At 43.2% G+C, this 72,089-nt stretch overlaps 3 protein-coding genes across 4 annotated transcripts; 2 read left to right on the top strand and 1 right to left on the bottom strand.

Moving 5' to 3' along the window:
• The first annotated feature begins 40,801 nt into the window (after window positions 1–40,801).
• On the top strand, window positions 40,802–44,484 carry LOC136505689 (uncharacterized). Of its 2 annotated transcripts, none has more exons than XM_066500839.1 (3): window positions 40,802–40,989; window positions 41,991–43,499; window positions 43,754–44,484. In XM_066500839.1, exons 2-3 carry the CDS (start codon window positions 42,005–42,007, stop codon window positions 44,251–44,253), a joined length of 1,995 nt encoding a protein of 664 aa, XP_066356936.1. In that variant the 5' UTR covers window positions 40,802–40,989; window positions 41,991–42,004; the 3' UTR covers window positions 44,254–44,484. The 2 variants fall into 2 exon arrangements, with proteins under 2 accessions (XP_066356936.1, XP_066356935.1); XM_066500838.1 differs by having other exon boundaries at window positions 43,739–44,484.
• A 3,526-nt stretch (window positions 44,485–48,010) lies between these two features.
• Window positions 48,011–52,595, top strand: LOC136505690 (heparanase-like protein 1). The gene is made up of 10 exons (XM_066500841.1): window positions 48,011–48,525; window positions 49,288–49,511; window positions 49,593–49,629; window positions 50,391–50,574; window positions 50,782–50,930; window positions 51,029–51,259; window positions 51,349–51,538; window positions 51,623–51,748; window positions 51,832–51,931; window positions 52,130–52,595. The coding sequence occupies exons 2-10, from the start codon at window positions 49,299–49,301 to the stop codon at window positions 52,520–52,522; spliced, it is 1,623 nt and encodes a 540-aa protein (XP_066356938.1). The 5' UTR covers window positions 48,011–48,525; window positions 49,288–49,298; the 3' UTR covers window positions 52,523–52,595.
• Window positions 52,596–53,026: 431 nt separating this feature from the next.
• On the bottom strand, window positions 53,027–57,856 carry LOC136505691 (probable galacturonosyltransferase 13). The gene is made up of 6 exons (XM_066500842.1): window positions 56,993–57,856; window positions 56,290–56,348; window positions 56,047–56,202; window positions 54,715–55,302; window positions 54,007–54,309; window positions 53,027–53,715 (listed from the first exon to the last, which is right to left on the bottom strand). Exons 1-6 carry the CDS (start codon window positions 57,201–57,203, stop codon window positions 53,425–53,427), a joined length of 1,608 nt encoding a protein of 535 aa, XP_066356939.1. The 5' UTR covers window positions 57,204–57,856; the 3' UTR covers window positions 53,027–53,424.
• Window positions 57,857–72,089: the final 14,233 nt, after the last annotated feature.

The raw sequence follows: 72,089 nt of genomic DNA, 5'->3' as shown, positions 1-72,089 counted from the left end.
ATGGATCCTGAGACCCGAATCCACAAGAGTACCAAACCTACACCGCCCTTCGGACCCGAATCTTTGAACACACCAAGGTATTCGATCAAACTCTCCTCACAAAGACATATGGATGAGGAGTTTGATACTGTCTTTTCCGCTATTGGGTGGCAATGTTTCTGGCATCTTGCTAATGATCGAGGAAGTAGGCTTCTCACGCTTGAAGTCTACTTCCGCTTATTTAATCAAGAATACAACATGACTTCAGACCAATTTAGTCGTGCTCTTGGGTTCACTGGAAATTGTTCCATTGATCTTGAACATGCCCACCAGTGGGTTTAATAGACTTGAGTTTTCGCATTCCATAATTGGTCTTAATGACTGTGAATACCCATGGACAAATGACATTCATAACCCTACCTTGCTCTTCTTGCATCGTTGGATACGCGTAACTCAGTTGAAGGGTCGAGATGGCGACTAGAGGGGGGGTGAATAGTCTTTTCTAAAACTTAATCGCGTCGGCTAACCGATACAAATGCGGAATTAAAACTATCGGTCTAGCCAAGACTACACCCCACTATATATGTTCACTAGCACCTTGCAAAGATAACAATTAAGCAATAAAAGTGCCGGGCTAGCTAGAGCTCTCCTAAACAATTCTAGGAGCAAGGTCACACAAACCTATGCCACTAGTACTTTAAACAACAAGAGAGCTTCTACACATGCTAGTAAGCAAAAGCACAAAGCTAACTAAGCTCACTAGCAATGCTCAATAACAAGGCAACCAATGCCTAATTAGAGAGCGCAAATACTTAGTTACACAAACTAAGCAATGTGACTAACAAGGTTACTAAAACCAAATTAGCCACGCAAGGGAGCTACTTCTATGCTACACAAGCAAGAAGGTAATTAGCAAGCTACACAAGCTATCTAATTACAAGAGCAACTACACAAGCTTAATATGTATAAAAGTAATTGCAAGCTTGTGTAACGGGGATGCAAACCAACGGGAAGAATAAGGTTGACACGATGATTTTTCTCCCGAGGTTCACGTGTTTGCCAACACGCTAGTCCCCGTTGTGTCGACCGCTCACTTGGTGGTTCGGCGGCTAATTAGCATCACCCGCTAAGCCCGCACGTCGGGCGCCGCAAGAACCTACCCCTTGAGTGAGGGTAGCTCAATGACACGCTTTACTAGAGTTGCTCTTCGCGGCTCCCGCGGGGCGAGCACAATGCCCCTCACAAGCACTTCTCCGGAGCGCCGCACAAGCTTCTTGCGCGCTTCGACGGAGACCACCACCAAGCCGTCTAGGAGGTGGCAACCTCCAAGAGTAACAAGCACCACCGGCTTGCAACTCGATCACCTAGTGCCATTCGATGCAACCTCACGATGCAATCGCACTAGAATCGCTCACTCACACAATCGAATGATCACTATCAAGTATGTGTGTGATAGAGGGCTCCCAAGCACTCACAAGCATGGACACTAAGTCCCTTGAGGTGCTCCACACCAGCCATGGCCGAGGGCCACTTCTATTTATAGCCCTAGGGGCTAAACTAGCCATTACCCCTTCACTGGGCAACGGTCGGGCCGACCGGACGCTCCGGTCGCGTTGACCGGACGCTGGACCTCAGCGTCCGGTCGCCCACAGACGACCACGTGTCCTGGTTCCAACGGTCACTTGACCTGACCGGACGCTCCAGCTTCTACTGACCGGACGCTGAACCCCCAGCGTCCGGTCGTTTCCAGTAAGCTCCCGAGCATGACCGGACGCGTCCGGTCGAACGCGATCGGACGCAGCCAGCGTCCGGTCACTCTCCAGCTACTGCGTCACCGTACGTCAGCGCGACCGGACGCAGCCTGCCAGCGTCCGGTGCATTCAGATCCAGCGTCCGGTCAGTTGACCGACGCTGGCATCTTCGCGACCAACTCGTTTTCACTTCTAACTTCTTCACCCTTGCTCCAATGAGCTAACCACCAAGAATTTGCATCCGGCGCAATAGAAAATAGGCATTCCATTTTCCCGAAAGCGCCGAATCCGTCTCACCCCAGCAAACACCACCTGCAAACACCACCTCCTTTGTAAATGTGCCAACACCACCAAGAGTACACCACCATGTGTATGTGTGTTAGCATTTTCACAATCATTTCCCAAAGGATGTTAGCCACTCAACTTGCCACGCCACTCGATCCTAGCGACAATGCAAAGTTAGATCACTCGAGTGGCACTAGATGACCGATATGCAAACAAGTTTGCCCCTCTTGATAGTACGGCCATCTATCCTAAACCCGGTCATAAACTTCTCTACACACCTATGACCGGTGAAATGAAATGCCCTAGGTTATACCTTTGCCTTGCGCATTCCATTCCATCTCCTTCAATGTTGATGCAACACATGCACCAACACGATCAACAATGATATGATCCACTTCATATCATCACATGATCATATTGGTTCATCGATCTTGACTCTACTTGCTCTTCACCGTTGCCATTGTCCATCGGCGCCAAGTCTTGCTCAAGCTTCACCGCCACGTGGTCCATCACTCCAAAGCCTTCGACTTGCCCTTCACGCTTGCAACCGGTCCATCAAGCCAAGTCTTGTCTTGATCTTCTCCACCTTGATCACATGACTCAATGTCATGTCTCATGTGCATTTAAGCTCCTTCATCATCACATGTGTGAGCTTTGCAACATCTCCAAGCCATTTTCACCTTCATGGCATATGTTGCTCACACACATGTACCTATGGACTAATCACCTGTGTATCTCACATAAACACAATTAGTCCACCTAAGTTGTCACTCAATTACCAAAACCAAACAAGGACCTTTCATCAGTTTCCACGTGATGATGTAAGGATTGTTAGAAATGATGATTTAAGGCTGCTTTTATGCTATGGTACAAAAAATTCATGTCTCACTTGTCAAGACCATGGTGGCTCATTGATTGGCAAACTGCTTCGAAAAGAATTAGACCAATTGACTTCACATCAATAATTACTAGACTTGCTGATACCTTGTGCCTGTTTGATAGCCTTTCATTTCCACCAAAATAAATGCTCCATTCTCTAAAATGTGTGACCTCTCTCTAATATGTTTTTAGTAGATGAGATATAAGGCTATGCAAAAGTGAAAAACAGTATGGATACATGAAGGTCCAAAGTATTGAAAAAAATGATGAGCACATGAAGACTCATGAATAGGAAAAAAAATAAAAAAATGATGATGATTATGATAGTCATGTCTCAAAATAATAAATTATACTACAACATGAACTCCCTTTTTGCAATGTATATATACATTGCTAAAGGTCCATATATGCATTGGTGGGGTCTATACCAACACATTTACTATGTGTTCCTAAAAGTGGCGTTGCAAGCGTCTATTGCAACACTTATATATGTGTTGGTAACACCTACAAATAAGCGGTGCAAAGTTGCAATGGATATTGACAGGCTATGGCAACGCTTATATGCGTTTGTACCAACCACGGACAAATTACTTCTATAGTTCATTGCAACATTTAGAATTTGATTGTTTCAAGGCCTATATGTGTAGCTAGGAATAAACAATATTTACAATTATTTCAATTTAGATCCAAACAAAGAAATAATGCATTTACAATTTAATTGGAAAATTAGATATCATCTCACACGTAAGAAATAACAATACTCATCCATACATTAAAAATAATTGTTGAATTATAATGAGAACATCTACATAATTCATCACAACACATGTTCATATGGGAGTTAAATATAAAACACAATTAAGCCCTCTGTGTGCCACCAACCCTCCATTATCACATCTAGGCTATTTCATCCATTTGTCTTCTTGATCTACATAGCCCTCCATTATCATGTCCAGGGTATCTCATCCATGTTTCTTCTTGATCTAAATATCATGTTTAGGCTATCTCATCCCACAATCTTCGGATGAAAATTTAATAAACTTCACTAATGGTATCTTAGAAAAACTGAAGAACAACACATATATCTTAGAAAAATATTCATGTAAAATTCTCGTTGTAACAACCACACACGATAAGTACAATTGAATTACTGAGTGAGGAAAATAGATTGAGGCCTTGTTTGGATGTAGTCGGATTCAGATCAATCCACATGCGTTGGGGTGGATTGGAGTGGAACTTGAACTAAATTACACCCCAATCCACCCCAACACATGTGGATTGAGGTGAATCCAATAACATCCAAACAAAACCTGAAAGTATTGAAACTTCAATGGTCCTCTTAAGATATATAGTTCATTATTTATATCTATTTTCTTATACTAGGAAAAAACTAAAATCAGCTTCGGTATATAGAGAAGGGAGCACATATAACTTCATTTTGCGAGGATGCTAGAATAACCGAGATGGTGAGATGGTGAGATTGGACTATAGAGAGATTATACATTATCACAGCTAATTTTGTATTTCAGCAATTACAACTGCAAGTTATGTAGGGATTATAACCTTTTTGGAATATAATGGAAAGAATGGAAGTCATACCAGTTCACACAAATAGTTAGTCCTATAGAGGTTGCATATTCCTGCGTATAACCGAGATGGTGAGATTGTTGACCCTTGTTGAGAGACTTATCATGCTCCTAAGATCAAGATCACATACACACCACATATATTGCTGCTTCCACTCTAAAAGTATGCAAAAACATGTCTTTCATTTCCATCAAAATAAATGCTCCGTTCTCTAAAAAGTGTGACCTCTCTCTAATACATTTTTAGTAGATGAGATATAAGGCTATGCAAAAGTGAAAAAAATGTATGGATATATGAAGGTCCAAAGTATTGAAAAAAAATGATGAGCACATGAAGGCTCATGACTAAAAAAATGATGATGATTATGATAGCCATGTCTCAAAATAATAAGTTATATAGAGAGAGATCATATCAAATGAAGGAGTATTATATTTTTCCATACCATGTTCCACACACATGCACATTTTAATCTAAGAGTATGACACTTCTCTTGTTGGATCCAAGCTTTGACTTTATAATATATGCAAGGTAAGTATGCTACATCTTTTATCCTAACCAAAGCTCCACATAAGCCATTAAAATTAGGAGAAGAAGGCAATTTCAAAATGTTCCTTAGTGAGGAATCTGACACCATATGAACGATATGAGAGTACCATATGAAGAACATTAAGTCTTCTCTTGAAAAATATTGCAAGAACCTCTGATATGAAACTTGTGCGAAATAAGAAAAATGATGCTCAAGTCAAAGTTGTTCTGTCTCTCAGCCACCCAAGACAAAGGATAAGACCATATGGCCCATGGAGGACTAAGATAATATGGGCGAGTTTTCAACATTGCTATTTTTTCACTCAAGGAGAAATATGTTTATTGTACACTTGGGACTCTTGAAATGTGAAGCATAGTAGCAACTCTTGATCCACCATCGAGTCTAAGTTTAATTATTTGCTCGAGACGAGCAAAGGTTAAGCTTGGGGATCTTGTTGACGGTGAAAATGTCATACTTTCACACACTCAAAATACCATCATCCGCCAAGGAATAAAGGGAAGATAAGCATATCATGAGCATATTTTATCAAATAACAAGTTCCATTTGTACTTGAGGTATTTTGATGCAGAACATTACAAAACAAAAAAATGTGGGCTAGTGGGACCCACCTAGGTGGGATCAAGCGACCACCCCTAGGGGCCCACCAGCTCTCCCAAGCTACAATGATCCATGTGACAAGCCCCAAAGTGATCCTTGTAATAGAACCGACCAATTATACGAAATTAAGTAAGAAAATCATCCGCCAGAGCAGACGATTTAGCAAACTTAAGCCCGTATAACCCGGTAGTCCGTGAAATCATGAAGGATTTCAAACCAACTTCCATTCCAGCCAAGATCATAATAAGTTTAGCGGTCACCATCACATATTACATAAAAGTTCGCAATCTCAGATACATCAGAGTTTCAACATAGTTATTACAAAACCAGTTCGAATAAAAGTAGTGGAAGTCATTTGTTCAAACCACACACACACTCACGCGGAGTTTAAATATAGTGCCAGTGAATGATCATCTCCAACAAAAGCATCAGACGAGACGTAAGGAATGACCATGCCCATGGTCCTAAGCATCACCCATCGTAGGATAAAGGCAGTTGATACAGTAGCCGTAATACATCTGCCCATCTGCAACAAGTGGGAATAAAACCCTGAGTACGAGAAGGTACTCAGCTAGACTTACCCGACATAACCGAAAATAAGTGACACCAAGGATTATGAAGGGCTTTATAGTAGGGTAGCTGACTCATTTGCAAAAAGAAGCATTTTTAGCATTTCAAGAACCTTTCTAAAAGCATTATTGCCAAGTTAATTATTATTAACCTAGTCGACTAGATTTGCACCTATACTAGAGTAAACATGTGATTAAGCAGATAATGATAACCAATGATCATTAAACAACTTCCATACTGTCATATTCATTATAACTAGTCCAAGTGTTCCATAAACATTTACTACGATGAAGTCACTCAAGTCAAGTGCTCACTATCCAGGAGCGATGGCGATTCGAATCGATTCCTAACCAGCTGGTGATTTATTCCTTACACAAACCTCACTCACCCGCTAAAGTGAGATATTGATCACCGAGTCAACTTTCCAGGTATCTCGAGTTTGCCAGGAACCACATGTACCCGGGGGCCGACCGACTGCACTTTGGTCTTATCATCTCGCCCCCGTGTCCTACCACACCTGCTCCGGCACAGTGCGCTGCGGGCAATCTACTCGGCCCGAAAAATCTCCTAGCTTCATGGTCGGAAGGTACTTTATCCGGCCAGCTAAATGTAAGGCATGCGTTCAACATGACTCGAGGCCCAACAACGGTCGGTCCTTAATCGACACAGACGGAAAGCACTACAGTCCAAAACTCTGCAAGTCTCCGTCCGGTCTCAACTTCATTTAACACTTAGTTATACCATGACTTCATAGTCATCCAAGCAGATCCAGGTAACCACCTATAGCTCGCAGGTGACTAGGAAATCACCCGACTTCTACCGGTCTAAGCCAGCTAAGCATTGACTCGACTGCGGATACCCGGGTAACAAGGATATAGTATAACAAAGGTAGACAAGGTATAATGCAGCAACGGTTGCAAACAACTCCTGAACGTAATGCATCAATTAAAGTAAAGCATTTAATTAATAATTGCAAACCGGAGAAAAATGCTCCGGGGCTTGCCTCTCTCGAAGGAGCTCGGACGGTGATCGGGGCACTCCGGAAGTTCCTCAACGTCCTCCTCGTCGGCTTCTGGGCACTTCCTGCGGCTGCACCTCGAACTGCTCCTCGGGCTCCTCGGGTATGACGACTGGGTTCTCGGTTTGCGATCCTGTATGATGCAATGTGCGTAAGTGCTTATGCAATCGGTGCATCGGATGAGATGAATACAATGGATATTTTTGAATGCAAGGTAGTCAACATCATCCAAGAAAATATACTACAAGCACATGTCATCTACTGCATTCTCTTCTACTACTAATATGTTAAGTCAACACATCTTATTAAATGCTTCAAAGATACACCAAAGCTAACATTATTAACTAACTTGCATTAAAGAGGATTATTTTATTTCATTTTAAACTAGGGCTACAACAGCAACCTATATTTCTGGTGCTTCTAAAAATCTAAGAAAATTACAGTAGCATAGTACTACTCTAAGTAGACTACCATAAAATTTTCATGGCATTTGGATAAGTAAAATAGTCTACACAAAAATGACAAGGCATAAGTGCTCAAAAAGGCATAAATAGGAAACCTTAGTTAAAAGTGTCAAGCAACAGATTTCTCATTTTTCCTAGTATCACTCTAGCATAAGAATAGCACTCACCAAATTTTATCCTTTACTGGATCTATAGAAAAATTATGAAAATTCACACAAGTATTAATCAATGATAAAAGGAAAATCTATAACTCAAAAACTACACATGCACTAGCTCTGAAATTTTAACCAGAGCTTCTACTAAGCAAGACTAGCATACCCACAAAATTTCATAATTTTTGGACCACAGAAACTCAAGATAAAATTTCAACAAGTTTGCATGCATCTAAAAACACATTTCAAAGTCCTATTTAATTCATCCAAAATTTCTAAAACCTGTGCTCATATAATATTTTTATTAAATACTAGACATTACCAGGAACTCAACAAAATTGGAACCATAACATTTGGATCTACCAAACTTGATTTACACATTTTTGAATCAGTGCACACAAATCTGTGAAAAACAAAATAAACAAAACAAAAAGGAAAACCTAATCAGCTACTGGGCCAGCCCGAACGGATTAGGCGGCCCACGACTGCGCGCGCACACAGCCCAGAACGGCGCAGCCCAGTTCCGGCTCCCTCTCAGCAGCGGCGACTGACAACTGGGACCCGCGCGTCAGCGAGAGAAAACAGGGGACGGAGGAAGACGACGGCGCGGCAGCTGCGAAATTCAGCCGACGGCGATTTCTCCGGTGGAACCGAGGGCAAAGGCGTGCCCACCTCGACCTCCCGCATCCATAGAACTCCTAAAACTAGACTCTATCGGCCTCTAGGTGCGCTAGGCCACGGTGAGGTCCGCTCCGATGAGGTGCGGCCATGGAAACGGTGGCGGAAAAACGGCCAAAGTGCCCTTACCGAGACCCAAACGGTGCAGCCTAGGGGTGGAGGAGGTAGAGGAGAACACGGCGGCACTGCGATGAAGATGTAGTGAGCGATTTTGCGATGGCGAGCAAGAGCGAGCTCGCCGGAGTTGCTGCGGCTGCTGCTGCGGAGCTGCGAGCGAGCGGAGAAGGCGAATGAAAACGAAAAACGAGCGGGTGAACTGGTCGGGCAGGCGCGCGGGGGATTAAGGCGAGGCCAGCGGTGCCAGAACGGCCGCGGCGCGTGGCCTACGCGAGCAGAAGACCGGCGACGCGCGGCATCCACGCGGCGGTGTTCTTCTGAACCGGTCGGGTACTGTAGCTGCGATTCAGTGATAAAGAGCTGACTGACAGCGCCAAATGATGATGCTCTATCTCCTAATCCGTTGATCGTTAGCGAAAGAAATCAAAACAAAAGTTGTACACCTACATACCAGCTACAAAACTCATTTAGAGATCACTGTCTAATTCGCAAAGGACAGAGAGTAAAATCATGCCAAAGTCGTGTTCAAGAAACTGAAAAGTGGAGTTTGTACTTAGAAAATTTCTAAGTGTTGAACCCAACCCAATTTCTGACTTGTGGGACCATTTAGAGCATGTTGTGCACATTTTCATGACTTGGTTACAAAATAACTTTTGTTCCTTATATAATTTGCTACAACTTTGTTTTAGGTTGCTCAGACATGCAAACATTCTAAGTGGTACTTTTTGAACAGTCAAACCAAAAAGTCCTAGGGTCAAAACAAGTCAAACCATGACTTGGAAACTTAATTAGGCAAAATGATCAACATGAACATTGTTCCTAATGACCTTCTAAGTATAGCTAAGTTGTTTAACAATATATTTAGCCATACCACACATTGTCATACAAGAATCAAGCACTGAATGTACTGAAACGATGAAAAACAATTGAAATGATACTTTTGTTTCATAGTCATGTTTCACATGTTTCAAGTGATATATGCTCATGAATGGATGAATGATGCTCATGTTCATGGAATGTAAGTGCAATTAGGCAAGCCTAACACCAGGGGTGTTACAGCCCTCCCCCCTTATAAAAATCTCATCCCGAGATTTGGGTTACGAACCATTTGTTATAAAAATCTTCATAAGCTTTTTGTAGATACTCTCCTGTTTCCCAAGTTGCATCTCCCTCATCATGATGATCCCACTGTATCTTGTATGTTTTCACCACACTATTCCGAGTAGCACGTTCCTTAGTGTCTAACACCCGGACTGGTTGCTCACGATACACCAAATCTGATTTGAGTTGGATACCTCGAGGTTCTATTCTTTCCTCCGGAACACGCAAACATTTCTTGAGATGTGATACATGGAAAACTAGGAAAACGGTACTCATTGTCTCAGGTAACTCTAACTTGTAGGCTACCGGACCTCTTTGCTCCAAGATCTTGTATGGTCCTACGAATCTCGCGGCAAGCTTTCTTCGGACTCCAAACCTTTTTCTTCTTCATTGGCGTGACTTTCAGATAAACATAGTCACCAACTTCAAACACAAGGGGTCTCCTTCTTCTGTCTGCATAACTTTTTCTGACGTGATTGGGCCGCTTTCATATTCTGCTGAATAATATGAACTTTCTTCTCGGCTTCTTCTACAAAGTCAATGCCATAATACCTTCTATCTCCAGGCTCGACCCAATTCAATGGTGTTCTACATTTTCTGCCATATAAAGCTTCGAAGGGAGCCATCTTGATGCTTTCTTGATAACTATTATTATAAGAAAACTCAGCTAACTGGTAACCATGACTCCCATGATCCCTTAGAAGACAATACATAGGCTCTTAACATATCCTCCAAAATAGCATTCACTCGTTCAGTCTGACCATCTGTCTAAGGATGATAAGCGGTACTGCGAATCAAACTAGTTCCTAAGCCTTTGTGTAAATGTTCCCAAAAGTGAGCCGTGAACTGTGAGCCTCTATCAGATACTATGGTCTTTGGTATACCATGTAACCTCACAATTTCTGTGATATACTTCTTGGCATATTGAGGTGGTCGATAAGTTGTCTTGACAGGTAGGAAATGAGCGGTCTTGGTAAGACGGTCCACAATTACCCAAATCGAATCATGTCCTTTTTGAGTAGTGGGCAAACCCATGATAAAATCCATACTTATATCGTCCCACTTCCAACTAGGGACGGACAAGGGTTGCAACATACCGGCAGGTTTCATGTGGATGGCTTTCACTCGACAACATGTGTCACATCTGACAACATATGCTGTAATTTCTTTCTTCATTTTGGTCCACCAATAACGAGATCTTAGTTCTTGATACATCTTACTACTTCCGGGATGGATAGATAGCTTAGAAAGGTGAGCTTCATCCATGAGTTTATTCCTAAGCTCTCGATCCTTGGGAACCACAAGACGGTCGTCAAACCACAACACGCCCTGTTCATCCACTTTAAAGTGTTGAGACGACTTTTCTTTTATTTTCTCTTTGATGTGGAATATCCCCTTGTCGGTTTTCTGGCCTTCTATTATCTTACTCTCCAAAGAGCAACTAATCTGAATACTATGTAACACAGCAGGATGCATTAGATCGAACCCATCTTCAAGTAATGGCTGCACATTCAAGTAATGTGACTTTCTGCTCAAAGCATCTGCCACTACATTGGCTTTTCCTAGGATGATATTGCACATTCAAGTTGTAATCCTTGATCAATTCCAACCATCTGCGCTGTCTCATGTTTAACTCTGGTTGGGTAAAGATATACTTAAGACTCTTGTGATCCTGTGAAAATATTGCACACATTACCAAGTAGATAATGTCTCCAAATTTTTAGGGCGTGCACAACTGCAGCAAGTTCAAGATCATGTGTTGGATAGTTGACCTCGTGCTTTCTCAATTGACGTGATGCATAAGCAATGACTCTCCTTTCTTGCATAAGAACACATCCTAATCCAGTTTTCGATGCGTCGCAAAACACATCAAATGGTTTCTCGATATCTGGTTGTGCTAGAACAGGAGCAGTGGTCAACAGTTTCCGCAAAGTGTGGAAAGCTGCTTCACACTCCTCTGTCCACACAAACTTGTGATCCTTCTGTAGGAGACTTGTCATCGGTTTGGCGAATCTTCGAGAAATCTGGTATAAAGCGACGGTAATAACCCGCTAGTCCTAAGAAACTTCTAATCTCAGGAACTGTGGTCGGTGCTTTCCAATTCATAACTTCTTGCACCTTACTTGGATCGACTGAAACTCCATTCTCTGACAGAATGTGACCAAGGAAAGGAACTTCCTTCAACCAGAATTCGCATTTGCTAAACTTAGCATACAGTTGATGATCCCTTAGTCTGGTCAAGACAGTTCTCAGATGCTCTTCGTGATCTTTCTCGTTCTCGGAGTACACCAGAATGTCATCGATGAACACTACCACAAACTTATCCAATTCTGGCATGAAAACTGTATTCATCAAAAACATAAAGTATGCAGGAGCATTTGTCAAGCCAAAGGACATGACAAGATACTCATACAACCCGTATCTGGTGGAAAATGCAGTTTTCGGTATATCCTGTGGCCTAATCTTGATCTGATGATAACCGGATCTCAAATCTATTTTTGAGAACACCTTGGCCTTGGATAATTGGTCAAACAGAACATCAATATGAGGCAAGGGATACTTATTCTTGATGGTTACAGCGTTGAGTGGCCTATAATCTACGCACATTCTCAACGTGCCCTCTTTCTTCTTCTTCACAAACAAGGCGGGACATCCCCATTCAGACTTGCTTGGCCGAATAAACCCCTTTTTTTGACAAATCTTCTAATTGCTTCTTCAGCTCAGCTAACTCATCTGGAGGCATCCGATAGGGTCTCCTTGAAATCGGAGCTGTTCGGGGACTAACTCAATTCCAAACTCAATCTCCCTATCCGGCGGAAGACCAGGTAGCTCATCCTGGGAATACATCTGGAAATTCACACACTACCGGAATCTGATGAATAGGAATGACTGCCGTAGCACATGTAACACTTATAAGGTCTGTTCTTCGAGGCAATGGTACTTGGAAAGTACCCTTCACCCAGGGGATCCTTAAGGGTAAGTACTCGACTTCCAGTATCTATGACTGCTCCCCAATCCTTCATCCAATTCATCCCTATAATGACATCCAAAACTAATCCAGGCATAACTATCAAGTTCACTCAGAACTTCCTGCTACCTAATTCAAGGGTTGCCCCTCGAACCATCCGGTTGGTCAAAACATCAGCCCCTGCTGAACTTATACTGGTAACCATAACCCAATTCTGTGCATAGTTGTTCATGTTTCTATGCAAATGCTTGACTCATAAAAGAATGCGATGATCCAGAATCAAATAGAACAACTGCAGGGTTTTCGTTGACAGAAAACTTACCAGCAGTGATGGGCTCTCCCTCAGGAATTTCATCCACTAGTTGTACTATGCACTCTAGCATTATAAGTCTGCTGCTTCTTCTTGGGCAGGGTACGGACAAAACCTCGAGAAATGGCCGGGTTGATCACAGTTATAGCAGGGTCCTCTCACTGTCCCGGCAGATCCCACAGCTCCCTTGGAACTGCCTTGTACCGCAGTTGCGGCTGCTTTGTTGGGCTGTACTGCCATCTTGTACGGCTTCTGAGGTCCACGGAAATTCTGACTTCTTTGCTGAGGTGGCCGGAATCTAGCGCCAGGTGCCGATGGGCGATATGGAGGACGACCTCCCATAGGTGCTCTAGCTTGCGACGGACCACCTTCAAAGGCTCTCTTGCGTGTCTTGGCTACGGTGCTGGCGTTGTTATTCTTCTCTTGCTTCAGACAGTCGCTGATGAAGTCATTGAATCTAACGCGGTTGTTGGTACCAACATGCTTCATCATTTTTGGATTGAGTCCCCTCTTGAAAACTGGCTATTCCTTTTAGCATCTGTGTCAACCATGTCGGGAGCATAGCGACACAAGTTGTTGAAGGCATGCAAATATTGCGTCACGGTCTTGGTGCCCTGGTTCAACGCCAGAAACTCTCCCAACTTCATCTCGGTCAGCCCGGGTGGAATATAGACTCCACGGAAGGCCTCAGCAAACTCTCTCCAAGAAATCTGAGCATTTGGAGGGAAGGTGGTGCGATGGTGCTTCCACCACATTCCCGCCGGTCCTTGCAATTGAAGTGCAGCATACTCCTGTTTTCAGCACCTCAGTCATCCTCAACACACGGAATTTATCTTCCATCGTGTTGATCCATTCCTCAGCATCGAGTGGCTCTGTTGCTTCCTTGAATACTGGTAGCCTGGTGTCCATGAAATCTTTGAAGCTGCTATATTGGTTCACTCCCATGCCACCACCTTGATTGTTACCACGTTGAACGTTGTTGGCGATGGTACGCAGAAAATCCTCCATGTTCTTCTGGGATTGTTCCACGTTGCGCTGACTCCCGAGCAGCTATGCGAGGAACATCTCGGGGGTAAACGGGGGAGGAGGTGGCAAATGCGGTTCATGGGGAGGTTCATTGTTGTTGCCGTGGTTTCCACCACCACCACCACCGTCCCCGCACCGTTAGCACCGGTCTCAGCGGCCTCATATGTGGTTCGGCGAGTGTTTGTCATCTGCATATTTCAGCAACAAGTAATGATTGAGTGAAGCTGTAATAATTGCGAGTGAAGGAAAAATTATGCCGTACTGAATTTACTAGAGAGAATAAATTCATACAATAAAACAGAGGCACAACAATCGTATCCCAATTAAAACAACAGCACTTAATCAAATTACTTCAACGGCAAACATCGCGTCCATACAACCAATTTGCCAGCATACATACACTGGACTTTTATGCGTTCAGATATCGCATTCGAAAATCAGTTCCAACCACATGCCAAGTCTCATACGTTCGAAGCAACATACAATAGGTTACATACCAACAAAAGAAAGGTCATCGCGACAGGACCTAGATACTAGCGCAAGGCAACTAGCCTACTCCTCGGGGCCATCGTTGGGATCGAGACGTCACCATCGCCACCAGGTGAAACTACAGGCTCGTCCTGGTTGTCGTCGTCGATATCCATGCCAGCGGCGTTCGGTGGGGCATATGGGCCAACCCCATTGTAGAGCGCGTGAAACTCCTCGTGCAGGTTGCCGTTGTATTCCTCTAGCTCATCGACCCTCTGCAGCAGAAGGTCCCTCTCGTCCCAGGCTTCATTCCTTTCCTGAACCAACTGTCCAATCATGCGGTCTGCATTGTTGTTGGCTTGAGTCAACGTATGCACTCGCTGCATAGCTCTATCACCTCTCTCAACCGCCTGATCTCGCTGTAAGTTCATATCAGCCAACTGCTCCTGCAAGCTAGCTATAGCACGTGCCTGTCTCTTCTTCTGCTTTCTCCCCTTGAGCTTATCCTCACCACGCAAGCCAGTCAAAGTCCAGTAGGTACTCTCGAGACCCTCATACGCTCTGATGGCGGCGAACATAGCACTCATTGCCTGGTTGTCGCTAGCCTGTCCCTCAGCTGGACCTCTGACCAATGCACTTCCCTGAGGCTGAACCCAAATGGCATCACGAGGATCATCCCTAGGAAAAGTGCCAGCTAGAGCTGCTGCAAGCTCACTAGGGAAATCTGCTCATAATGTCCCTGATGACACGGAAGGCTGCTCCCTCTGCACCCTCAGCGGGAGTGCGACCCTCAAACTCCAAATGCCAACCATCCCAATCTAGAGCATCACCGAGAGCAGGAACCGTGATCTCCACCACTGCAAGTCCATCCTCTGCTAACTGGCTCTCATTCCAAGAGTACACCGGCTCTTGACCCTCTGGGTACCCCACTATCATGGAGCACTCTCCAAAGCAAAGTCGGCATGCCAAACTCAGCTCAAGAAGGTGTCCATGGTGCGGTGCTCCCTCAGGGCCAACGGACGTCGAGGTGCTCTTCCTCCGGTGGACTTACGGGCGGTCTGCTTCGTGCAGGGCCATCTGTAGCAAAAGTTCTTTTATTACTTCGGGGAAACATATTTTTGGTGATACAACTTTTATCAAAAGGAGATAATCAATTTATAAGGGGAGGAATGCATGACATGAATGAAATGCGCAAGTAACATGATGTATGTACAGTGCCGTACGTTCTCACAAACTTAGGAAATAAATAATTTCTAACGACGAATTCGGTGGCATACAAACGATCTCTCAAATTACGTAGCTAATACGTTCTACACGATAGCGTTGTTATGTACCTGCAGAAGATTCATTTCAGCCCAATTCCCAATGAATGCATAAAAGCAGTAAATTTTATCTACACGCTCTACACGAATCCCCAGATACGTGTACAACGGTAGTAACTACCCGAACCATCGTCCTATTGACGGCATCGCCTCCACAGACGGAAAACCCATACATGAGATGCCTTTGTAAAACATGCGTAGAACATGTAATTACTCCAGCATCATATAAGCATTCACCCTAGATCGGCGGTGTATCCGATCATGCTCTCACAACTCACACTTACCGAGGCGTAGAGGCAAATGATCCATACATTACCACTCAAACAAGTGGCACTCATACAATAGCACGTCGTATGAGCGACTGAAAGAGAAATATGATGCAAGAACCCCAAGTCAGTACTTAATTAAGCCACCTAAAGTCCTTAACTGGGCATAAAGGATATGATCACTGGCACACTTTATATTTTGAAAATCATGTTTTTCAAATGCCTTTTTGTTTTAAATACACTTGTGAACAGTAACACGCTAAACCATGCTCTGATGCCAGCTGTAATAGAACCGACCAATTATACGAAATTAAGTAAGAAAATCATCCACCAGAGCAGACGATTTAGCAAACTTAAGCCCATATAACCCGGTAGTCCGTGAAATCACGAAGGATTTCAAACCAACTTCCATTCCAGCCAAGATCGTAATAAGTTTAGCGGTCACCATCACATATTACATAAAAGTTTGCAATCTCAGATACATCAGAGTTTCAACATAGTTATTACAAAACCAGTTCGAATAAAAGTAGCGGAAGTCATTTGTTCAAACCACACACACACTCACGCGGAGTTTAAATATAGTGCCAGCGAATGATCATCTCCAACAAAAGCATCAGACGAGACATAAGGAATGACCATGCCCATGGTCCTAAGCATCACCCATCGTAGGATAAAGGCAGTTGATACAGTAGCCGTAATACATCTGCCCATCTGCAACAAGTGGGAATAAAACCCTGAGTACGAGAAGGTACTCAGCTAGACTTACCCGACATAACTGAAAATAAGTGACACCAAGGATTATGAAGGGCTTTATAGTAGGGTAGCTGACTCATTTGCAAAAGAAGCATTTTTAGCATTTCAAGAACCTTTCTAAAAGCATGATTGCCAAGTTAATTATTATTAACCTATCGACTAGATTTGCACCTATACTAGAGTAAACATGTGATTAAGCAGATAATGATAACCAATGATCATTAAACAACTTCCATACTGTCATATTCATTATAACTGTCCAAGTGTTCCATAAACATTTACTACGATGAAGTCACTCAAGTCAAGTGCTCACTATCCAGGAGCGATGGCGATTCGAATCGATTCCTAACCAGCTGGTGATTTATTCCTTACACAAACCTCACTCACCCGCTAAAGTGAGATATTGATCACCGAGTCAACTTTCCAGGTATCTCGAGTTTGCCAGGAACCACATGTACCTGGGGGCCGACCGACTGCACTTTGGTCTTATCATCTCGCCCCCGTGTCCTACCACACCTGCTCCGACACAGTGCACTGCGGGCAATCTACTCAACCCGAAAAATCTCCCAGCTTCGCGGTCGAAAGGTACTTTATCCGGCCAGCTAAATGTAAGGCATGCATTCAACATGACTCGAGGCCCAACAACGGTCGGTCCTTAATTGACACAGACGGAAAGCACTACAGTCCAAAACTCTGCAAGTCTCCGTCCGGTCTCAACTTCATTTAACACTTAGTCTATACCATGACTTCATAGTCATCCAAGCAGATCCAGGTAACCACCTATAGCTCGTAGGGGACAGGAAATCACACGACTTCTACCGGTCTAAGCCAGCTAAGCATTGACTCAACTGCGGATACCTGGGTAACAAGGATAAAGTATAACAAAGGTAGACAAGGTATAATGCAGCAACGGTTGCAAAGAACTCCTAAACGTAATGCATCAATTAAAGTAAAGCATTTAATTAATAATTGCAAACTGGGAGAAAATGCTTCGGGGCTTGCCTCTCTCGAAGGAGCTCGGACGGTGATCGGGGCACTCCGGAAGTTCCTCAACGTCCTCCTCGTCGGCTTCGGGCACTTCCTGCGGCTGCACCTCGAACTGCTCCTCGGGCTCCTCGGGTATGACGATTGGGTTCTTGGTTTGCGATCCTGTATGATGCAATGTGCATAAGTGCTTATGCAATCGGTGCATCGGATGAGATGAATACAATGGATATTTTTGAATGCAAGGTAATTAACATCATCCAAGAAAATATACTACAAGCACATGTCATCTACTGCATTCTCTTCTACTACTAATATGTTAAGTCAATACATCTTATTAAATGCCTCAAAGATACACCAAAGCTAACATTATTAACTAACTTGCATTAAAAAGGATTATTTTATTTTATTTTAAACTAGGGCTACAACAGCAACCTATATTTCTGGTGCTTATAAAAATCTAAGAAAATTACAGTAGCATAGTACTACTCTAAGTAGACTACCATAAAATTTTCAATGGCATTTGGACTAAGTAAAATAGTCTACACAAAAATAACAAGGCATAAGTGCTCAAAAAGGCATAAATAGGAAACCTTAGTTAAAAGTGTCAAGCAACAGATTTCTCATTTTTCCTAGTATCACTCTAGCATAAGAATAGCACTCACCAAATTTTATCTTTACTGGATCTATAGAAAAATTATGAAAATTCACACAAGTATTAATCAATGATAAAAGGAAAATCTATAACTCAAAAACTATACATGCACTAGCTCTGAAATTTTAACCAGAGCTTCTAACTAAGCAAGACTAGCATACCCACAAAATTTCATAATTTTTGGACCATAGACACTCAAGATAAAATTTCAACAAGTTTGCATGCATCTAAAAACACATTTCAAAGTCCTATTTAATTCATCCAAAATTTCTGAAACCTGTGCTCATATAATATTTTTATTAAATACTAGACATTACCAGGAACTCAACAAAATTGGAACCATAACATTTGGATCTACCAAACTTGATTTACACATTTTTGAATCGTGCACACAAATCTGTGAAACATAAAATAAACAAAACAAAAAGGAAAACCTAATCCGCTACTGGGCCAGCCCGAACGGCTTAGGCAGCCCACGACTGTGCGTGCACACAGCCCAAAACGGCGCAGCCTAGTTCCAGCTCCCTCTCAGCAGCGGCGACTAACAAATGGGACCCGCACGCCAGCGAGAGAAAACAGGGGACGGAGGGAGACGACGGCGCGGCAGCTGTGAAATTCGCCGACGGTGAGTTCTCCGGTGGAACCGAGGGCAATGGCGTGCCCACCTCGACCTCCCACATCCATAGAACTCCTAAAACTAGACTCTATCGGCCTCTAGGTGCGCTGGCCACGGTGAGGTCCACTCCGGCGAGGTGCGGCCATGGAAACGGTGGCGGAAAAACAACCAAAGGGCCCTTACCGAGACCCAAACGGTGCAGCCTAGGGGTGGAAGAGGTAGAGGAGAACACGGCGGCACTGTGATGAAGATGTAGTGAGCGATTTTGCAATGGCGAGCAAGAGCAAGCTCGCCAGAGTTGCTGCGGCTGCTGCTGCGGAGCTGCGAGCGAGCGGAGAAGGCGAATGAAAACAAAAAATGAGTGGGTGAACTGGTCGGGCAGGCGCGTAGGGGATTAAGGCGAGGCCTGCAGTGCCAGAACGGCCGCGGTGCATGGCCTACGTGAGTAGAAGACCAGCGACGCGCGACATCCACGTGGCGGTGTTCTTCTGAACCGGTCGGGTACTGTAGCTGCGATTCAGTGATAAAGAGCTGACTGACAGTGCCAAATGGTGATGCTCTATCTCCTAATCCGTTGATCGTTAGCGAAAGAAATCAAAACAAAAGTTGTACACCTACATACCAGCTACAAAACTCATTTAGAGATCACTGTCTAATTCGCAAAGGATAGAGAGTAAAATCATGCCAAAGTCATGTTCAAGAAACTAAAAAGTGGAGTTTGTACTTAGAAAATTTCTAATTGTTGAACCCAACCCAATTTCTGACTTGTGGGACCATTTAGAGCATGTTGTGCACATTTTCATGACTTGGTCACAAAATAACTTTTGTTCCTTATATAATTTGCTACAACTTTGTTTTAGGTTGCTCAGACATGCAAACATTCTAAGTGGTACTTTTTGAACAGTCAAACCCAAAAGTCCTAGGGTCAAAACAAGTCAAACCATGACTTGGAAACTTAATTAGGCAAAATGATCAACATGAACATTGTTCCTAATGACCTTCTAAGTATAGCTAAGTTGTTTTAACAATATATTTAGCCATACCACACATTTGTCATACAAGAATCAAGCACTGAATGTACTGAAACAATGAAAAACAATCAAAATGATACTTTTGTTTCATAGTCATGTTTCACATGTTTCACATGATATATGCTCATGAATGGATGAATGATGCTCATGTTCATGGAATGTAAGTGCAATTAGGCAAGCCTAACACTAGGGGTGTTACAATCCTCATCCCTTGATCAACTCTGTGTTTTCCCTCAATAGCTCAAGATGAAATCACATGGATTCATGGGCCCACATTCAAGCAAACCGACTTAGAAAGTGGCCCCACAAGGCACATACCCACTCAAGATGACACCAACCAGCTTCCCACCAAGGAGTAAGGGCCCACCTATCAGAGAGGGGGTCGGGCGACTCCATAGGTCAACCAACCCCCCCATATGCACCCACAACCTTGCATATGCCTCCATATAGAGAAGCATAAATGTGGACCATCCTAGCCATACATCTGAGGCTGGTTTGATCCAAGGGAGGATATGGAGAGCGCATGGATCCATGGGTCCCCTCTATCCATCTATAAATAGAGGCTCACACCCCCTCTCCATTCATGGTTTCAAGCTCCAAGTGAAGAGTAGTGTAGCTCCATTTTATCTTAGTAGTGTAGGATAGTCTAGTGTGTGAGTTAGAGTTTATGCAAACTACTACAACTGAGTGCACACATCATGAAATTGTAATCAAGAAACAAAAACAAAGATATTTTATTCAATCCATGTGAGGAGAGCCTTAGAGATTTATACATTGTACATTACCTTATGAAGCTGCCTTGAACCAATATGAAACTATGGCTTCCATTCTTCCCCGTCTCCTTACCTGTGCCATTTTGAAAAATGATGTTCACCCAAACTGTGCAGAACAAAGAAACACAAGCAGCACTAGAAATTGATAAATAATCACTGATGAATCAAAAGGATAATGGAAAAATAATATGATTGGAATGCAGATGTTACTCTCCTATGGGAAGTTTGGTAATAGAGTATCAAAATAGTAGGAACAAGAAAATTCAGATTTTTTTTAGAAATTTGCTCAGACCCCCTAGCCAGATAAGGAGCTCTTGCATGCTGGTCCCAAATCACTAATGTCCATTTACTAGAGACTAGGAAACAAAACAAATAGATCGAGTTGGGATGATCTCTGATCTAGCAGGTGAGCAGATGAAAAAAGAGCAACTTTAGCCTATGCCTATTTGCCTCATGGAAAAGAGGGGTAGTTCAGTTTTAACTCTCTGTTTATTAATTTAACAATTAACTTACACTGCAGTCACTATAAAAAAGAGTGCACTACATTATGTTTTTAGCAGAAGCCAAGTTAAGAGAGTCCACTAATCTGTATGAGCAAGCTATAATAGAGAAGATAGGTGCACAATTCTATTATATTTGTCGGGGACTGAAAGCATCTAGGCCCCTAGTTGGGTTTCGGTGATTAATGACGACACGAGATTACTATGACTAACATGTGTTTTGTAGAGGCAATTTGAGTTAGGTCATGGTAATGTAAATTGATTGGGCAATCATGTTGTCATGCCCCTAACGATGGAAATCATTTTGGTTTTCAAAGGATGGACGACAAGGTTAAGGACGAACTAGTTCTAAGTGTCATTTGGTGTTGGAGAGACACTTAGAATAGTTTAGGACTTTGTTTTTCCTTTGGCCATATTATTAAGGGGGGTATGGACTAGTAGCTTGACCTAGGTAAGTCTAGTGGGTTAGGTGTGGTGCACACTTGTCAAACCTAGCACTAGCTAGCTTAGGAATAGCCCTAAGATCAATTGGAGTAAACTTCATTCATATAGGATTTCGAGTTAGAAGTGAATGGAGGGTCAAATGACTGACCGGACGCTGGTTTGGTTGTGACCGAACGTTGAAGGGTGAGTCTGATCAGTTCATTTGATCAACTACGGTCGTCTGGTACTGACCGAACGCTGAATAGTGAAGTGACTGGACGCTGGGTGCCCATGTTTGGTCAACTCTAGAGAGGGTTTTTCTTGACCGAATGCGTCCGGTCGGTGCTGACCGAACGCTGGTCAGGATCCAATAACTGACTGGACGCTGAACAGTGAAGTGACCGATCTCTGGGTGTCAGCGTCTGGTCAACACCAGTAAGGTTCCAGAGAGCGTTTTTCTTGACCGGATGTGTCCGATCAGTACTGACCGGACGCTGGTCAGAGTCCGATTAGAGCATAATGGCTCTTTCTAACACAGTGGTGGGTATAACTGACCGGAGCATCTGGTCACACTGATCGAAGCGTCTGGTCACCCCGTAGAGTGCTGACTCAGCCTCCAAACATTATGTTTTGAATGAGGGGGTATAAATACTTACTCCACTCATCTAAGGGAGGACTTTTGCCCATTTGTTTAGCTGAGAAACACCTTGAGAGTGCAAGGGAGAGCAAGAGCCTAGTGAGGTGATTAAGATTTGAGAATCCAAGATTAAGGTCCTCATTAGTGCAAGGAGAGTAGCAAGTGTGCATCCACCCTACTTATTAGGCTTGTTGTGGTCAAGTGAGAGTTTGTGCTTGTTACTCTTAGTGATCGCCATCACCTAGATGGCTCGGTGGTGATTGGGAGCTTGGTGATCATCCGACGGAGCTTGTGGATGACCCAACTCAAGTTGTGAGTGGTTGTGGGTGATTTACCATCACGGAGTGTCAAATAATAAGCCTGTATAGAGCACTTGATCCTTGCACAGATCAAGGAGGAGCTACACCCTTGCGTGAGTGCTCCAACGAGGACTAGTGGGGAGTGGCGACTCTCCGATACCCCGGGAAAACATCGCCGTGTTTCTTTTCTTCTTTTTACTTTAAGCATTTATATTTGAGAAATTCATTTCATGTCTTTACATTCCTAAAATTGTCATGCTAGAGTAGGATTGGAACTTAGGGTGCAAAACTTTTGTGCGGTAGAACAATAGAAACACATTCTAGGCACAAGGGGTGAAGTGGGCTAAGTATAGGGCTTAATTATTGCAAAGAATTTAGAATTAGCCCATTTCACCCCTGTCTTGGGCATCTTGATCCTTTCAGGGACCAATACTAGGGTACCCGAAGAGGATGAGCTAATGGTCATCAACATTGATTCATCCGAGCAGTCAAGAGCGCGACTACAGCTCTAACCGATCCCCAGGCGTGCGGGCTCCGCCTCGCCCGACCTCTGAGGAAGGGCTCTGCTTTGCCCGACCTCTGAGGCAGGGCTCTGCCTCGCCCGACCTCGAGGCCATGATCTCTGCCTCACCCGACCCCGAGTCCACGATCTCCGCCTCGCCTGACCCTCTACGGGCGGGCTCCGCCTCTCCCGACCTCTAGGGGCGGGCTCCGCCTCGCCCGACCCCATGGGTGCAGGCTCTATCTCGCCTGACCCCTTGGGTTTGCACTCCATCTTGTCCAATGGAGACCCATACCATCGCCAACGACTTTAGGTCCAGGCATATGGGCCTGGGTCAAGACTATGACATCAGGGAAGAGACTGACACGCCTCGATGTAACCCGTGGCCATGACGGGCTATACCAGAGGGTTCACATCAAGAACAGCGTTGGGCGTGCCGGTGCCGTTCCGTCTAACCCTCGTACGAACGGTGACAGGCGCGTCAGTTCACCACGACGTCCACCAGGACGGGATGGAACGCTATGACTGGCAGACGACGCCTGCGCGTGGCACCTGCGATGGACAGGACCGTGATGTGGAGCCATCCCCGTTGACATCTACAGGGTCGGTGGGACCCGCATGAAGGAGAAGAAGGACCCGGCGATCCTGAAAGCTTTCATCTCTCTCTTGTTCTTCTCCTTTTCCTCCATTGTAACCCGTGCTTTTCCTGTGCCTATAAAAGGGAATGCAGGGCGTCCCCTGAAAGGGGGGGCGATCTGATTAAAACCGATCAATCGAGATCGACACAAGAAGCACGACACGAGCACTCGGCTAAGCAGCAATCGAGCTCTCAGCACCCGTTCACTCGTTTCACTAGAGACTTGGGATCCTTTTCATCTCTTGCTCGTTTGTACCCCCTACTACAAACTTTCAGTGCTAGTAACACGAGTAGCAGCGACGAACTGGACGTAGGGACTTTCTGCCCAAACCAATATAAACCTCGTGTCCACTAAGCACACCATCCGAACTAGACGCGCAATAATACAAATTTACTCGCCGGTGGTAACTCGAAACACCGACAGTTGGCGCACCAGGTAGGGGCATTTTGCGCGTCTCGACGTCCACATCAGGCCTCGGATGGTTAGTCACGGCGTCAGCTGGGTCCTAGGCGCGCACGTGCGCTTCGGGAACCTGGACTTCATCGTCACGATGGAGGGAGGGTTGGTCCAGGCTCCCACCGTCGTCCAACCTCTCCACTTCACCGAAATACCTCATCTGGAGCGTCCCGACAGCGCTCCCGTCCGGTCTCCGCAACGCCGCAGAGACCGTTGGTCACCTTGTGGCGCAAAGCACGCCTCCATCCCCGCGAACGACGAGTTCGTAGGAATGATCGAATATGTCGCAGAATCTTTCCACGACCTCCTCGTGGGAGAGTCGGGGTCGCCCTCCGACTCTGACTCCAACGGGGGGAGTCATCACCCTTCTCGTGAATGTTTCATGGCAGGTACCCCGAAATACTAAGCCTATTGGGCGAGTCATGACTTGGGCTAGTGCCGAGCAGATCTAACAAGGCCTCTAGTTCACACGTCTAGGCAGCCAAAAAACAACAGATAGCCAGATAGGCACTTCCTCTTCGACCGGCCGGCGGAGGCGGAGGCGGCTCGCCGGTCCTTTAGACCGTCACGCCGCCAGCTACCTGTGGCCGGCCCGGCCCGGCCCCAGTCTCCCACCCCACTGTGATGACAGGTCCGCCCCGTACACAAGTACCTTCAATTCCATACACGGATAAGTACATAGGAGTATACAGCTTACCATGTCCATGTAGTACTATTTTTAGTAAGGGTAGGTATAAACATGCAAACTTTTTCAAATATCGTACTTCCGTGATTTAGAAATTTTTGAAACAATGCAAATCCATAGTGCATCAATATACGTACTTTGTTGCAAAAGTTGAAGTTCAAACTCAATCTAGAAAAATTCATCGAAACATAACAAAACTTTTAAATGATTTAGGACAGAGATAATACAATAATGTTCTCGGCATCACGTAGTCAACCGACGCACTCGACTCGAGATCGGATCAAGGTCTGTCCAAACATCAACGTGATTGCGCACATGATGTTAAATATTCACTGTACTGCTTCTGCACTAAGTATAGATATACCATTTCCCTTCAAAGAAAAAGTACAGATATACCATTACCACAACTGTAGAGTTGAGAGAAGTGGCATAAACAAATAGCAGAAAGCACTCTATAGTGTAGGGTAACTGGCTTGTTAATTGTCTCCACGTGAGAAGCGCATGGTTATGGTTTGTCAACGAGTGAGACAGATTTAGATGGAGATGAGATGGGAGGTCGGTGGGTTCAGTTCAGCTGATTCCATCTGTCCTGTCTAATCACATTTTCATTTTCTACGCAGTTTAATGGGTTGGCTAGATGGAGATGATGGGGCCGTTTAGCTTTGCACACATGGGCTCGGTCTATGCACCCGTAGCGGTGATGTCATGAGGTCGGTGGGTTGGGGTTCAGTTCAGCACCGTTGATAGCTTTTGTTATGTGCACTGTACTTTTTACGAAGATGGGTTGTTCCACGAATTCCTGAATAATAAAAGGCTTATCAAAATGGGAAAAATAACCCCAAAAAGGTCATGCTAGCGCCTGAAATTCCAGACGCCCACGCACCCACGTGCAACTACGCCAGCCCGCGTGCTTTTCACGCCACGCCTGCAGCTGCTGGGCCGTGCGGGCTGCTGTTGTGCCTGCTGGCTTGCTGCCCCCCGAGCGTGTTACTGTTGTTGTGCCCGCGCTTGTTGCTGTTGGGTCCACGTGTGCTGCTGTTGCGTTTGCATGGGAGAGCATGTGCGTAGGGCCCACCTAGCTTCATGCAAGAGAGAGAGGGTGGGAGCACACACGCATACCTATGTTGACCCCCGCTGCGTGCTCCATCGTGGGGGACCAAGCCTGGTGGTGCAGGGACGCCTAGTTCTGCGTCATGCGCGCATGCACTTTGACTATAGAGTGCTCGACCATTTGGGCACTGACCGTCCATTGTGTGCACGCCCAACTATTAGGGCTGGCCTGCATGACAGAGATAGGCAACGCTGGAGGGTACGTGCAGCGCGTGCATGCCCGCGAGTCAGAGTGCGTGGGAAGAAGCACCTGCTGCAACATACTGAAAACCAGGTGAAAAAATTAAAACATATGTTTGCAACATATGTGTATAACCACTGCAACATATGCAACATCTAGATAAAACACTTGCAAGATATATCAGAAATATGTGAAACATTTGGAACATACACTTGCAACATACGTGTATAGCCACTGCAACATATGCAACATCCAGATAAAAACATGCACCATTCAGATAAAACAGCTGAAATATTTAAAAGACACATATAACATATGTGTATAACCACTGCAACATATGCAATATTCAGATAAAACACTTGCAACATATGTTTGAAATAGCTGAAACACTTGAAACATATACTTGCAACACACGTGCATAGTCATTGCAACATATGCAACACTAGATCTGACGCATGAAACATATGGTTGCAATATGTGTTCATCTACTTGTTGTCGTCCAATAAAAGCTCGTTGACGTGGACGTGGGGGAGCGCAGCGCGAGGCAAAGGGGGGGGGGTGCGTGGCACGAGGCGGGATCGGCGTGAAACGGGAGGTGCAGGGGCGCGAGGCGCGAAGCGGGTCCGGCGCCATGCGCAAGGGGCATGGCACGAGAAGGTTCCATCCAGTGGAAGCATTCATTTTTTTTAAATAATGGGTCGATCAAACCTGGTCCTCAAACCTAGTGAAGATGCATGTCCGGTCGGGCCAAACGCTCAGCAGAGAGCATTACCAAAATTAAAACTACTAACAAAGTTACGCAAGAAATTTGAATATTAAATCACTTGCCCTAAATACTCTGAGTTGTTTGAGAAATAATAACATCGACCTTCCAAAGGTCTTCATAGATCTCTGTATGACCAAAAAAAATCTACTAACTACAAATGCGAAGCAAATATATGTATCTTGTTGGTGTCATTTATCTTTATTCGGATCATATTTTTCTATCTACGGAGAGACCGAGGGACGTACTAAGAGCATCTCCAAGAGATTCTCTATATCATTCCTGAATGCTAGGAATATAGATTTTAGTAAAAAACTACCCTCCAATAACCTCTCTAAATGGTCATCCAAATATAGCCATCTTCTTTCTGGATTTTTCGCTAGCAAAAAATAGACGACGAGAATGACTCTCTAGAGTGCGCATGAAAAATAGAAAAACTATTGGAAAGTAAAAAGATATAGAAAACGATTTTTATGTAAATGACTCTCCAAATAATGATTTAGAGAGTGAGATTTAGAAAGGCTCTTGGAGATGCTCTAAGGACCTCCTAATAAATGACACGGATAAGGGACATTGATTGTGTGTTTGTGATCAACCTGTGTGGTTTCTCGACAAGGAAAAATTCACTAGCTACACACTTTTTTGTGTGTAAGTGAAAGGTCCTAATGGCTAGAAAGGGGTGAATAGCCTATTTAAAAATTTCTACAACAACACTTAACAAACCGGTTAGACAATTATAAGGCGAAGCGAGTGTTGCGCTAGCTTACTAAAAATGCAAGCCACCTACCATAATTCTAGTTTATATAGATTCTATCCACACAATGGCTATGACACTACACTAAGTTAGTGTGCTCTCAAAAGCTAACTAAAGAGCCACACTAACCAAACTAACAAGCTCTCACAACTAGCTATACTAAAGAGCTTGACAACTAGTTTGTGGTAATGTAAAGAGAGTGAGCAATTTGTTTATACCGCCGTGTCGAAGAAAAAACCAATCAATCACAAGAATGAATACCAATGAAGACCAATCATCTCGGAATCAAATGATGAATACAATGATTTTTTACCGAGGTTCACTTGCTTGTCGGCAAGCTACTCCTTGTTGTGGCCATTCACTCACTTGGAGGTTCACGCGCTAATTGGCATCACACGCCAAACCCTCAATAGGGTGCCGCACAACCAACACAAGATGAGGATCACACAAGCCACGAGCAATTCACCAGAGTACCTTTTGGTTCTCTGCCGAGGAAAGGTCAAGAACCCCACACAATCACTACGATCGGAGCCAGAGACAATCACCACCCTTCGCTCGACGATCCTCGCTGCTCCAAGCCGTCTAGGTGGCGGCAATCAAGAGTAACAAGCGAATCCCACAGCGAAACACGAACACCAAGTGCCTCTAGATGTAAACACTCAAGTAATGCACTTAGATTCTCTCTCTCAATCTCACAAAGATGATGAATCAATGATGGAGATGAGTAGGAGGGCTTTGGCTAAGCTCACAAGATTGCTATGTCAATGCAAAAGTCCAAGAGAGTGAGCTTGAGCCGGCCATGAGGCTTAAATAGAAGGCCCCATGAAATAGAGCCGTTGTACCCCTTCACTGGACATAGCGCGGGGTGACCGGACGCTCCGGTCCGATTGACCGGACGATGGCCCTCAGCGTCCGATCATGTGATATATACCACGTGTCCCCTGCTTCAAATACTATTTGTCAGATTTCAATGGTCATCTATTGACCGGACATAGCGCACAAACTGACCGGACGCTCAGCCTCCAGCGTCCGGTCGTTTCCAGTAAGGTTCTAGAAACGAATTTCTTCGACCGGACGTGTCCGGTCATGCTTGATCGGACCGCGCCAGCGTCCGGTCTCACAGTGACTTTCTTCTGCGCTGCCAAACAACAGGACCGGACGCTGGACCTCAACGTCCGGTCAGTCCAAGACCTAGCGTCCGATCATTTAACTGACGCCAGCGTCTTCGCTGTTACAACTGACCGGACGTGCTGGTCCCTCTAAGACCAGCGTCCAGTCACTTTGTGACCAGCGAGACCAACTCCTTTTCACCTCTATCTTCTCCACCCTTGCTCAAATGTGCCAACCACCAAGTGTATCACCTTGTGCACATATGTTAGCATATTTTCACAAACATTTTCAAGGGTGTTAGCACTCCACTAGATCCTAAATGCATATGCAATGAGTTAGAGCATCTAGTGGCACTTTGATAACCGCATTTCGATACGAGTTTCACTCCTCTTAATAGTACGACTATCAAACCTAAATGTGATCACACTCTCTAAGTGTCTTGATCACCAAAACAAAATAGCTCCTACAATTTATACCTTTGCCTTGAGCCTTTTGTTTTTCTCTTTCTTCTTTTCAAGTCCAAGCACTTGATCATCACCATGGCATCACTATTGTCATGTCATGATCTTCATTTGCTTCACCACTTGGAATGTGCTACCTATCTCATGATCACTTGATAAACTAGGTTAGCACTTAGGGTTTCATCAATTTACCAAAACCAAATTAGAGCTTTTAATCTCTCCCTTTTTGGTAATTGATGACAACCCTTACGCAAAGATATGAATTGAAATTCAATTGAATCCATGTTGCTTGCCCAAGCATTTTTACCATTTGTAAAAGGATATGGACAAGTTTCATAAACCCCAAAAGGTAGCAATTGCTCCCCCTACATATGTGCTAAGAGTTTGGATAGTAGCTTGCACATATGCTTATATAGGAAATATAGGAGACAATGTCTACCAAGTGATGCTAAGGTATAAAAGATGGACCTTTGAAGCGTGATATTAATCGGAGTGCACCAATATACCATCCTTAGCATCATGGTTAGCTTGATACCACTTGGAAACAACACTTTGGAAATGAAATCTTACAACTAGCATACATCACACAAGCATGGATATTTTAAATTTAGAACTTATGTCATGCAAGCAAACATATGAGATGCACATTCAAATGCACCATACAAGTTCATGAGCTTGCTCCCCCTACTTGTGTGCTCAAAATGTTAATTGATCCCTTTCTATTGTCATATCTCTCCCCCTTTGTTGTCTTTTCACCATCTTAGTACACTAATATATCTTTTGTCTTTCTCCCCATGTACTAATATCTTTGTTATTTCTTCCCCTATCACTTATATCTTTGTTTCTCTCTCCCTTTGTCATCAATAACCACAAAGACTTAAAATGTAGATAATACCATTTGTAGGGTCAAGATTATCAATGTCAATCAATGGGGTGAGGATCATTTTCCCAAATTGTTTGGTTCAAACTAGAATATTTACCAAAAATATTTAACTCGGTTTGATCCAAGGACAAGCTTCTTCACACCTCTAAATAAGGGTTATCTTGTACCATGTTGAGTTAAACACTTAGAGCTCATTTTCTAGATTAAACACTAAGTTGACAAGCCCATAAACATGTCATATGCTACCACTAGATCAAGTCAAGCATAGAAGCAATAGTGGTACCATACAATCATCAAATTCATTTGATTTTCATGAATGAGCCTAATAAAATGGAAAGATGTCTAGATGCACTAAACATGTCCTTAGCAACAATGTATCCCATGCCAATCAACTTTTACCTTGGTTAGCTCGAAGGAGAGGCATGTCATATAAGTGGGGGGGTGCATCAACACATATTTGAGAAATCTAATATGTTCAACTCATTTCTTAGCTTACAAAACCTTTTCGCATCCAATGGCTTGGTGAATATATCGACAAGTTGATCTTCGGTGCCCACACTCTTAATGCAAATGTCCCATTTTTATTGGTGATCTCTTATGAAATGGTGGCGGACATCAATATGCTTTGTTCTTGCATGTTGAACCGGATTGTTGGTTAACTTGATTGTACTCTCATTGTCATATAGCAATGACACTTTCTTGAACTTGATTCCAAAATTATTTAAAGTGGCCTTCATCCAAAGTATTTGTGCACAACAACTACCGGTGGATATGTATTCAGCTTCGGCGGTTGATAATGCAATACTATTTTGCTTCTTTGATGACCATGAAACAAATGATCTTCCCAACAATTGATATATGCCCGAGGTGCTTTTTCTTTCAACCTTATATCCCGCATAATCTGAGTTGGAGTAACCAACTAGCTCAAACTTTGCTTCTTTGGGATACCACAAACCAATATTTGGTGTATGCTTCAAGTACCTCAATATTCTTTTTATAGCCTTCAAATGACTTTCTCTTGGTGAGGATTGAAATCTTGCACATATGCACACACTAAACATGGCATCAGGCCTTGATGTGGTCATATAGAGTAGGCTTCCAATCATAGACCGATATAATTTTTGATGCACCATGTTGCCACTCGCATCACTATCCAAGTTACCATTTGTTCTCATTGGTGTGCTAATGACTTTGCTATCACTCATGCCAAACTTCTTGATCATGTCCTTGATATACTTGCCTTGACTCACAAAAATACTATTTTTCAATTGCTTGATTTGAAGATCAAGGAAGTAACTTAACTCTCCAATCATGGACATCTCAAACTCTTTAGCTATCATCTTTCCAAACTCATCATAAAAGTCTTGATTGGTTGATCCAAATATGATGTCATCAACATAGATTTGCAACATAAATAAATCTTTTCCAATCTTCTTGATAAAAAGAGTGGTGTCAACCTTGCCCATCATGAACCCTTTAGAGAGTAGGAAGTCCCTCAATCTCTCATACCATGCTCTAGGTGCTTACTTCAAGCCATACAATGCCTTCTTCAACTTATACACATGGTCAGGCTTCTTGTCATCTTCAAAACCGGGAGGTTGTTCAACATATACTTCTTCATTGATGTAACCATTGAGAAATGCACTCTTAACATCCATTTGATAGAGTTTGATATTGTGGGCACAAGCATAGGCTAGCAAGATCCTTATTACTTCCAATCTAGCAACCAGGGCATATATTTCTCATAAGTCAAGACCTTCAACTTGTGTATAGCCTTATGCTACCAATCTTGCTTTGTTCCTTACTAATATTCTATCTTGATCTTGCTTGTTTCTAAATACCTATTTGGTTCCAACCACATTGTGTCTCTTTGGTCTCTCTACTAATTCCCATACTTGATTTCTTGTAAAGTTATTCAATTCTTTATACATAGCATTCACCCAATCAACATCCTTCAATGCTTCATCTATCTTCTTTGGTTCAATGGATGACACAAATGAGAAATGCTCACAAAATGAAGCCAATCTTGATCTAGTTTGTACACCTCTAGAAATATCACCAATGATAGTGTCCAATGGATGATCCCTTGCAATATTGGTTGGTTAGAGGATTAGAACTTGATTGCTTGTACTTGCTTGATCATTGGGTTGAGATGATGTACTAGCCACTTGATCTTGTTCGTTGTCATGGGAGCCACTTGTATTAACTTGATTTGTATCATCTTGCACATTTGAGTTAGAGAGCACTTGTACTTGATCATCTTCATCATCATTCACTTGCCTAGGCCTTAATTCACCAACATCCATGTTCTTCATGGCATTTGAAAGTTGAATGCCTCTAACATCTTCCAAGTTCCCATTCTCTACTTATGAACCCTTGGTTTCATCAAATTCAACATCATGAACTTCCTCAAGAGTACCACTATCCAAATTCCAAACTCTATATGCTTTGCTTGTAGTGGAGTAGCCAAGTAGGAATCCTTCATCACATTTCTTGTCAAACTTGCCCAATCTAGTGCCTTTCTTCAAAATATAGCATTTGCAACCAAAGACCCAAAAATATGCAATGTTGGGCTTTCTATCATTGAAGAGCTCATATGGTGTCTTCTCTTTCAATCGGTGACAATAGAGGCGGTTGCTACAATAGCAAGCCATGTTGATAGCTTCGGCCCAAAAGGATTGACTCACATTGTACTCACTAAGCATAGATCTTGCCATATCAATGAGTGTTCTATTCTTCCTCTCAACAAGGTCATTTGATTGAGGTGTGTACTTGGCCAAGAATTGATGTCTAATTCCAATTTCATCACACAACTCATCAATTCTAGTATTCTTGAACTTACTACTATTGTCACTTCTAACTCTCTTGATGGTTGTTTCAAACTCATTGTGAATGCCTTTGACAAATGATTTGAATGTTACAAATACATCACTTTTGTCCACTAGAAAAAATACCCATGTGTATCTAGTGTAATAATCCACTATCACAAAGCCATATTTGTTACCACCAATGCTAGTGTATTGTGTTGGCCCAAACAAGTACATGTGCAATAACTCAAATGCCTTACTAGTGCTCATCATGCTTTTCTTAGGATAGGTGTTTCCAACTTGTTTGCCGACTTGACAAGAGCTACAAAGTTTATCTTCTCAAACACAACATCTTTCAAGCCTCTAACCAAGTTATGCTTAATCAATCTATTCAATTGTTTCATTCCAACATGACCAAGCCTTTTATGCCATAACCAACCCATGCTAGACTTAGTGAACAAGTATGTAGATAATTTAGCTTCACTAGCATTAAAATCAACCAAGTATAGATTCTCATATCTAAAGCCTTTGAAGATCAAATTAGAGCCATCTACACTTATGATCTCTACGTCATCTACCCCAAATATGCATTTGAATCCAAGATCACACAGTTGAGCCATGGATAGCAAATTGAAGTTCAAGCTCTCTACTAGCAACACATTGGATATGCTCATGTCATTTGATATTATAATCTTACCAAGCCCTTTGACCTTGCCTTTGCCATTGTCACCAAATGTGATATTATCATAACCATCATTGCCATTGGTGTTGATTGAGTTGAACATTCTTGCATCACCGGTCATGTGTTGAGTGTACCCACTATCAAGAACCCAATGCCTTCCTCTGGCTTTGTAATTGACCTACAAAAGAAGATCAATTCGTTTTAGGTACTCAAACTTGCTTGGGTCCTTGAAGGTTAGTCACTAAGCTCTTTGGTACCCAAATGACTTTCTTCTTTGAGCTCATCCATGGTTTACTAATGAACTTAGCCTTCACACCATTTGTACCCTTAGTAATCACATAGAAAGAATCAAGCTTAATGGAGGATACATTAGCATTCTTGCTTTTGTTCTTGCATTCATGCTCTTTATGACCAACTTGCTTGCAACTAGTGTAAAACCGACTATTGTTCTTCACAAAACTAGTTTTGTAAGGAGCAAAGGCCGCCTTGCCTTTCTTGAGGGTATAGCCCAATTCCTCTTTATAGAGAGAAGCTCTTTGGCTACCCAAGCATATAAGCAAGCGGTCCTCACCACCATACGCCTTAGCCAAGGTGTGAGTGAGCTTATTGACCTCCTTCTTGAGGTTCTCATTCTCAACCACTAGTGAGGCATCACAAGTGAGACCATCACTACTAGATGAGGTAGAAGTAGACGTACTACAAGAAGGGTTAGTGGGAGCAACAATGATAGGCATAGATAAAGATTCTTCAATTATATCATAAGTTAAACCTACATTACAAGTTTCAACATGCTTCTTTTTATTTTGCTCATCAAGCAAAGAGGAATGAGCCTTTTTAAGCTTTTTGTGAGTCTTGCCAAGCTTCTCATTGGCTTCTGCTAGCCTCTCATGAGAAGCATTGAGCTCATCAAAGGCTTGCTTAAGGGCTTTTAGTTCCTTACGCAAGCTTTTGCATTCCATTCTCTTGATGTCAAAGTGTTCTCTAGCATCTTCTAGCATGTCAAATAGTTCATCTTTAGTAGGTTCATCATCATTACTATCACTATAATTTTTATCTTCATGTTCTTCATCACTTTCAGCATCACTAGTTTGTACCTTAGTGGCCTTAGCCATGAAGCATGATGAAGAGTCGAAGAGAGAAGGCTTCTCATTGATAGCAATGCTTGCAAGTGCCTTCTTCTTGGTGGTCTTGTCATCATCACTATCATCATCATCACTTGAGGAAGCATCACTATCCTAAGTGACCACATATGAACCACCCTTCTTCTTCTTGAAGGTCATCTTGTCCTTCTTTTTCTTTTCCTTCTTCTTGTTCTTCTTCTTGTCATCATCATTGTCGCTATTGTATGGACATTGAGCAACAAGATGATCTTTGCTTCCACACTTGAAGCACCTTCTTGACTCTTCTTTGTTCTTGGATGAAGACTTCTTTCTTCTAGGACGGTAGCCCTTCTTCACCATGAACTTGCCAAATCTCTTAACAAAGAGAGCCATCTTCTCATCATCATCATCATCATCCCATGAATCATCTTCTTCACTAGATGTTTCTTGCTTAGCTTTGCCCTTGGATGATGTGGCCTTGAATGCCACACTCTTCTTCTTCTCATCTTTCTTCTCCTTCTTTTCTTCCTTCTCATCTTCATCTCTATATGTATCATTGGTCATGATGTCTCCCAACACTTGGTTTGGTGTCATGGTGTCCAAACCACTCCTCACTAGAATAGTGACCAATGTGCCAAATCTTGAAGGTAAGCATCTTAAGAACTTGTGGGAGAAGTCCTTGTTCTTCACCTCTTCTCCAAGTGCTTTGAGATCATTGACAAGCACTTGAAGCCTATGGAACATCTCTGGCATACTCTCATCCTCCTTCATCTTGAAGCTTGCAAACTTCTCTTTGAGAATGTATGCCTTTGCACCTTTCACGGCTTGAGTGCCTTCAAATAATTCTTCCAACTTCTTCCATGCCTCATGAGCTCTCTCAATGTTCTTGATTTGCTCAAATGTTCTCTCATCCAAAGCATCATGGATGGCACTAAAAGCAATATCATTATTTTGGAGTAGCATTTCTTCGGCGGCGGTGGGAGCCTCTTCATCCTCAATCTCAATTTTGGTCTCCACCACCTTCCAAACCTTCCTATTGATTGACTTGATATAAGTTGTCATCTTAGCTTTCCAATAGGGATAATTTGAGCCATCAAATTGGGGTGGCTTCTTGGTGTTGTTGATTTGAGCCATTTTTACACCGAAGGTTGTTAAGCCTCAAATCACGGTGACCTTGGCTCTAATACCACTTGAAAGGTCCTAATGGCTAGAGGGGGGTGAATAGCCCATTTAAAAATTTCTACAACAACACTTAACAAACCGGTTAGACAATTATGAGGCAAAGCGAGTATTGCGCTAGCCTACTAAAAATGCAAGCCACCTACCACAATTCTAGTTTATATAGATTCTATCGACACAATGGCTATGACACTACACTAAGTTAGTGTGCTCTCAAAAGCTAACTAAAGAGCCACACTAACTAAACCAACAAGCTCTCACAACTAGCTACACTAAAGAGCTTGATAACTAGTTTGTGGTAATATAAAGAGAGTGAGCAGTTTGTTTATACCGCCGTGTCGACGAAAAAACCAATCAATCACAAGAATGAATACCAATGAAGACCAATCACCTTAGAATCAAATGATGAACACAATGATTTTTTTCCGAGGTTCACTTGCTTGCCGGCAAGCTACTCCTCGTTGTGGCGATTCACTCACTTGGAGGTTCACGTGCTAATTGGCATCACGCGCCAAACCCTCAATAGGGTGCCGCACAACCAACACAAGATGAGGATCACACAAGCCATGAGCAATTCACTAGAGTACCTTTTGGCTCTCTGCCGGGGAAAGGTCAAGAACCCCTCACAATCACCATGATAGGAGCCGGAGACAATCACCACCCTCCGCTCGACGATCCTCGCTGCTCCAAGCCATCTAGGTGGCAGCAACCACCAAGAGTAACAAGCGAATCCCATAGCGAAACACGAACACCAAGTGCCTCTAGATGCAAACACTCAAGCAATGCACTTGGATTCTCTCCCAATATCACAAAGATGATGAATCAATGATGGAGATGAGTGGGAGAGCTTTGGCTAAGCTCACAAGGTTGCTATGTCAATGCAAAAGGCCAAGAGAGTGAGCTTGAGCCGGCCATGGGGCTTAAATAGAAGCCCCCACGAAATAGAGCTGTTGTACCCCTTCACTGGGCATAGCGCGGGGTGACCGGATGCTCTGGTCCGATCGACCGGACGCTGGCCCTCAGCGTCCGTTTATGTGATACACACCACGTGTCCCCTGCTTCAAATATTGTTCGTCAGATTTCAACAGTCATCTATTGACCGGACGCAGTGCACAAACTGATCGGACGCTCAGCCTCCAGCGTCCGATCTATTCTAGTAAGGTTTTAGAAACGAATTTCTTCGACCAGACACGTCCGGTCATGCTTAACCGAACCCTGCCAGTGTCCGGTCTCACAGTGACTTTCTTCTACGCTGCCCAACAACAAGACCGGACGCTGGACCTCAACGTCCGATCAGTCCAAGACCCAGCATCCGGTCGTTTAACCGACGCTAGCATCTTCACTATTACAACTGACTGAACGCGCTGGTCCCTCTAAGACTAGTGTCCAGTCACTTTGTGACCAGCGAGACCAACTCCTTTTCACCTCTATCTTCTCCACCCTTGCTCAAATGTGCCAACCACCAAATGTATCACCTTGTGCACATGTGTTAGCATATTTTCACAAACATTTTCAAGGGTGTTAGCACTCCACTAGATCCTAAATGCATATGCAATGAGTTAGAGCATCTAGTGGCACTTTGATAACCATATTCCGATACGAGTTTCACTCCTCTTAATAGTACGACTATCAAACCTAAATGTGATCACACTCTCTAAGTGTCTTGATCACCAAAATAAAATAGCTCCTACAATTTATACCTTTGTCTTGAGCCTTTTGTTTTTCTCTTTCTTCTTTTCAAGTCTAAGCACTTGATCATCACCATGGCATCATCATTGTCATGTCATGATCTTCATTTGCTTCACCACTTGGAATGTGCTACCTATCTCATGATCACTTGATAAACTAGGTTAGCACTTAGGGTTTCATCAATTTACCAAAACCAAATTAGAGCTTTCAGTAAGAAGTACTTCTTTCTTGATAGGATTAAGTCCACTTTTGGCCTCTCAACTATCGTGTCTGTCTGATTTTAACCCCCAACTACAAAACCGTCTAATGTTGGTACCTTAACTGTCAAAACCATTCACTTGTAGCACTTGGGCGCAGAAGAGGCGGTTTTGTCTAGCGTGGAATGGGTTTGACCATGCCACGTTGTCATTGATCGCCACGTATAAGCACCGTCCTAACCCTAGTTCAACATTTTTCTCTCTCCTCTCATTTGTATCAGACACCGGCGGCGTCCCCTGCTTCATCCTCTTCCCCCAGGCGGCTTCCCCACTGGCAGCGATTCCATCCTCTGCCCCTAGGCGACTTCCCCATCGTGGAGGCAGACGCGACGGCTTCCCCATCACGACGACGACTGTAATGGCCCTCCACCACCTCGATGGAGACTGCGGCGGCCGTCCCGACCCCTACCCCGATGGCGGTCGAGGTGGCGCTCTAGGCCAGCACGGATGGAGCACCTCGGTAGTGGCGCAGCCTAGCCCGCGCTCATGGCTCCACCCATGGCGGCGACGCTAACCTTCCTCAGCGGCGACACCACCCTCCCCACCCCCAATCCACCTATGGAGTCGGGCCCTTGTACTATTAGTGGCGGTGGCCTAGGATGAGGTGCGCCCGCGCACGGTGCCCAGGCGGTCGGCCTTCCCCAGCTCCCTTGCCGGCGTATCCCGCGAATCCATCGAGGAGGCTATGGATCCCACGGCATCTTCATCCTCCCCTTCGGCGGCGGCGCGGCCCAACCTGTGAGCACGGCATCCCTCGGTAGGCCCCTTGGTGGATCCGGCCACGACGTCCCCTCGCCGGATTCAGCTACGATGACGGCGCCCTCACACCTCCCAGCTGTGACGTCTTTGGTTCTACATCGGCGGCGGCGGCCCCACTCCTCATCCACGATGACGGCAGCGACGTCTCGTGCACAGCACTAGTGGCATCGGCGGCGGTAACGCCTCATCCAAGGCACCTGCGGCAGCGATACCTCATCCACGGCACTGGCGGCGGCAGACACCCGTCGGCCGTGGCAGTGCGTCCTCACCCGTCGGCCATGGCGGGCCTCGGCAACCTTCCTCACACGTTGACTGCAACGTTCTTTGCACGGCAGCATCCCTCCCACGACGGTTGAGCATGGTGGCGCGGGTGAGCCGACGGTTGCGCTTCTCCAAGATGCAAGCATCACGGGTGGAGCTACTCTCGCTGACGCAACAAGTCTCCCCGAATTTAATCACGGTTGCGTCCTACGTGGCGGTCAATGCCAGCGTGGCATGGTCAAACCCGTTTCACGCTGCACAAAACCGCCTCTTTCGCGTCCAGGTGCTACAAGTGAACGGTTTTGACAGTTAGGGTACCAACACTAGACGGTTTTGTAGTTGGGGGTTAAAATCCGACGAACACGATAGTTGAGAGGCCAAAAGTGGACTTAATCCTTCTTGATATAATATTATACTGTTTTCTCAATGCTGGCCTAAGGTCTTTACCTTTCCAAGTAATAAAAATTTGACTTTGCAAAAGATCAAGAAAGGGTGCTTTACATCGTCTGTTCCATCTGCCTTTACCAATATATATACAACTATATAAGGTGTTCATCAGTTCCAGTAATTGAAACAGCTATTACTTGGTTTACCGGCCACCTCGGAACATGATCAATGGTCAATGGATATAAATTTGGGGCTCTCCAATGTACTCTTCAGCAAAGCCTTACATATCTCTAATTGTCACATAATATTCCACGTGGCTTTTAAATAGCTTTGAATACCTCCCTGTCAAAACAGACACAGAGTTTTCTTTAGGCTATTATTATAGGATAGGCTAAATACAAGAGAACTTCTCAAAAGAAAAAATATGGAGCTGCCAAGTTTTCATCATGTCTTATGCTCAGAAGTTTTTTTAAAAATTTCTAGGGCTGCGAGCTGCTGGAGATTTATATATATATATATATATATATATATATATATTTTAAAACAACTGGCTGCCCTTTCTTCATGAAAATCTTACTCTCTCCGTTTTAAATTATAAATCGCTTTGATTTTTTTATACATCGAATTTACTATGTATCTAGATATATGCTATGTCTAAATACATAACAAATTCGATGTACTAAAAAAGCCAAAACGAGACTTATAATTTCGAATAGAGGAAGTAGTTCTTATGAGTTGAAGTATCTGGACAACACACAATGACTTCATATTTGAACAAAGTGCAACCATCCATCTTCGAATCAAATGTAGGTTCAAGGAACAAACTGCCCTAGTATTTCATATGGCAAAAAAAAGTTATTACCCTCTTTGTTCTTTTTTTTTTTGAGATTTTATTACCCTTTTGTTCGAGCAATGGTTACATGCTTAATTGTAATTCTAGATCTTCTTTTCTTTCTTCTTTTTTTTTGTTTCCTAAATTCTCTTGTGTAAGCGTTTGCTTCCTTTTTTTCCAATAAAATTTTCAATAATAGGTAAACATTCTCACGCATCCCCTTACATTCAAGCCCGTACTGGATCCAACTAACCCGGCTAATCAACCTCAACTCACAGACCTCAGACTTAGTCTCGTCCAAACATCCTATTTTAGGCTCTGAATTCTAACAGATATTTTTATTAAAACCAATGAAAAAAACAAAAAAAAAACATCTCCTCTCTAAACCACCGGCGCTTACACGTTTGTTGGAACCTCTAAAACCACTTTTAACTCCATCCAAAACCAAAAAACCGAAAAGCCACCGTCACAGCTCACAGGTCCATGAACCCGGTGCACGTGTCTTTTCCTCCTCACAGACAGGGTCACACCTCGCCTTCACAGACCCCTCTCCCACACTTTCCATCTCCTCATCACCCAGCGACCCCTTCCCTCTCCCTCTCCCTCTCCCTCTCCCTCTCAGCCATTCGGCGGCGGCGGCAACGGGAGCCATTCCTTCCGTCGATCGGCCTCTGCCATCGTCACGCCTGCATCTCCGAAATCTGAATCTCCATCAACTCTTCAAGGATCGGCGAGAGGTAAGGTTTACTGCCTTCTAGATACTCCTGCCTCTGGATGTCTGACGACCTGTTCCTGCGTTTTCCTGGAGATTATCGTCGCTGGTGCTCGGTTGCCTCGACGATCCGATCCGTGTTCTTGACTTTACTTTTGTCAATCCCCTGTCGATCAGAAACTATGGGTGTTTCATGTTTCGATCTTCGTTCGTGTTGGTGCGGATATATTTTCTGATGTGATTTAATTCGATGCCACTGTGTGCATAAACAAGTCTCTGTTCGTTGATTCTGGGTGAGGGATGAAAATCATTTGATGCGTATTGCTAATGTTTACTGGAAACTGAGTTGGTACTGGCGTGAACTTGGCTGCTAAACCCACAGCCACAAGCATCAGCCTACCAGCCATGTCAATGACAGATCATAATTGATTATTAATGGCACGAGTTTTGTCAAGGATCTGATTGCAATCTTTACAGTATGATAGCAGAAGGGAAATAAAAGGTTTGTATATAAAATATGGTTGCGCGATGAGCCATACTGTACTACTGTAGTAGTTACGGATTACAATACAGAGGCATATGGATGCGGATGTTCTAGACTCTGAATTGATTTTTTGTTCATTATTACGTCCTAATATATGTTTTGGGGTGGTTTCGCAATATGTTTGACTTGCACCAATAAGTAACTCGCAAACCCTTTCCATTATCAAAGATTCAACGTAGATTAGCCTTTTGGTTTAGTGGGAATTAGTTCAACTAAAGGGGAATCAACAGCTCCCTAAATGCTTCCCTGTGTACTTCTGCAACAAGTTCTATGTACTTTGCAATGAAGACCCTGAAAAGGTGCATTCAGTCATCACCAAATATAATTGGGCAATGATGGGCAACAGTTCTTTTCCTTTTTAAAGAAAAATATATACAGCTGATTTAATGTCAACACACTCCTTTTGGGCAGCTATGTGTTTGTGTTTGAGATCAGTATATCATCCTTTTTTGTGTTGCTAACGTCTGTGTCTGCAATTGCAGCGTCTGTGCTTCTAATGACTGAACCAATGATCAAAGAGGCCGTCACCTCCACTCCTGCATCAACTGAACCAAAATGCGGAGACCTCCTGATAAATTCTCCAGTAGTCATGGACGGCAGCAGCATGACACCTGACGTCAAGAGGAAGGAGAAGCCGGTCCCGCATTACCTGAGAGCATCCACGAGCTCTTGCCATGACAACTGCAAGTTTGGGATCAAGCATTCCTCTGAACCCAAGAAGTACTGGCCTGTTAGTCGCAAGCAACTGCGCCGTGCGAGCACTGGGAATCAGGAACTCGACCGGGTGCAAATCATACTACCACAGAAAAACAGACCAATAAAGGAGGACCAGAAGCTGAAGATTTCTCATGTGAAAGGTGGTAGTGGTACTGTTCCTGCTAAGCCTGAATTCATCACTCTGAAAGCACCACTTGAAAAAGTACCTGATCATTTGGAAAGCATTCCCCACGTGGAAGATTCGTCAGCTGAAGCATCTGATCTTGTTGTGGCTGAAACCCTGCCAACTGATGCTGAATGCTTCGTCGTCTCTCATGATGATGTGACAGACTGTGGAGATGGGGAGTCGTTGGATGGAGCTGAAAGCATTGAGCTGGAGATGCCATTAGCTATCCAGGACATTGATGAATCTGACGAACACATTGAGGATACCATTCTGCCTGCTGACAGTGTATGCGGAGTTGAGGGACAGTCACCTGTGCGTCCTGTGCCTGATCAATCAGAAAATGAGTGTGCAAGTTCAGAGATCAGGACTCCTCAGACTGTGATAGCCTCTGAGAAGCATGAACAAGCCAAGCTTGGGACTAAATCAGAGAGTCTGTCTAAGGGATCTGTAAAACCGAAGGCGAAGGCCACATTGAGTATGACGAGAGACAAAGGCTCAAGTAAGAAAAGTGGAAGAACACCGCATCTGACATCTACTCGTACAGCAGTTGACAGCTCCGGTGGACCAAAGACAGCAAGAAAACCTGCAGATGTTACTGCTACCACCAAGTTCAGTAACCCAGAGAGAAAATTCAGGCCTACAGTTACATCAACTGTGCAAAAAGCTAAGGAGATCAAATTTCCCTCAGCATCTAACGCGAAGGATTCATCTGCAAAACCTTCTAGGTTAGCAAAGCTAAAGGCTTCGATAACAGAAACTGCGCCATCTCCATCACTTTCTTCTGCGAAACAGACCGACAGAAAGATGTCAGGGAGCAATGTTGGCAAGAATGCCCAAATTCTTCCAAAGAAGAGAGAAGACAAAGTAAAAACTGGTACACTGAAACTGTCTCGATCATTAAACATGTCTGCCAAGTCGCTCTCGGGTGTAAAGTTGAGGACAGTCAGAAAAGAGAAAATTGCTCCCCCAATCAATAGCAGCAAGAAGGTTTCTGGAACAGAAAATTCTAGTATTGATGCTAAGGAGGCTAAGCAGAGAATTCTGAAGACGGCTTCACCAAAAGTGCGGAAACTGGAGACTAACAACAAAGAGATCGGACCTCGCAAAGGTACAAATTTACAACATTGTGCATCTCTACTCTACTCGATGCAAATATTATTCTGAAGTCTGAACTGGTGTGCATTTCTGCTTCTCTACGCAAATTTCTGAACTGAGGTGCATTTCTTCTCGTCAATGCAAGTTTATTTATTTCTTATTCTGTTCTGAAGCCAACATATACTCAGGTCTTAATCGTTGGCAAATCTTTAAATGAATTTTTTGCGCTGCACGAGAATGACAAATTTTCAGCTCCCGTTTTTACAGAAAAAATCGACACTGCAAGAATTGCAACCGCAAGGAGGCCAAAGCATGCGCCCGCCACCACCTTGAGCACCGTGATGCCTGCGCAGCCGCCTCGCAAGCTGACGTTCCGGCGGGGCAAGGTACTGAACCCCGACGAGAGCAGTGGCAGCACCCCGAGACGGCTCCGGTTCAGGCCTGCCATAGCCGCGGCAGACGCGACAGCCAGGAGCAGAGGCGGCAGGATCGCCAGCCGGAGGACCGGCGGCGGCGGCGGCGCTGCAGCGAGAGGCGCGGGTGCTGAGGTCGTCGTGCTGCGGCGGCGGCAGGACGGTAAGGAGACGAAAAAGCAGGAGCCGGGGCTGTTCAACAACGTGATCGAGGAGACGGCGAGCCGGCTCGTCGCTGAGGCGAGGAAGAGCAAGGTGAAGGCGCTTGTCGGCGCCTTTGAGACCGTCATCTCGCTGCAGGAAACCAGCAAGGCTGCTGCTCCGGCTATGGCAGCAGGTGCCGTTGTGCCATGAGCGCTTCTTGATTGATCTGCAGTGTGCGTGATCACCGTTCTTCGAAGTTTGGATTTCTTTTTTCGGTTGTTGGTGACTGTAAAAGTGGCGCTTTTGTAGTTTGCTCGTTTCTATGTAAATTGAGTTTCTTCATGGGAGCTTCCGTGCTGGATTGGTACACAAAGGAGAGCTCGTAGTACTTAAAAAAAAAAGTTCGTACAGGTTTTGTGTTTGTGCAAGGCTTGGGCATAGTACTGCAGATAAGTAAGCAAGTTACTGTATTGAGTGCTTGTTTAGTTCTCAAAAAGTTTCTCAAAAAGTGCTACAGTAGCCATCACATCGAATCTTGCGATACGTGCATGGAGCATTAAATGTAGACGAAAAAAAAACTAATTGCACAGTTTGGTTGGAAATGGCAAGACGAACGTTTTGAGTCTAATTAGTCTATGATTGAACACTAATTGCCAAATAAAAACAAAAGTGCTATAGTAGCAAAATTTCCAAAATTCGCGAACTAAACACGCACTGATTTAAAATAGCTTGTTTCAAAAGGAAATGAAAAGGATAAACCAGATTAAACTTTATGTTAAGTTACCTGATTCCTGGATATGGTGCTAACCTTCTGTTAACGTTTCCTATGTTTTTTTTTCATTTTTACCGCATTTTGACTTTAAAACTACACACTTACACACTGCATATGCCGTCAGATTTGTCCATATGCTACTCCTGCTGATATTTCCACTCTCGCAGTAGCAAAAGTAATATATCATATGTTACATATGCTCAATTTAAGTTTCAAGACTGTTTTGATCTTTCTTGCTGGCTTGACTGGACCGTTGACCATGGAGAGGCCGGGTCCAAGCCAGATGGAAAAGTTGACCTGCTCAAAGCCATCAATCAAGGAGCTAAAAACCTCTGTGAATGGGCTCTTGGAGCAGAGGTAGTAGAAAGAGAAGACCGGCCCAGGACCATACTTGCACTGTTTGTACAGACAAAATGGAATTCAGAGTCCACATATTTTTTATTTTATATGAATAATTAATAAAATAAAATAAAATCAGAGTCAACATTTCAAGGAAGAATGAGGCAGCTGGTCAGAGAAGGTCAACACGTAATTAAGCAGGTTATGATTTGGAATTTGCCAATTTGGAGTTGCTGATTGAACGAGTCCGGCCGGCACACAATAATGGGCGAAAGAGAATTGGTGGCATTCGAAATTCCAAGTGGATCTTCCAAGCGAGTATGGTGTCGTGCACGAAATACTTGTGTTCAAGTTACCTTGTCGTTTTGGACACGAATAAAGTCTCAATGTCGCTCGTAACAATTCACAGAGAATATTGCTTGCAATATTTGTATTGGAAAATTGAAAATGATAATACGTAATATTTCCTAGAGAAAATTTTCACTGTTTTTTTCAAAAAAACAACTGGCAAGAAATATGTCGGACTCGAACATATATTAGCATGTATTAATAGAGAAGAAAAAACTTATAAGAAGGAAAAAAACAAATAAAAGAATGAACCACCCGTACAAAAGAAACGACAACAAGCAAACAACATACTTTCTTCACTCTATTAGTGGCTACGCCAACATAATGGATGATGTTTTTGCAAAACAAATGGATTCTATAAATATTATGAATCATTAGTCTTGGTTAAAATTATTTTTTTATCACGCCGATGTTTAATACTACTCCCTCTGTCTAAAAATAGTTAACTTTCTGAAAAATTCAGATTAAAATTGCTGCGAAAAAGACGCATAAAACTATCATCTTCTTTTCTTTTCCCGTAGCTTTCATATTAGAAGATAATGTTCCATGTTTTTGTAGTAGAATGTTATTTCTTATAGATAAATTTAATCTTAAAAAGTTATTTATTTTGGGATGTAAGGAGTATGGTTCTGAACTTCTGATATTGATTCTAAGATATGGGCGGCGCAGTTTTGGCTTTGCATTTATTAATTTTATGAATGTACTAAGATCCGAAGTCAACATTCGAGGAATCAGCAGCTAGCCACCCCACCCAGCCAGAGTGTTCCATTTCCAACACGGAACCAGCCAAAATTTGGAGCAGTTGACTCATCCAAAATTCCAGAGTGGATTAGATTAGCATACATATCCTATCATTTGTGTAAGAGGCAAATGAAGCATGCATATGACGTGCTTTTGGATTGAAGTGGATAGATGGTGTGGTAATGCACGCTTTCGGGGAAAAAAAGTGGATAGATGGATGAGCATGCCATACGTGGCATGGTAGCCATTTGGAGCATCTTCCTACGGGCTACAGCCACTGCGCATGTACCAAGCGAGAAAGAATCAATCATATGCAGCGTGTGAGAGATCAGCATTGATGAAGACCATCATGATTAAGAACATAATATGTCTACGGAATGCAATGCATCATGTGACATCAGATCAGAATGACAATGAAGGCGATAATGGTTTAGAAATAAGAACATGTTTGTGCAAAGGGCATTTTGGTCATCCGGAAACTGACCACCACCAGCCAAACATCTCTGCTAGGACTGCAAGTCTGGAACTGTTGTTATTAGAATTATGTGAAGATAATCAAATCAAACAATTTAGCATATCCCTTTTTTGTTTCAGCTAACCAATGCTGACAGAATTCGGGATCGCATAGACACAATGGCCATTTAGTTCACGTGCACATCATGGTCTGACTGACGTGAGAGGTCTGCTGGAATGGATGATGGGATCAGATCATCAGATGCAAGCTGCAACCAAGGGAAAGCTGCAGCTGGAGGTATCTCTCCCATTCCTGCTTTTCACCAAAGCTGCAAGTTGCACGCTGAGGAAAGTGGATAGAAAGCACATCCCCGGGCTTTGCATCTTGCGTCGACAAGAGGGTGATGCGGATTCGGTCGATCTTTGACTTCCATGGACGCCCCCTCATCTTCACCATTTCAGAATCAAACGTGAGACTTTGACTTCCGACTTGCATCATTGCAGCAGCAAGCAGACATCCCTATCCCCATCCCGGAAACCTCCCAACCCTTGCTCAGCCATGGATCCGGATGACAATTGTCACTTCCCGCTGTTGGAGAGCATGCTTATCTTGGTTGTAAGCAAACAATCAAAAGAAAAGAAGAAAGAAAGGCCCGTTCGGGTGCTCTTAAACCCTTGATCCGCTTTTTATTTTATCCGGAACAATGTTTTCCTTTTACAAATTCCTCCAGATTCATCCAGATTTCTTCAAACGAACGGGGCCAAAGAATTCTATGAATAATACTTGCTTGCCGAATGCAGATAACAGTACCATGGCCATGTTGCCTGGTGCCTCCTGGGGCCCACATCTCTGCCACTAACCCCCATACGGCTGCCACCATTGACCAGCTCTCCGCAGTCCGATGAGATGTTGCATATCAAGAAATGGCCTGTTCTTATCCGGTTAAAATCTAAGGATTTTTCTCTCTCAGTAAAACAGTTTCAATCGGCTTATCAGCTGACTTTAATACCAGCCGAACAGACCCGATTAGAAAAGTCCAATGCAGCTGCATAGAATTGACCCACTAGTCACAACTCCAGCAAAGTTCTTTTACGAGTTCCATAATACCATGACCAGTAGTCTCCGAATTTCAAGAGAGCAAGTCGAACATTAGGATTCTGCGATTCTGGAACCTGGATCCCATCTCTGCACCCAACACCATTTCAGGGTCTGGAATCACGATAATAGTTTTTTCCCCTAATCCAGACTGGCCTACAGACACGATTGTTTAATCCCCGCTCTGTTGCCTTCAGATTCTGGTGAGGAGTCCTCTACCCACAAACCAAACGCACAGTCTCCCTGAAAAGAACAACGCAGCTGTGACTTTTCAGGACATGAGTGATGCGAACAAAACCATCGCTGTTTCGTAGTAAATCCCACTACTTGCTGTACTTAATTAGGAGCTGCGTAGCTTTCTCTCGGCGAGGGAGGGAGGGAAGGAGTAGCTTGGAAGGGAGAGAGTAGATACAGACCACAGTACAAAGCGAAGCGGCAACCACCGCCGAGATTTCCTCAGGAACCTGCAGCCTCTTCTTCCCCGCACCTCTCCACTCTTTATCCACTAGCGCGAGCTGCGCGCGATCATAAAAAGCCACCCCCCGCGTCTGATTCCAGCTGACGGGGACCTCGGGTTGCGGCGAAAGACTCGAGCTTTTCTTGATTTGCCCTGCCGCCTGCCGCCTGCCGCCTGCATTGGGAGTTTGGGACGAGAGGAGGTCCTGTTCTTGGACGTTCTGGGGAGCACCTGAGCCGGCTCGCGGGCGTTCTTGGGCTCCTTGCGGTTGTTAAGGTAATGATGATGGCCTTTTCTCCGGCTCTCTTAGATTTCAGCTGTATTCACTCGGTTCAGTAGATAAAATCTGCAGCGGGTTGCCGCCGGCGTAGGGTGTTTGGATGTAGCGCGGCTGCGCTGTTTCAGTTCATGGTTCGATGTTGTCCAGTTGGTTGTTGGGAAGGGAGAGAGTTTTGTGTGATTCCATGGACCAATTGGGGTGCTCTTAGAGGATTCAGTTTCCTTCTATGCGAGTCTCGTTCGATTTGGATGACAAGGTGCAGGTTTCTTTCCCATCTCAGAGAGCAAAGTACAATGTCACGGGGCCTTCGCTGGCAATTCGAGAGAATCATTTTGTGGTTCTGAGTGCTTTTGCTTCTCTATCCTACTGATGAAATTCCTCCTTTCTCAGAGAAAAAGGAAAGATGTTTTTCTCTACATGAAGACATAGATGAGCTTATCTTGATCCTATGTTAAAATGTAGATATTTCAAGGTGACTTAGTGCCATAGGGCGAATCATAGCTTCATGATTGAGACATCAACAAAGTGGTCTACTTAAATAGTTCAATAAAGAAAGCTGAACAGTTCCACGTACTAAATTCTGACCTCTTAAAAGAAGAACAGATAATATGACAAAGTTGAAACGGCAGGAGTCACTTTCAGCTTTTGCTAATGGAGTAGAAATTAGACCTTTCCCTACCAACTATTTCCCATATTTATAATAAGTCCTAGCCATTCTAATTGTGAAGTGTCTTTTTGGTTGATGCCACCATTTGCAGGTTCTGGAAGCATGAGGTTATGGTCTCTCTTTCTCTTGCCTCTGCTCTGTCTGCCTGCGCGGGTTCGATCAGAGGATTACTCGGATGTAACCGTCATTGTTCGAGGCTCTGAGACGATTGCTTCGACCAGTGACGAGTTTGTTTGCGCCACCATTGATTGGTGGCCTCCAGAGAAGTGTAACTACGACCAGTGTCCATGGGGAAGGGCTTCTGTCTTAAATTTGGTTAGTTCCCAAGACAACCGTTTTATCATGTGGTTGGTACTAGCGAAAACTAATTTTTGGTCCTTTTGTGAATTTTCCCAGGACTTGACTAATCCTTTGTTGGCTAAAGCTATCCAAGGTGAGGCCCTGTTTGGTTTCCAGGTGACTTAGGGCCTGTTTGGTTCGCCTAGTAGCTACTAAATTTAGCAGCTTTTAGTCACTTTAGTAACTTTTCAACCAAACATTATGACTAAAAGCTACTAAAAGAGCTTTAGTCATCTCTAGTAACTCTGGAGTTACTAAAAGTGACTAAACCGTTTAGTAGTTACTAAAGTTTAGTAGCTCGAACCAAACACCCCCTTATTAAGTCAGGTGACTGAAAACCAGTGACTTATAAGTCATGCCTGTTTGGTTGTAGATGACTTATAAGCTCATGCCTGTTAAGTGAAAGGTGTGGGCCCCACGCGGAAAAGAGTGGCTTATAAGTTTTAAGCAGGGGTGAACCAGCTTATTTCTTATAAGTAGGGGTGACTTATAAGTTGGTGGTGTTTGGCAAAATCAGTCACTTATTTCACTTTTTAACTTATAAGTAGGTGACTTATTTGGAACCAAACCGGCCCTGAATATCTTTAACTACTTAATTGAGTGATTCTAAAACATTCAATGGTGAACTCACATATGGAGATCATTTCTTACACTACCTAAATTTAGAAGGCAAAACATTGGTAGAGTATACCCTAACATCTAATGTATGATTGATGTATTGCTAAAATGTACCGTTCGGTAGTCTATGCCATGTTTATTTACCAAGCCACAAAAAAATACTATTCTTTTCCATAATATGATGACTCAGCATATTTCCATCATGAATTTATTCCTTTTCCACTCTTGTTCTTGTAGCCTTTAGTCCACTACGAATCAGAGTTGGAGGCTCTTTACAAGATCAAGTGTTATATGGCACACCAAATTTAGGAACATCATGCAACCCATTTACAAAGGTTTCAAGTGGCCTTTTTGGGTTTTCTCAAGGATGCATAACCTTGGAAAGATGGGATGGTATTAATGATCTGTTCCTGAATACTGGGTGAGTCCTTCCTTCTATAATTGTTTATTTATCGCTCTCTGCATTTTCTTGAAGAGGTTTACTATAGTATGGATTGTCGAATGTACCACATGTTGTAACTTATTCTTTCCATAAACCTACATCAAGGATATCCATATTCTGTTCCTTTGAAATAGCATGTTATTTCGCATATCTGTTTCCTAATTCTACATTATTTTCTCCCTTCAGTGCAGTTGTTACATTTGGTCTCAACGCACTTCAAGGACGACAGCAGACAAGAAAAGGTGTTTGGGGTGGTCCCTGGAATTCTAGCAATGCTCGAGAATTCATTGAATACACTGTTTCAAAGAACTATCCTATAGATTCATGGGAATTTGGTAATGCAATGTTATAAAATTCTTGTTTAATGCTCTTGGAGTTGGGGATGTATTATATTCACGTAATGCTTATATAAGATGCTGTGTTCGTGTCATAGGTAATGAACTGAGTGGAAGTGGAGTTGGTGCGAGTGTGTCAGCTGAACAATATGGAAAAGACCTAGTTGAACTTCAAACCATCATCAACGAGTTGTACGGAGATTCGAGCAAACCACTGGTTGTAGCCCCAGGAGGATTTTATGACCAAAAATGGTTTGCTCAGCTTCTTGATGTCTCCGGGCCAAATGTTCTCAATGCAATGACTCATCATATTTACAATCTTGGTGCTGGTGAGTCCTTCCAGATATTATTTTGGCTAATTTTTGTTTTATGTCTTACATCGAGGGGACATAATTGTGCTAATTTCAATGTTGATTAGGTAATGATCCACAAGTTCCAAACAGAATTTTGAACCCACGGTATCTGAGCCGGACCTCCGATACATTCAGAAGTCTCCAACTCACCATACAACGCCATGGACCGTGGTCTGCTCCATGGGTTGGCGAATCTGGTGGTGCATATAATAGTGGCAGCCGACTCGTGTCCAATACTTTTCTCAATAGCTTCTGGTGATCACTTGTCAGATGAAAAAAAATACTCACATCTTTACCATCATTATTTTTTAATCATTCTCACCTCTGTGTTTCCACTAGGTATCTTGATCAGCTGGGTCAGTCAGCAAAGTATGACACCAAGGTTTATTGTAGACAGACGCTGATTGGTGGCAATTACGGTCTTCTTGACACCGACACTTCTGTACCAAACCCAGATTACTACAGGTAAGTGTGTGTACCAAATATGCCGCTACAAACTTGATTTACTACTTCCATATGCATTGGACTGAACCATATTATCTGTTCAGTGCCTTGCTGTGGCATCGGCTCATGGGGACGCGTGTTCTTTCCATAGATATCAGTGGTTCTTCGTACTTGCGTGCCTATGTGCATTGTGCAAAGCAAAAGGTACAAGTCTACCCTAAGATGTCTTGTTAGAAACACAATGTTGATTACTCAATGATTGCTTACACAAGCTTAACTAATTGAAACAAATATTGAAATCTTAGTGCACAACTGCAGTTATGTCAGCCTTTTAGCTGAGCTTTATGGGATTTCAAATTAACAGATGGCTGATTCTTGGCTTTCAAAATATTTTTACTACAGGGTGGTGTTGCTCTTCTCTTGCTGAACCTGCACCGAACCATGGGCTTCATGGTTTCAGTCAGGAACGACCTAAATGTCAATCTCGCAGAAGGGCGAGGGATCAGAAGAGACAATGCCTTTGTCCATGGCCTGAAAAGAACGGTTTCTTGGGTCGGGAGCAAAGCCTCCGATGGCTTTTCTAAGAGGGAGGAGTACCATCTCTCAGCGAAAGATGGGAACCCTTTTGCCCGGACCATGCTGCTGAATGGAGTTCCTCTTGAGCTCACTGAAGATGGTGACATCCCTCCATTGTATCCAGTGGAAGTTTCAGTTAACTCACCAATCTATGTTGCCCCTCTGACCATTGCGTTTGTCGTCTTCCCTGACTTTGAGGCTGAAGCTTGTGGCCGATGATCATCTGTAGTTTTGAGATAAAATATCACGAGGTTTTCTGATTATATATATAATAGAGATCTCTGAAGAACAAGGTCACTGTAAAGATGTGTTCGTTTTCTGATTTGTGCCCCAATTGGGCCATCTACATTTTCCCAACGAATATAGTCTCTAGGTGATGTCATACTGAATTACTGATGTTGTTGTACTTTGTACAGTTCAACATCTCAGAAAAGAAATGTTCAGCATCAATCAAATTCCAGTGGAAACTGTGCCATCGAACTTGCTGATGTGCGAGTGAATTGCATTCTGTTCACAGCTGTATTGATCTTTCCAATGACTAAAATTAGTTAAATCCGTGCTTTTCTTCTGTAAAAAAATAAATGTTGATTCAAATGGAATTCACACAAACAGAAGGTTAGTCTTTTGGGCTTTTCTTCTGTAAAAAAAATGCTGATTCAAATGGAATTCACAAATACAGATGGTTAGTCTTTTGGGATGATCAGACTTCAGAGAACCGAAGAATAAGTAACAAGTATACAAGGTTTGCTTTGCATAATCAAAATCCATGCTTTTCACATGGTGAACTGTGTATACTCTTCATCAATTACAATAATGATGGGACTACCATCAATTCAACTTATATATTGCTCCATCAAATACAAAAGAACCATCCTAAACAATATCGTAATTTCATGAGCTATGATACAAATGGAATAAATTAAAGGAAAGGGGTCCTAGATTAAATGGAAAAAAATAACATTTCCTTTCTGTTCATTGAATATTCTCCATCAGCGCATGTAACCATGTGAGGGGATCACTGAGCTCCCCGGTTACCCTTCATAAACTCTCTGCTGTTGATCTCCAAAATAACGAATTTAATTTCACTTAATCTATGCTTTTATTTATATTTTCATGACAATCTACAACTGAGGCTCCATTATATGACAGTTTCTTATGAATTCATTTGAGTAGTTCACATATTTTGTCCAAAATGGCTGAAGATGTTTAAAACCAATCTCCAGCCACGGTTTACTTTGTCCGTTATAATGTATAACAGCTGCTTGTTCAACACTACTGATATCTGTCTTTTCCTGATAACCCAAGCCTAACAGATGCCATGATGGATCAATTGGGTGAACATGGCCTTTAAATGCTATAAGGCCTGGTGGTAATGTTCCAAGCCTCCAAAGTGTGAAGTTTGAATTCAGGTTCTGCATGCAGAGGAACAAGAATGGAAGCTCATCAATTCGTACTTTCAAATGTAACAATAAAGGTTTGACTGCAGATAGTTTCAATAATCAACTAAACTGGGAAGTAATGCTGATAAAATTTCTCTCACATGCTTTTTCGATCATTTTAAGCAAATCAGAAGGCATGTATTGATTTTTTTTCTTTATTCGGTGTCTTTTGGAACTATGCTACAAGTAAAAGACAATTATGTTCGTATATATCTGTTCACTCATTATACTATAAAATGGCCATAAAATGATATCTATTCTTACCTCCTTGACCCAATGATGGTATTTATCTTTGATTGTTGTCTTCCTCCATGCATTCAGGTCAAAAATATTCATACCATATGCCCAAGCACACTCTGAAGGGTCGAAGTTTTTTGCAATGAGGGGATGAGAAAAGTTGAAATAATTCCTGAACCTCTTAGACATCACCCAACTGTCTCCACCTCTGCAAGTCTCAACAGCACCATTAACCTTCCCAGCTAGATCGATATCCCAAAGTGGTGATAAGTCATGCTGGACAACGACATCATCGTCAAGAAATACGACCTTGTTGAGGCTTGGGAACAACTGCGTCCACAGATTACATATTAAATCAGTGGAACTTTCAGCAAAAAAAGGATGTAGGCCAACAAATATAATTGCATTTTGAACAAGTTTGTACCATATACAAATTTTGTATATATAGACTATATGCAGAGAAAGCTCCAGATATCTCAAGAAAAGGGCAGCATCAGTTCTTGATCCCAGAAGGACCAGCAAACTAGAACAGGTCCACAGTGGGTAATTCAACAGAGTAAAAGACTAAAATACTTTCAATTCTTTCGCATTTTTTATTGTTTCAAACCATCCTTCTATCAATTAGCATGATTACTTGTTCATCAAATATATCAGAGCCGACAAAAACTGTAATTGGACTTCCTGCACTCTTAAGTAAGAAACAGTAAAATAATATTCAGAAGAAATTTATAATACCTCAGGCAAGTATATTCGAATATGATTGAGCACATTAGTATATGTTGGACTTCCTGCCTGCAGCTTGGCTGCAAAAACCCTTGGGCTATCACTAGCACTGGTTCTTGGATGGTGAATTCCATGGTAACGATCTCTGGCAGTGCGCTGAGTTTCTATAGCTTCAAGTACAGGAACATTTTCTTTTGTTAACCAATCAAATTGGTGAACACCTTTCACCTCAACAATAGCAGGACTGAGAGAATTTAAAGCAAACCATGAATGCATGGCAGGATAGGTCTTTTTGTCAGTAATAACATGGAAAACTATCCTCTCAGGTTTCAGTGATGATCTAACAGTTGATCTGACGACAACTGAGGCTGCAAGGATGTTATCTGATGCTAAAACAAAATGGTAATAGGAGTTGTCCGAAAGACAAGGCACCAACTCTGGGGGTGGTAGTTGTTTCCTTGCAAGGGCATTTGAGGAGTATTCATCTGTTAAACGTAATGAAAGGCAATAAAGGCCTTTAGGAATAGCAATTGCAGCATAGTGCTTGTTCAACTGCTCCGATAACCTTGATGACCTCAATTCCTTATCCATGCTCTCCATCTGCATGGCATAATGTGGAAAATCAGAATAAGAACAGCAACTTGCTAATAAGAACAAAGTAGAGAAAGTTGTATCGGTATCATCATGACACACTAGGTGATATTAAAATTTTAGGTTGTCAACCACTCACACTAAGTGCATTGGCTTTGTAGGACGCTGTGCAAGTAAAATAAAATAGTTAACAATTTCTATGGCATACTGATCTGCTGTAAAATAACTTAAGATTTAGAGTCAGGTAGATGGAGGCTAGCAATCATTCTTTACTCCAAAATTGAGTCCTAATGTAGAATCCTGATTACATCGTTTGATCAAGACTAGTTATTAATCATCAGATCTGGAAATACTTGGGACATGGTTCAATTAGGGTGAAAGGGTGTAAATTTGTGGGACACTGAAACCATATGCATTGTTACCTGAAAAGAGATCCTTTTATAGAACACATGTTCCTAGACTACCCTTTGGACAATATGCAAGTGTATAAAATATTTTCACTAGTGTTGAACTGTTGATAGTACATCAAAATGCCAATAAATAATTTCACAGCAAAGCATGGGTGATATACTTGTTAGATTGTAAAAAAAAAGGGACATTCAGTGTCTATGACAAAATCTGATTGTACATGACCAAACAACATTAACTAAGAACTGACTCAAGCTAACGGTTTACTGCCAAAAGTCTAATGTTTGCATAGCAAGTACTGCCAATGTTTAAATGAAGTGGGGGTACTGAAATAAGCTAGCTTACCGTAGCCTTCAGCTTAAAAGCAAATGACCTTAAATCATAATCATTATTCTTCATGTCCCAGATAAATTCATCAAAAGTTTCTGGAACCTTCAAATCAAGAGGTGCTTCCTCAGAATTTACTTCATCAAGCATCACATACAAATCCCTCACAAGCCTCTGCACATTAGAATACAAGTTCAAATAAATAAAGCAAATCCTCAAAATGGAAGAAAGTAACAGATTAAATAGAGGACATATAAGTACCATGGAACCATCATTTCCCCTACCAAGAAGGCGTGGACCTAAACGTCTTCCCAGACAATCTGAAAATAGCAGCTGGTGATTAGTAACAAGTGACCAGGAGTATAATACATTTTATAAACAGAATTCATCATTGAACAATGCTGTGTTGTAACAAATAACCAAATAATGAGAACCCACCCTAAGCTGAGCTGCATATAGCCTCAAACCAGCAACAACCTAATATGGCACATAAGCAGTCACCGTTCTCTAGAGTAACCTTTTACATACATATGCCAAAATAAGCGGTTTTGGGATGCTTGAGCCCAAGATGGCACCTTGGTGGTTGCTCAGCACATAAGCATGTATGTGACCAAACTGCTCCACGGGGCACTAGAGCAGCACAAGGCACGCTAATCATGACCAATTCAGTTACATGTGCACAACGTAACAAGAAATCTGGTTAAGAACGCCAAGTTTAGCCTCATTTCTGTTATCCACCGACCGAATCAGGCATCTCGTGCTACCACATGCAAATGGAGCATCACTAGTCAAGCAATGCACTATCTAAACTGTTTCAGTACTGACAACATTTCAGGAATGGAAGTAGCAGCTCGCGGCGGCCAATTCAGTAACGGGCTATCATTTGGAGAATGGAATTGAAAGTAGCTATATGCATGGTTACAAGACAGAAACAGCAGCTGTAACTACTGCCTGGCGCACGTACCTAGTGAGGAGCACTTGTTGAAGCCCTCGAGCGTCATGACGGCGGTGAGTATGAAGACGAAGGGCAGGAGGAAGGCGAGGATGAGGACGGTGTGGAAGACGGTGCGGTAGGAGAAGTGTCGCGCGGCGACCTTGAGCCTCATCAAGTCTAGCAGGCCATGGCTAGTTGAGATGGTGATGCTCCTCATGCTCGGCGACAGCCGGATCTGCATCCTCGCTCCTGGCCGCCGCCCACGACGGCCGCTGCTCCCTCTCCTGCTCCCGAGAACCACACGAGCATCGGGAGCCGCGGCGGCAGGCGAGGGCGGTCAGAGGGGGCATGCCAGCCCGGCGCCGTGGGAGCGGGGGGCGCCGCCGGCCGGATCCGGCATTGGCGCGGGCGAACCGACAGCTCCAAGAAGCGATCTTGATTGCTCCCCGCGCCCTCGTCTCACTTCCCCGGCCTTCCCCTGCCGCGTTCTTGATTTGATTTCTCACTGGTGCCTGGGCGCCGCGAATCACGCGCCCGGATCAAGAAACCTCGGCGGTCGGTCCCGATTCCTCGCCCGATTTCGTCTTCTCCCTCGGGCGGGCAGGGAAGTAAGGAGGAAACGGATCGCACCGGAGGAATGGGAGTAGGAATGGGAATGGGCGGGGGAAGGGTTTGATCTGGGGTTCTCCGCGGTGAGGTTCCGGATTGGGGATTAGGCGGAGAAGTGGGGAGGTGGTGGAGAGGAAGCGACGAGGAAGAAGACGAGGGATTTGACCCGATGAACAGGGCGGCACGGTATGGTACGGCACGGCAGCGAGGCCGAGTGCGGCCAGGTCGGCGCGGGGTCGGAGCCCCGTCCCGCGTGGTGTGGTTGGGTCAAACACCGGGCTCAGACCCAACGGCCTGTTGGTTCCGGGAAGACGATGAATCACTCCGCAGCACGATGCCATCCCATGGACTTTTCAGTTTTCACCGTCTACTATGGAAGTTTTTGGAAATCCTACTCTCTATTTAGGGGCGCGTTTAGTTGCTGCCGGAGTTGGCGCCGCCGGATGGACTGTAGCACTGCAGCGCACTGTAGCATTTCGTTTGTATTTGGTAATAATTGTCCAATTGTTGACTAATTAGGCTCAAAACGTTCGTCTCGTAAAGTACAACCAAACTGTGCAATTAGTTTTTAATTTCGTCAATATTTAATACTCCATGCATGTACCGCAAGTTTGATGTAACGGAGAATCTTCTTTTTGCATAGTGCCAAAGTTGGGAATTTTGGTGAACTAAACAAGGGCTAGGAAACTTTAGCGACACAACTTATAATTTAAAAATATACAAAGATATTCTATCAATAGACTTCTGGTATGGACTCAGACCAAAAGGACCAAATCCCCCTACAGTGCTAGGAACATGCTTTGGATCTAGCTATACTGTGGGGGCATTCGGGTCCACCGAGTGTAATTTGGGCATTGTAAATAGTGCTCTACTGAAATAAAAGTAGACATAATGTTTCTTTACTAGCAACAACTTTGCTGCTTTACTTTGTTCGCAAAAAAAAAAACTTTGCTGCTTTACTTGCATTCACACTACGTAGTGCACAAGACCTCGATCTAGGACAACAATGGTTAACCTTCTGCGATGCCACTTACCATGTGAAGTTAACCGAAGCCAGGTAATGACATGCCACGATAGGACGACATTAAGAGTAGTATGGTAGGATAGACATGTGAAGAAGTGTGGGTCCTTGTATCAAGTTCATAGCGAATAGAGAGTTGAACTCTCTGTTGAGAGTTGATTTCCAATACTAGTGCCAGTGTGAAGGTCTACTTATAAGAGTGTGATTGTATGGTCCACAAAAGAAGTGGCATCATACAAGTTTGGTTCACTTCCCAAGAATACGATGAGTAGCTCAAGGCACCGATTTCTCAACACAATGTAACTAAACATCCTGATTGTTTTACAATTATGGTTCTTTGTAGTTTTATTCGTCTAACTAGTTGATATCTGCATTGGTAGTTCAGCAACTAGCCATATGCCCTGACATGGCTGCTAAAGAGGGAAACTCCTTTGCACAGTGCTTGCAGTACAACTTCATAGGTCCATCTGAAGGCTGATTTTCTGAAATGAAATGTCATTGTATAAGTAAAATAGTAATATATAATAACATAACAAATCTATAAGATGTGATTAACAGTAAAATAACAAGTAGTGCAAAACTTTTCTTACTTCTACAGTTGACTGTATGTCCACCAAGAACTTGCCGGTTATAGAATGGCTTGCCGCAATACATGCAGTGGACGACCTTCCTTGCTATGGACAACTTAAGTTGAAGCCATGTTTCATCATCACTAGAGTCCACCAATGTCATTTGACTAGACTTACTTGGGGGCTTTCTATTATGTTTTTCATGGGCTTCCTCCCTATTCATTCTCATAAACTCATCAATAGCACTTTTACTTGGGCCCAAAGTAAGACCAAGCCATGGGTCATCATCACTTGGATCTTGAAGTATCATTCCTCCTAGATTTCCTACTCTTTCCATCTGCATAGCTCAATGTTCATTGAAACATTGTAATAAACATATTAGTGGCCTATGAAGAATCTAGTAGTCCAATATTATTCAATAAATCACAGAGATTGCCATGCAAGAGTCACCACTTGGTAAAATATGTGGGCTACGAATCTCTTTACACTTTTATAGATACTTCAAAGAAGGTCTACTTTCAAGAACTCAAATATCATAAACTTTAGCACCAACAAAAACTGACAAGAAGAAGAATTGCAAAGACATAACCACACACAACTACACAGAAGCATACGTCGATTTAGAATGAACAAAGCTAGTCACTTGTTAATATTGTTAATGAAATTTTGCATGAAAATATAACAATTTGTTCATTGAGAACAATTAATAAGAGCCTCATAAAGATAGGGAACCAATATAGCTAGATCATTCATCACATTTACATCTCACAAGTTCCCAAAAAGGAAACACAAATTTCAAATTCTCATTTAAACTTTTGAAATTTGATCGCCGCCAAAATCTATGAGGAACCTCAAGCACAGGTAGATGATAATTACTATATCAAGCAGTCATGAAAATTGAGATGATAATTAGAACATCAAGCAATCATGAAAACTGAGATGATAATTGCAAGATCATAAGAATCCTACTTTTACTACAATTCCTCTGACTAGTGAACTGAAACACTAAAACCTTGCACAATAGACTTAAAATGTTGATAGCTGAAAATTCTCACAAGAAAAGGATTACCAATGTGCAAACCAGATAATCGAGATTATTGCATGTTTATCAACAAGTGGCGAACCAATACTGACCCCTCCAATAACAAATCCCGAGCAAATGTCTAGCATTACGTGCTCACCAAAACACAACAATGAGCAAAACCTAAGAAATAAAGCAAGAACACCCATTGTGTGCTCATCTAAAACTAACCCGAAGCAGAACTAAAGAAACAAGAATGCCCAACACCTCCAAGAAGATACTGAACAAGAAGCCATCCTAGCATTCATAAGCACAGGAGCTAATACCTCCCAAGAACCCACACTAGATGAAAATGAAGAACTATGATACAAGCAACAAGCATCCTGAGAAAAAATCCACCTAATACTTTAAACTCGCATTTAAATCTCACAAGTTCCCAACAAGGCAACACAAACTTCAAATTCTCCATTAAACTTTAGAAATTCGACACCACAAAAATTTATGAGGAACCGCAAACACATAGAGAAGATAATTATGAAAATTTGGCATTCCATATTTACCTAGAAACTTCCTCTGATCCCTTGAACTAATACACTTTTAGCTTGCACACTACAAATCTCCTATGAAAGGAATTAATGATGCCAATGTAGACTCAACAAATTCGTCAAAAGGTAGCAAAACACTATTGACACTTCCAAAAACCCAATCTCACGCTATAAGAACCCAAGAATAAGAACCCACCACTTCATAAAAAACAAGGTGCTCTAGGATAGGTTACAAGCTGGCATAAACTTGATTTTATTTAAGTTAATTACTTCACTAATTACCATAGAATGAGATTAAGGTGTGAATAGCTAAACATATTAAGGTTATAATATTTTAGCAATTATTCAAGCTTAATCAAGAAAGTGATTATTATTAACTATGCTAATGACATGTTGACCAACCTTAGATAGGCCATCATTAATGAAAAGGATCAAGATGTCCAAGTGGGAGGTGAATTGGGCTAATATAAAATTCTCGCAAATTGAAACCAATCACTTAGCCCTTTTCACCCGTTGTGCCTAATAGTGTTTCTAGCCTATGCACAAGAGTTTTGCAACCTAGTTCCAATCCTACAATGGCATGGCAATTCTAAGAATGTAAATACATAAGTAAATGCACAAATGTAAATGCGCAATATAAAGAGATGGAAAGGAACACGATGATATTTTTCTGAGGTATTGGAGAGTCGACACTCCCCCACTAGTCCTCGTTGGAGCACTGATGCAAGGGTAGAGCTCCTCCTTGATCTGTGCAAGGACCAAGTGCTCTCTACGGGCTTATTCTTTGCCACTCTAGCATGGTGAATTGCCCATAAACCGCTCACAAAATGAGTTGGGTCTCTCACAAGCTCCACCGAGAGATCACCAAGCTCTCCATCACCACCAAGTCATCTAGGTGATATTGATCACCAAGAGTAACAAGCACAAACTCTCACTTGACCCAACCGAGCTTAATGAGAAGATTGGATACACACTTGCTACTCTCTAAGCACTAACGGAGTCCTTAATCTTGAATTAGCAAATCCAAGTCACTCCAATAGGCCAAAGTTCTCTCTTGGATACACAAGGGTGTAGGTGAATCTTCAGAATGACAAGAGACCTCAAATGCACAAGATGGAGGGCCATATATAGCCCTAAGCCAAGGAATTAGCCTTGCCCTTCTACTTAGCTATCACGGGAGCACCGGACCTGTCCGGTGCTGTCTTTATCTCTACACTGGACATGTCCAGTGTGTGTTCTAATGGCTAGTTTTGAAACTAGTTGTTAATAGTACAACCAGTCTGATGCTCATGGGACACCTCATGTGAAATCATTGTCTCAAACCTCACTTTGCAACCCTCACTATAACTCATGTTCGGTGAGGAATCCACTGCATCACTAGACACACCCAGTGAAAAGCATGGGCACCTGTGCAGGTCTGCATCCTCCAGACACTAGGGTGCTGCTACTATTTTTTGACTAAAAACTACAGCACTGTGCACGTCTAGTGCATAGGTCCAGTGCACACCAGACACATCCAATTCATCCACAGGACCACCAATAACTCAACCAATTTTTGCACTCTTTGAGTTGGGTTTCGTCTTTGATCGATCTTGGTCTTCAATAATTGAACTATCTAGCACTAGATTTCACAAGTGTACACCACATCCACTCACTAGAATCAACTAAGTCAAGCTACCCATTCATACCCCATTTATAGTACGGCCAAAGGAAAAACAAAGATCCTATAACTAAACTAAGTGTCCATCAACACCATTGACACTTAGAACTAGTCAATCCATAATTTTTGTGCTCATCCTTTAAAAACCAAATAAATACCAACAATAGGGGCATGAAAACCATGATTGCCCAATTATTCATCATTTTTGTGACCGCACAACAATAATGCCACTACAAAAACATACATTAGTCACAATGATCATGTCGTCATTAACTGCCAAAACTAAATTAGGGGCCTAGATGCTTTCAATTAACATGTGAGCAGGTTCAAAAGGGCACTCCCAATCAAGAAATTAGAATGGTTTCTATCTAAAAAAATTAAAGGGTTTCTTTCTTCATTAATTAAGGAGCTTGGTGAGGTTGAGGTGGGGCTGGAGGTGTGTGGAATTCATGGGTGGCAGCTGGTGCTGCTCGAATAAAGCACAACCACGTCAGTAGGAGGGAACATGATTGAAAGGTCCTTGTTTGGTTTTGGTATTTGAGTGACAACCTAAGTGGACTAATATGTGTTTATGTGAGATACACAGGTAATTAGTCCACAGGTACACTAGTGTGGCAACACATGCCTTGAAGGTGAAAATGGCTTGGATATGTTGTAAAGCTCACACATGTGATGAAGGAGCTCATTGCATACGAGAAACATGACATGGAGTCATGTGACTAGGTGGAGAAGATCAAGATGAGGCTTGGCTTGATGGACCAGTTGCAAGCGTGAAGGGCAAGTCAAAGGCTATGAAGTGATAAACCACATGGCGGGGAAGCTTGAGCAAAGACTTAGCATCGATGGACTAAGGCAACAGTGAAGAACAAGTGAGGTCAAGATCGATGAACTAATAAGGTCACATGATGATATGAAGTGGGTCATATCATTTGTGATGGTTGTTGATGCTTGTGTAGCATCAACATTGAAGGAGATGAAATAAAATACGCAAAGCAAAGGTATATTTGTAGGGCATTTCATTTCACCGGTCAAAGGTTGTGTAGAGAAGTGCATGACCAAATTTAGGATAGATGGTCATACTATCAAGAGGGGCAAACTTGTTTGCATATCAGTCATCTAGTGTCACTCGAGTAATCTAACTATGCATGCGTTGCTAAGACCGAGTGGTGTGGTAAAAAGAGTGCTAATCCTTTGGAAAATGTTTATGAAAATGCTAACACATGTGCACATTTGTTGGGACACAATGATGTTAGCACATGGAAGCAAGGGTGTTGAAGTTGCGCTTGAAAATGATGAAAAGCAAGCCCAGGACCCTAGTTGGCATAGCACAGGACCATGGGCTTTGGGTCCTCAAGCATAGGACTCAAATCGGTGGTGCATAGGACCATGGTTCGTGGGTCTAGTGGTTTCAAAATAATTATGCACAAGATAGAGAGCAGTCAAAACATGTCAGACCCAGAAGGCATGGTCCGGAGGTAGGCTCGAGACTGAGTTCAGAGCAAATTATGCTCCCTAGACCCTTACTGGACACCTTAGGACCGAGGTGCGCATTGGTCCTATGGGTGAGTTCGAAGCTCAGGACCCTAGCATACATTGGTCCTATGGGTGTGTTCAGAGCTCAGGACCCTGGCATGCATTGGTCCTATGGGTGAGTCCGGAGCTAAGTCCCAAGGTAGTCTGAGCATGCGCGAAGTAGCCATTGCACTCCAACGGTCTCTTTCAAACAACTAGTGTTACGTGGTAGTAATCCGAGTAGCACCTGGTTTTAAGGACTAGACCAGATACACACCATATGTGAGCCTAGAAAGTCAATCTGACATATGGCTACAAATAAAGGATAATATCAAAAGACAATGCTTTATTACACAATGTATTGGTACAAAGAATAACCCTAAATAGCAAACAGTGGAAAGACAACTCCGGTCTTTAGACGAGAACTCCAACTCTAGAGGGACAATTGACTAGTAGATCACAAGCCTAAACGCTCTAGAATCTAGCAATCTGGTACCCATCCGGAATTTTTATCCAAGTAGTAAAAATAAACAAGCATAAGTACATATCGTACTTAACAAGAATAACATGGGGTTATGAAGCTCAAAAGGATGACACTGGTTTACTTCGGTTAGCATTTTAATGAGTCACAATTTTAATATTTAAGTAGCATATAATTGTGCTTAAGCCCCAATTAAACCACATGATCTTATGAATCAACATTTTATCTCATAGTTAATCAGCAACATAAGTATCCTCTATTCTATGAGTTTTTGGGCCACTCATGACCATGAGCATGGTTGTTATAACAGTTTAACTCTGCAAAGGTTGTACACTTTCACCGTGAGTCATGTTGCCCGTATGCCTAGGTTAATTACTTCCAAAATACTTCCAAGGTGAGCAGGTAGGGTACACTATGAAGTCTTTCAAAGGTTCATCTAACAAGTTAGGGTCGCTAGGTTTCTAGTCGGTAAGCAGATGTAGAGCTTCCCTTCCAGATGGCGCATTCCGTGCAGGTTATACACATAAGGATAGAGGCCGCACTATACCTGACTCGTCAAGCCCTTTTGCACCATGAAGGTAAATACTAACAAGCTAGAAAATGTCCTTCTACTGAACTAAAGCTAGAGCCATGTAGCTCCCACGGTTGTACTGCAAATCCTAGCTTTTGCCGATAGATAAGTCCTAAGGGAGGGCCAAGATCATCATATAAAAAGCTAAGAGCTCTCTCGCCCTATATCCAAGTTGCTAAAAAGCAAGTTTTATCCTTTGTTGCATAAAGCCATTAGTCAACGTTAAGATCATGATTATTTAAATTGAGCACTAGCAAAACTACCCATATTCAAGTAACCCATAGGTGTCAAGGTACAAGGTAACAAAAGCTAGATCATTCCTTAGGGGTAACAAAATTAGACATATGCAATAATGATTATAAAGTGTGGGTAACAAGGATAGTCCCATGCTATACTTGCCTTTGCTCAAAGAACTCCTGCTAGTCCTAGTCGTCAACAAAGTACTCCTGGTCTCCCATGTACTGCTCACCGTCTATACTCGATCAACATAGCAACATATAAGCATTTAGAAGCAATCATGCAACAGTGGGAAAAAGATGTTGAAAAGTTTATAAATCTAATCTACGCATTGCTATGATCACATAGACACAAATTGCACTCAAATCAGATCTAAAACAGAGAAGATATGATGAAAACATGAACTGGATGGTAGAACCATAAATAACGCAAACTTAATTTAGATTCTAAAATAAATCAAGATTTTGAATCTAGCCGAGGACTGCGGGTTTGAATTCTAGAAAAGAGAGGGGCCCTTTAGCAAAACATCCAGCGAAGGGGTAAGGGAGGATCTGATCCGTTGGATTAGATCTAGATGGCCCAGATTAGAAGCAAGGGAGGAAGAGAGAGTGGTCGGCTAGAGAAAACGACTGTCATGGTAGTAGGCCATGGCCGGCGGCGAGGGAGTTTGCTGATGCTCATGAAAACAACCCTAGAGGCCATGGTTTGACTCAAGATTTGCGTGGGAACAAAGAGGAGGAGATGGCAAACTCACCATGAGGGTTTTCAAGGGCGGAGACAGGATGAGGATGGTGAGCGTTTCAAAGAAGCGGACAACAAGAACCTGCAAACGTCGGCGACGATTAGTGACCAACTAAGAACAAGAAAAAGTAAGGCAAGGGATCTAGCGACTTCCCAAACTCGATGTGAAGCTCGGTGGTAGGCTTACGGTAGCGTTGAAGCGGTGGAATGGTGGCACAAACTCGGTGGCAGCGGTGCTAGGGTTTGGAGTGGCAACGGCGAGCTCAAGAGTGTGGTAGCTGCTGTGAGGGCTTGGGATGGAGGCGACGGGGTGTAGAGGCCTGATTTTTATAGCTCAGGGGCTGTGCCATGGATGGAAAGGGGGAGATCGAGCCGGGATCGAGTTCGATCACAAAAGGAAAGCGCCGGCTTCCAAAAATGGAAGGCAGGTTGTGCGGCTAACGAAGTAGGCCCACTGGTCAGGATGGGGCATGGGACCAAGTGGCCAACGGTAGAGGCAAGAGAGGGGAGCGGACACCGTATTGGGCCAGCCCAAGAGAGAAAGGGGCATGTGAGCCTCATAGGCGGGCCACGCGGGAGAGAGGAAGGGGGTAGGGTAGGCCGAGCGAGGGAAGCTAGGCCAGCAGGCCAAAAGCCGAGAGAGGAGGGAGGGAAAAGAATTTTTTTATTTCAACAGTTTTCAATTACACTTTCAAATAGATTTTGAATCAATTTGGCATTTGGATGAAAACCAGTCATCACAAAAATAATAATGCAGCAGCATGAATGCATCAACTTGTGTGTAGACCTTATAGTTGATTTTAATTTCATAAAATTGTTATTTCCCTAAGTTTGAATGCTCACAAAAATACATAAATAAATTAAATTAGGTTATTTTGGAAAGATGCAATTTTTAGGGTGTTACAGGACCTGCTTGTATGGTCCTGAGCCTCGGTCCTAAGCTCGGTTCGACAGTCCTGAGGCTGAGTTTTTTGAGCAACGACTCTTTAGCCCTTGTGGGCTATAAATAGAGGTGGTGCTCGACCTTGGCTAGGGTTGAGCACCTTGTGGGACTTAGTATCCATGCTTGAGAGCCCTCTAAACTCACTTGTGCTTGCAAGAATGTGAATCAATTATGAGTGAGTGATTCTAGTGCGTTGCATCGTGAGATAGCATCGAGTGGCACTAGGTGATTGAGTTGCAAACTAGTGATGCTTGTTACTCTTGGAGGTTACCACCTCCTAGATGGCTTGGTGGTGAGTTCTCCATCGTGAAGACCGCAAGAAGATTGTGTGGTGCTCCAGAGAAGAGCTTGTGAGGGGTATTGTGCTCACCCCATGGGAGCTACGAAGAACAACTCTAGTAGAGTGAGATGTGAAGGGTGACAAGTGGTCTGGTGAAAGGTCCTAATGGCTAGAGGGGGGTGAATAACCTATTAAAATTTCTACAACAACACTAAGACGAATGATTAGTCAATAAGATGGCAAAACGAATTTTACGCTAGCACTACACTTGGGGTTGCAAGCCACATACCCAATTCTATTTTGTATAGTCTCTATCCACACAATGGCTATGTTGCTTCACTAAGTTAGCATGCTCTCAAAAGCTAACTAAAGAGACACACTAACCAAACTAACAAGCTCTCACGACTAGCTACAGTAAAGAGCTTGACAACTAGTTTGCGGTAATGTAAAGAGATAGAGCAAGATGGGTATACTATCGGTCGAGGAATGAACCAATCAATCATAAGGATGAATACCAATGAAGACCAATCACCTCGGAATCAAATGATGACACAATGATTTTTTATCGAGGTTCACCTGCTTGCCGGCAAGCTAGTCCTTGTTGTGGCGATTTACTCACTTGGAGGTTCACGCGCTAATTAGCATCACACGCCAAACCCTCAATAGGGTGCTACACAACCAACACAAGATGAGGATCACACAAGCCACGAGCAATCTACTAGAGTACCTTTTGGCTCTCCGCTAAGGAAAGGTCAAGAACCCCTCACAATCACCATGATCAGAGCCAGAGACAATCACCAACCTCCGCTTGACGATCCTCGCTGCTCCAAGCCATCTAGGTGGCAGCAATCACCAAGAGTAACAAGCGAATCCCACAACAAAACACGAACACCAAGTGCCTCTAGATGCAAACACTCAAGCAATGCACTTGGATTCACTCCCAATCTCACAAAGATGATGAATCAATGATGGAGATGAGTGAAAGGGCTTTGGCTAAGTTTACAAGGTTGCTATGTCAATGTAAATGGCTAAGAGAGTGAGCTTGAGCCGGCCATGGGGCTTAAATAGAAGCCCCCACGAAATAGAGCCATTGGCTCCTTAGTCCACTGAAAAACAAGGCGACCGGACGCGCCGGTCAGAACGACCAGATGCAGGACCCCAGTGTCTGGTCGTGCGATGCACACCATGTGGCCCCTGCTTCAAATATTGATCGCCCGATCTCAATGGTCATCAGTACATTTAAGTTGTGATCGGACACATTGTTCAAAGTGACCGGACGCAGGACCCCAGCGTTCGATCGTTTCTAGTAAGGTTCCACTTGTGACCAGACGCATCTGGTCACTTCTAGTAAGCTTCCAGAGGTGGAAATTCATGACCGGATGCATCCGACCAGACTCGCCTAGCATCCGGTCACACATCATCTCCACTATGTGTTGCCACATGAGCGGGACCGAACGCACTCAACCAGCGTTCAATCACGAAGTGACCCAGCATCCGATCGAAGACCGATGCCAGCGTCTTTACTGCTTCCAGTGACCAGACGCTCACCAGTTAAGACCAACATCCGGTGCACTCTGTGAAACCCTGTCTTTTTTGTACAGGGCACCAGTGGCACCATCGAACTGTCCGCAGTCTATGGCGCGAACACTCTGCCAGTGAAGTTTCTTACCCTTGCTCCCAAGTGCTAAACACAATGTGTATCACCTTTGTGCATGTGTGTTAGCATATTTTCACAAACATTTTCAAGGGTGTTAGCACTCCACTAGATCCTAAATGCATATGCAATGAGTTGGAGCATCTAGTGGCACTTTGATAACCGTATTTCGATATGAGTTTCACCCCTCTTAATAGTATGGCTATCGAACCTAAATGTGATCACACTCGCTAAGTGTCTTGATCACCAAAACAAAATGGCTCCAACCACTTATACCTTTGCCTTGAGCCTTTTATTTTTCTCTTTCTTCTTTTCAAGTCCAAGCACTTGATCATCATCATGGCATCACCATCATCATGTCATGATTTTCATTTGCTTCACCACTTAGAATGTGCTACCTATCTTGTGATCACTTTGATAAACTAGGTTAGCACTTAGGGTTTCATCAATTTACCAAAACCAAACTAGAGCTTTCATCTGGCCAGGTCAAGTGCTAGAGCTTATGATAAGCACTCCACATGGGAGAGTGTGACTTGTGGGTCACCACTAGCAAGAGGACCGATGACAACCTTGGAGCTTGTCTCAACTGGGACTAAGTGGTTGGCAAACCACCGAACCTTGGGATAAAAATCATCGTGTCAACATTGTTCATCCCATTCATTTACAATCTCCAAATACAAGCTTGTATTTATTCATTCATATATTGTGCTTGCGTTGCTATTGCTCTTGTGTAGCTAGTTTTCTTTAGTAGCTTATTAGTTGCTCTCTTACGTAACTAGTTGGATTGAGTAGCCTTGCTAGTTATATTGCTTAGTTTGTGTAGCTAAGTAATTTGAGCTCTCTAATTTGGCTTGTGTAGCCTTGTTATTGAGCACTGGTAGTGAGCTTAGGCTTTGTGCTTTTGCATACTAGCATGTGTAGGAGCTCTCCGATTGTTTGAGTACTAGTTGCATAGGTTTGTGTGACTTTACTAACTAGAATTGTTTAAGTGAGCTCTACCTAGCCCAGCACCTTAGTTGCTTAATTAGGATCTTGTAAGGTGCTTGAGAATATAGATAGAGGGGTGTAGTCTTGGCTAGACCGATAGTTTTAATTCTGTATTTGTTTCGGTTAGCTAGTGTGATTAATTTTTAAAAAGGACTATTCACCCCCTCTAGTCTACCATCTCTCCCCTACAAGGGTCCTAGCCAAGACTTGCTCGGCAAACATGCATAGAACTTTGAGGAGATGATGGCATTGCTAGAGGTGTGCTTGACTTGGCTTGGGGCAAAGTAGAAGGGCAAGAGCAGGCCAGCATGGTTGAGCTTTTGAGCTCGGTAATGGCGGACGCTTTCACTAGAATAGAGTGATGAGGTAGGGGCAGGGCAAGTGGAGGAAGAGAGGGAGTGGGGCTAGGATAAGGATGAAGTTCATCATCCTATGGCTAGTAACTGTTGGAATTCATGCAGCGTCAACTCAATGGTAGGGCACAGCGGTAGTCGACAACATATTGCATGGCATGCAAGAATTCAGCACCCAACCCATGTTCTGCAGTGTCTAGCTAGAAAACCAAGAAGATGTCACTATTTTCTACTCCCCCCATTCTAAATTGTAAGCCATTTTACCTTTTCTAAATACATAGATTTTGCAATGCACCTAGTATAGATTATTATGTCTAGATACATAGTAAAGCTGGAATGACTTATAATTTGGAATGGAGGAAGTAGTATTTTTGTTAATCATCATGACAATAGGCTTTAACAAAAGTTGTTAAGGGGTCATTAACCTACATTCGTTATTTAAGCACATTGGTGATTCAAGAAACATAAAAAAGAATAAGAGGGTAAAGGTTTGGTTTATCAAGCTGTTGGTGAAATTAAAGTCCTAGTTTGATTTTGGTAATTGAGTGACAATCTTTGGTGGACTAATGAGGTTTCATGTGAGATGAACATATGATTAGTCCACATACTAGGTTGAGCGAGATATAAAGGCCACAAAGGGAAGATGGCTTGTGCATGTGATGCAATTGCAAGTGATGTTGACAGTCATTTCGTCATGATTTTGGATGATCAAAACTATCAACAAAGTGTCATAAATGGAATGAAATGAGAAAAACATGGATAATTTTGTACAAATATCTTGGTTCCACATGTACATGCACTCTATTTGAATATAGGGGCAAAATGAGCAAAACTGAGACTGGTTGGCCCAATATCGGAGGTTGCCCCCCCCTATTTATGGCCCTAGGAGTTCAATCCTAGTGTGGAGCAAGGAAACATAGTCTAGACTAATGCTTGAAACTAGATGGAGCTTGTGCTTTCTTTGTACGGCCAAAAATGCTTTCACATGGATTGGAGGGCCCACAATTCACGTACAGGAGATTTCCACGTAGCCCCACCAACATTTGCACACATATGAAGGATGGACCAAGCCCCCCTCACATAGGAGGGGGCCCCCATGTTAGTGGAGGGGGTCGGCCGACCCTCCTAGTCACTCAACCCCTTTAGATTTCTCCACTGCCCTCCTCTTGTCAACATGCAAACAACACACAAGTGGGAAGGATCTCCACCATCCATTTAAGGTTAGCTTGATCCAAAGGATGGTGTGGAAGTCACTAGGATCTATGGCCCACCTTCAACCACTATATATTGGTGGTACCCCTCTCACTCTCAAGCCATGAACACTAAGAGGAGCTACATATTCTACACTTAGGCAAAGCCATACTCTAGTAGTAGCATAGAAAATAGGGAGAATTAGGGGAGTGTGGAGAAGAGCTAGGCTTGTTGGTGGAAATTATCAAGTGGCATATACTTATTAGGAAAGATTGGACAACCAGCAATCGCTCAACATATCTAACTCATAAATTATCCAAGTGGCATATAATCACAAAAAAATTGGCAACCAACAATCGCTCAACATATTAGAATTTACCCATACAAATAGGGGCACATCCAAATATACAAAATAAATCTACCAAGATCATTAGTACTAAAACAAATCCATAGAAGTCTAGATCATTATTAGAATTAAAATGATGTCTCCATAAAAAACTAACAGAGACACTAACATCCAACGCCAAACTCTTATAGCGGACTTCCTTAAGAACAACAATTGCATCGTATCGTGTAGCCTCTGACCAACTCTCATGGCACACCACCTTGAGAATAGAAAGCTTCTGCGCCCTACTCCCCAGCACTTCAACAAGCGCAAGCTACCACTTGCCCCCTTGAAAGTTTGAAAACATAAAAAACTTGAGATAACATGTCAAGCAGTCCATATCATCAAGTAGTTGATATGAACATTT

This window comes from Miscanthus floridulus, chromosome 14, assembly GCF_019320115.1.
Source record: "Miscanthus floridulus cultivar M001 chromosome 14, ASM1932011v1, whole genome shotgun sequence".
Taxonomy (NCBI): Eukaryota; Viridiplantae; Streptophyta; class Magnoliopsida; order Poales; family Poaceae; genus Miscanthus; species Miscanthus floridulus.
This window is presented reverse-complemented; position numbering and strand designations above follow the sequence as displayed.

Coding starts and splice junctions, on each gene's coding strand:
- LOC136505691 (XM_066500842.1), bottom strand. CDS start 57,203: ATGCAGATCCGGCTGTCGCCGAGCATGAGGAGCATCACCATCTCAACT. Junction 56,349..56,992: donor CAACAAGTGCTCCTCACTAG/GTACGTGCGCCA, acceptor TGCTATTTTCAG/ATTGTCTGGGAAGACGTTTA. Junction 55,303..56,046: donor CTTTTAAGCTGAAGGCTACG/GTAAGCTAGCTT, acceptor TATGCCATGCAG/ATGGAGAGCATGGATAAGGA.
- LOC136505690 (XM_066500841.1), top strand. CDS start 49,299: ATGAGGTTATGGTCTCTCTTTCTCTTGCCTCTGCTCTGTCTGCCTGCG. Junction 49,630..50,390: donor GTTGGCTAAAGCTATCCAAG/GTGAGGCCCTGT, acceptor TTGTTCTTGTAG/CCTTTAGTCCACTACGAATC. Junction 51,260..51,348: donor TATTTACAATCTTGGTGCTG/GTGAGTCCTTCC, acceptor AATGTTGATTAG/GTAATGATCCACAAGTTCCA.
- LOC136505689 (XM_066500838.1), top strand. CDS start 42,005: ATGACTGAACCAATGATCAAAGAGGCCGTCACCTCCACTCCTGCATCA. Junction 43,500..43,738: donor AGAGATCGGACCTCGCAAAG/GTACAAATTTAC, acceptor ACAAATTTTCAG/CTCCCGTTTTTACAGAAAAA.